This window comes from Miniopterus schreibersii, assembly GCF_964146895.1.
Source record: "Miniopterus schreibersii genome assembly, chromosome: 5".
Classification (NCBI taxonomy): Eukaryota; Metazoa; Chordata; class Mammalia; order Chiroptera; family Miniopteridae; genus Miniopterus; species Miniopterus schreibersii.
This window is the reverse complement of record NC_138106.1, coordinates 61140035-61212123: the sequence shown is the minus strand read 5'-3', so window position 1 is coordinate 61212123 and position 72089 is coordinate 61140035.

Below are 72089 nucleotides of genomic sequence, written 5' to 3'. Positions count from 1 at the left end.
CCACAGCCTCCTCCAATACTCCCCATATGTACCTGAACATCCCATTCATAGATTTTTATTTCAACCACATGCTCTTTGAATATAAAATATGTACAAATAAAACAGAAGAGATTTTAGGATGTAAGTTACTTACCATCAAATGATTTCATTTAAAACTCATGTTACTAGACTTATTGAGACAATCATTTTGTAAGTTATATAAATGTCTAATCCCTATGTTGTACATCTGAAACTAATATTATATTGGTCACACAAGAATCAAACCATGTTTCCTGCAGACCTGAATTTGTAATTGAAAAATGTGGACAAAATTAAAAATACATAAATAGATAAGTAAACAAACCAACCATAAGAGTGGATACAAAATGTGAAGATCTTCGTATGTCATGGTAATGCCCACCAGAGAAAATCCTTTACTGAGGAGTCAAAAACAACTAAATAGTTTTCCATAGCCAATTAACATCACTTAGCCTTTGTCTTTGGCTAAATGATGTTGACTTTCTTGGACACCTACAGCCCTGGAAAGCTCAGAGATTTATTTTGACTAGAATCAATATATATCCTGCATATGGATTTGCCTACCCTGACCACAGAACTATTGCATAAGAGCTTTCAAAGTATTTGATCCAACAACAAGGAATCCCGCATAGCATAACAGTGTACCAATAATAGAGACACACTTAACAGCAAAGGAGGTTTGGAAGTTGCATGTGACCATGATGTCCATTCATCCTGTTACATACTATAACACCCAAAGCTGTTGGCCTTTTAAGCTAGGAAGTGGAATTTGAAGGCATAGCTGAAGTACCAGCTCGAAGATGATTTATTGCAAGGATGAATACCATCCTACAAGATGTAGTATGTACTCTAAAACAATGACATTTTTATGACTTGGTGTCCCCAATAGGTACAGGCTGGAGAACCAAGTGTGCAAACAGAAATGCCCCCACTTACGATCACTCTCAGTGACTCATTGGGAAATTTCCACTTCTCACTCTGCAATTCAGGTTTTGTGAGTTTAAGGGTCTGGATATTCAGACAGAGAATGGTTCTGTGAGAAAAAATACATTAATAGTCTCATCAAATTTCAAGTTGTGGTATCACCTGAATAATTTAGACTCTGTGCTGAGAAAGTAGCGTGCAAGAAAAGAAGTCACTACATTGCAAGTGTAATTGACCCTGTCCATTAGGAGCAGGAAGGGCTGTTGTTATACAATGAGTGATGGGAAGACTATACTTGAAAGCTGGGTGATCCAACTGGGTATTTTGTTTTGTTAATTCCTGAACTCCACTTAAATGGTATATAAACAAATATAATAGCCAAAACCTGAGACAAAAACAGTGACCAAGGTCTAAGATCCTTCATGAATTATGATCTGAATGAGCTAGAGATGAATGAGGGAAATCTAGGGTACAGAGTAGAGAAATCACGAATCATGATATCAATTTTAGTCTTACATTAGCTGCAGGTTGAGAGGCTTTAATTTTTACCACTAATAGTCTTCTGATAAATTTATCCCAATAAAAAGGGGCACACCAGAATCCTGAAGAGCTTCTCCCAGAAGTAGTACAAACAGGTATCCAAATAGTGTAAGGGGTAGATCATAGTGGATACTGTGGTACTCTCAGATTTTCTAACCTCTGGATTAAAGTACTCATTTCTCCAGACTGCTGGAAGTGAATAATTGATGCAGAACTCTAAAAGCCCAGCCTCCTTCCCCTAATTTGGTAGAATTTTAAAAGTCATCCCACTCCAGAATTACTTATGGGATCAGGTAAGGCCTTTGTTGTGATTGCATCAAAGTCCAGCTTCCTCTGATCATTCCCACTTCATTCAGTCTCCCACAAGGATTAATTCAGGAAAAAAAAAAAAAAAAAAATCCTGTGCGAAAATATCCACCTCAGAGCCTACATTCCAGGAAAACTCATCTGTAGCAATGATAGCAAAGAAAACTAGTACTAGTAGTAAATTCAGTATTAGTTTCCTAGAGTTTTCACAATTTACCTCAAACCGAGTGACTGAAAACAAGAAACATGTAATCTCTTGGAGTTTTGGAGTTTATAAATCTAAAATCAAGATGTCAGCATGGTTTGCTACTACTGAAGGCTCTAAAGGAGAATCTGTCCCATGCTTCTCTCCCAGCTTTTGATGATTGTTGGTAATTCTTGGCATCCCTTGGCTGCATGTCCACATGGCATTATCTGTTTCTGTGTCTAAATTTATCTCTTCTTGAATTAAGACTCATCTTAATCCAGTATTACCCCATCTCAACTTGATTGCATCTATAAAGATCCTATTTCCAAATAAGGTCACATCCTGAATTTCCAACTGGGCATAAATACAGGGGTGAGAGGTGGGTGGACACTATTTAAGTTACTACATTAGAACAGAATAAAGGAGAGAAACTATATGATGATCTCAATCAATGCAGAAAAATTATTTGACAAATTGAATATACATTCATAACTTTAAAAAGATTTGCAGTTAACTAGAAATAGAAGTGAACTTCTTTGGCCTGACAAATGATATCTATGTAAAATGTATAGCTAACATCATATTTAATGATGACATATTTAATATGTTTTCCTAAAATAGGGAATAAGGCAAAGATATTAATTTCACTTATGTTTAGCTTTGTTTAATAGAAAGAAATAAAATTCCCTTTATTAACCAGCAATCTCATTGTTTCCATAGAAAAGTATAAGAAATCTACAAAACACTAGTAGAACTAATGAGAGAATATAGCAAGGTTGACAGATCTAAAATCAATATAGAAAATTCATTTGTACTTCCACATAATCCCAGCAAAATATTGAAAAGTAAAATTAAATTTAAACACTATCACTTACAATAAAAACATAAAATACTAAGGAATAAAATTTAAATTAATGTGTAACAATTTTATAGTAAACTGAAAACCAATAAATCTAATATAAATAAAATAAGCCTAATTAATGTAAAAATGTGTCATGTTATATTTTAAATACTCGGTATTGTTAAACTGTAAATTCTCCTTTAGGTATTTACAATTCCCAATTAATATGCCATTAAGTTTTTCTTTTTCCAGAAAAGTGATAAGGTTATTGTAATAAAGTTGGAGGACTCACACTGCTTTATGTAGAATCTTACTATGAATCTCTGAGTAATCAGATGGTATGCAACTGGTATATAAGAAAGACAAGTAGATCAATGGGACAAAGTAGAGATTATAACAATGCATTCACACAGACACCATATTATTCTGTTGAAAAAGGAAAGTTTTCATTAGTAAAACATTCTTTAAAAACTACCAACGTAAAGGTCTGGGGGGGAGAGCAGAGTGCTGGTGGAGGGGGTTCAATGGGGAAAAAATGAGGACACCTGTAATACTTTCAACAATAAAGATAAATTTATTTAAAAATAACTACATAAACTTTGAAATAAAATTAACTTGAGCTTCTAACTTACACCAAATACAAAAATTAATTCAACAAATATCATAGACTTAAACCCAAAAGCAAAAATTAGTAAGTTAAAAAGGACCCAACATAATATACCATGTGTCTTATGCAAGCAGGAGATGTGGTAGGTAAAGATTTCTTAGGTGAAACAAAAAGAAGATAATGATAAACTGGATTTCATAAAATAAATAAATAAATAAATAACCATTAAGAAAATGATAAGTAATCCAGGAACTGGGAAAAATGTATGTTTAATACATATATAGAAAAAAGACTTATACCAGAATATATAAAAAATACTTATAAGTCAATAACAAAAATATAAACAAGCAAAAAATATTTATAAATATTTATAAAATATTTAAACATCTTTATAAGAGAAGATATAGAAAGTGATTTTAAAAAGTTATGAAAAGGTACTCGCTATCATTAATCATCAAGGAAATGAAAATCATTAAGGATCAGAGAAATGCAAGTTGAAACTGGAGATTCACCCACTAGAAAAAAAATTAAGACTGACAACAGCAAATATTGAAGAACATGAACAGTAGAAAAATGGTACAACCACCCTGAAATATTGTTTGATATTTTCTAATAATATTAAATATGGATCTACCTTATGACACAGGAATTTCACTTACATACCAAAGAGAAATTTAAAATAACCTTACAAACAAGACTTGTACAGGAAATGTTATAGCTGCTTAATTCATAATCTACAGTAATCAGGACTGGAATTAGTGTAGGAGTAGACAAATAATTCAATGAATGGTCAATTGATTATCTAAAAGAAAAGTCTTTACAACAAATAGTTCTGAAACAATTTGATAAATATATTCATAATAGATTGTACCTGAAAACAACTCAAATTCCCACCTAAAGGAGATGAATTGTCACATATAATGGAATTCTGCTCAGCCATTTTTTAAAATAAATTTTTGTTACATATAACATGGATTAGTCTCAAAAACATTATTTTGAATAAAAGAAATCATGGACAAGAGAAAAAATATTGTATGACATAATTTACATAAAGTACAAAAATAGGCAAAACTATTATGTTAGAAATGAAAAGAATGGTTACATATAAGGTGTGGAGTGTGGATTGACTAGAAAGGCAGAAAAGGAAACTTTCTGGGCTCATGGAAATGATCTGTATCTCAATTAAGGTGCTGGTTACATAGATATATGTTGATCAAACTTTCAATTGTCCATTTAAGACTTTTGCATTTCACTGTATGTAAAATTCAGTATTTCTTTCTCAATGGAATGAAATAAAATAAATAAAAGTTATTCTAATTCTGGAAAGTGAACCATAACAATAGAAAATTGTGAGATTATACTAAAGCAGTCATTAAGTGGAAAGGAGGCATTTCAAATAGAAATAATAAATAGATTTAAGGACTTTTATGCATAATTTAAATTAAAGAGTAAATCATTGGAAATTATTTGAATTTATGGATGACTTGACATAAAAACTTATATAAATAAAAATGACATTATATGGCCCAACTGGTGTCACTCAATGGTTGAACGTTGACCTATGAACCAGGAGGTCACCTTTTAATTCCCGGTCAGGGCACTTGCCCAGGTGGGGACCTCAATCCCCAGCAGGGGGGTACAGGAGGCAGCCAATCAATGCTTCTCATCAATGATGTTTCTCTCTATCCCTCTTCCTTCCTCTCCCTGAAATCAATAAAAATTTAAAAATAATAATAATAACATAATATGTCCCACTAAGGGCATCAAGGACACTCATGGCAAAGTGGTTTATGAATGTTATGAATTCAAGGAGTATTTAACCTTAGTCATCACACAAAAGAAACTTTAAATTTTCTGTTCACACTTGATAGACAATTCAAAGAGGTCCCCTCAAATTTCACAACAATCCTGCAATACTGTATGACATTAACAGTGATGAATTATGAAACAGGAAGAAACTTTTCTAAGCTATCAAGAGTAAAGAACAATTTTAGATAAACCTTGCTGGAGAAAAGACTTAATTATCTTTCTATTCTCCATAGAAGATATTACATAGCATTTACCACTTGAAAAAGCAATCATAGAGTACGCTGCCAAAAATGTAGGTAAAATGATTACAGATGTCTGTCAAAACTTTCACTTATGAATATATTAGATTATTATTCTGAATTCTGTAATAACTCTGGTATATTTTAGCATTTTATTATTTGTAAGCTGGTATGATTTCTCATTTTAAATAAATACTCACTTTTCTACCCAAATTTATAATCATAATTTTGTAATCATTTTTCTTAAGGAGGGTAGTCAAAATGATATGAGATTCGGTCTCTATGAATCCTGCATCTGGCCCACCTACACTCCTTTCAGGGGTCAATCTTACAGGTGGCAAGAATGTCCCTTTCTTACATTCCTAGAATGCACTTTCCTTTCTTTGTTTCCACCATTGGCTCCACCCCTACCAACTACTCTTCTCCCCGACTTCCTTGTTGCAGTAATAGGTTAACTTCATTCAAAACACTTGAATCGAAGTTCAAGAAAGGACTTGTGGTTTTCTTATCAGTTTGTTTTCCTCCAAGCACATCATCCACATTATATCTTGTTAAAATTTGTCAAGTAATTCCAATGTTGTTTATATTATTGTCTCTAAATCATAGGGCTTCTATTTACAGGGAAAAATAAAATTCTAACATATAATAAATGTGACCAGCTAATCCATAATTGATTTAATACCCTATGGCTGAATAAATATTGCAATACAAATAATGACAATAAGATTTTATAATATAGCTCAGCTCCAAAGAGAGAAGGGGAAAAGATGCAGAGCTCTATTCCGAATCTTTTTCCTTCTTTTTCTTATGGATCTTACAAAATTCACAGTAGCCCGGCCGGGAGTGGCTCAGCAGTTGAGCATCGACCTAGGATCCAGGAGATTGGGGTTCAATTCCCAGTTGGGGCATGCTTGGGTTGCGGGCTCGGTCCCCAGTCAGGGACATGCAGGAGGCAGCCAATCAATGACTCTCATCATTGATGTTTCTATCTCTCTCTCTCTCTTCCTCTCTCTGAAATCAATAAAGATATATTAAAAAAAAATTCACAACAAGAAACAGTTAAGATTTGCAAGATGGTGTTTTTGCCAAAAGCGAATGGAAGATTTAATCTCTGTTTCCTTGGCTTGGCTGGCAGAAGAGTTAAAAAACGAAGGATTGGTTATTATACAGTTATTTAAATGATGTTTAAGTTAGAAAATTATAATAACAGAGAAATATTCAAAATGAAAAGGTGGTTACAAAATGGTTTGTACAGTGTGATACTAGTCTTTATTTTTAAAACATTCCATGTATGAATGCAAAAGTCTAGAAGGAAAGAGAAGAAAATGTTAGTGAAATATATCTCTGGGTGGTGTGACTGCTGAGTTTTTTCTTTACATTTGTCCATAACTACCATGCTTCTACAAATACATGCTTCTTTTTAGAGTAAAGACATTTTTAAAATAATGTTTCTAAAGAAGATTTAATGACTTGAGAATTATTCACAATACATTAAAGAAATTGGATAAAATCATATACACTATCATCCCAAGACACAAGTGTATTTTGAAGTATATATAAGTCCATATATATATACAAATTCATTTTATTTAAATGTTTTAAAATATGCACTCACACTTCCTGGGAAAATATCGAAGGTAGTATAGTAAAAAGTTAACAGAGGTTCTTCCTAGAAGTTGAGAATATGCATGATTTTTATTTTCTCTTTTGTTTTTATATTTAATGTTTTTCTACAATTAATATATACTGCTTTTAAATGAAGGAGCAAGATCAAGAGGGCAAGAAAATGTATCAGAAAATAATTTCTCTTTTGTTTCATAACAATACTATTTCCTAGTAATACTGCATAAAGCCAAATTTTTCCTACTTCAAGATAGGTTTTCTTAAAATTTTGGATAACTCTCCGGTCCTCATTCAGAGAATGAAAAATAACAAACCTCATACATAAAGAGCTTTCAGCCCAAATATGGGTATGCACAATTGGAGAAAAATTAGGAGTATGGGAAAGTAGAAAATGCAGCATTAGAACAAAGCAAATGACCAAACAGGTAAGCAAAGATATTTATGAAGATTTGCAATTAGGTCAGCAAGCTCAGAAGTGATTGTGTCTGGACTTTGAGGTGTTGTAGAAGGCTCATGAGGAATTCCAATAAGCACACAACCTAAACAAAGACACTGAAAAAAGCCATTATCAGCTTAGCCAATAGAATCAACAAACACTGAAACACACACACACACACACACACACACACACACACACACACACAAATGCATGCCTACACATGCAAACAAAAGGCCCTGGATCATGAATCCAGCCCCTAAAGCATGGATCGGCTGGAAAACAGGATCTGACAAATGATCACCAACTATTTAAATAGGCAAAGGGAAGGGGTGGGAGGGTGGGGGTGATGCCAGCTATTCCTGGTAAATTAAACTTACACAGAAAAATTTTATTAATACTGATGCCCACTCTTAAGTGAAGGTATTAACTCTTTAAATTATGTTTAATTTCTAATTTTCTCAGTATCAGGCTCGAGTTATTCCCAGATATCTTTACTCAACTTTGATAAATACAAATCGGTATGGTTTACAAAAGATATACTTGACCCTGGTAGATTTTTAAAAACCATCACTAACATACTAGTGTCTAAATAAAGGTCAATTATCCCTAAATAAATTCTACTGCATATCAACTGACCTGCTGTGGAGAGAAATTAGGCTAACAGTGGTTAAGTCTGTGTGTTAATGTCCTCTGAATGGTACTTCTTGACATTAATCTCTGTGTACTTTGCAAGTGATTGATACAGAAGTATTTATTTCATCTAACTGAATTGAATTGAGAAGGTTATGATTACAAAATTACCAAAAGTTTACAGGAAGTTTTCAGCTGCACTTCATCCGTGGGTTAGGATAGTTCTCTGGAACCAGACCCCGGGGACCATTTATATGTTTCCCCTCAGGTGAGGCTCTCATCACCAGTGCTAAATTACATGTAATTTTCGAGACTGGGAACCAATCCATGGGGAAACTAGAAACTGGACCAATATCACCACTAAACTTTCAGAAGTTAATGACTTCAATTCCAACTTAATTCTGTTTGAACTAGTGATTCACCTCTGAAAAGCCATTTTAAAAATCCACATTAACCATGTTACCTTCACAAAACAAGAGCCTAATCTCTTTATAATCTGCTGTTTACAATAATATATGTGGTTATTTCAAGTAAGTATGAAAGACCTAATTCCCAGGCAGGGGAAATGGTGTACATATGGGTTGAGTGCAATCACTTTTTGTTTTGTTCAAAACAGATTACCTCATGTAAAATAATCTCCATCTGCAAATTGAGGAGATGGCAGAAATGGAATGGGATTTGAAAAAGACATGTAATGAGTATGGCAGGTAATGTTTACTACAAGGATACAGTCAAGAGGGCAGGCAGGTGTTAAAGTGAGCCATTATTTAGTACAGTTAATTACTTGAACACTTCTGTGACTTTTGAAAGGAGCAATACCATCTTAATTCTACTTTCAAAGGTGAGATATGGACTACCTTTGAAACTAAAAATTATAACTTCAAGTCCTTGGAACCTAACCTTAGAAGTCTGATATAGGAAAAAACCTCTCTTATACAAGGGTATTTGGATATGCAAAGGCTTGGTAATTAATACTATATTAAAACTATTATAAATATCACTGCTTTATTCTATATGTTATTCTAAAGATCATTATTTTACCTCCCTCTGGAGTAAGTCCTAGATAAAAGATGAAAGAGAGTCACGACATTTAATATTGTTATGAAACTTTGCAAATCACCATCCAAAAAGTACAAGCAAATAGTGATAACATCTACCATTAATTGAGTGGTTAATATTTTGCTAACCTTACTAACTTCATACTTATGTTTCAAGTGAGGAATTATTTTCTTATTTCTAGAAACCATAACCAAAAAGCCTACAATACGAAATAAAGTCAAGATTTCATCCTGAGTTTTCTTTCTTTTATTTTTTCTTATTGTCATATCCCAGCAAACTACCTCATTCAGGGAGCAAATAATACAAAAGACACCTTTCCTGGGTTTTAAAATTGTCTTTAGCTGATTGAAATAAGAGGTCAAACATGACAGAATCTCTCCCATAGCTTTTTTTATAGCTTCAAGCTCTTCTTCCAGATGATAATGAACTATTACATTAACACGCCATTCATTCATTCATTTCCACCCATCCATTCATTCATTATTCAGTTCAATAGGGAAATAGCCACAGGCATTTACAGTTCTCATTCTGAGAGTGTATAACTTGGTGGAGAATGTGGAAGAGTGAAAAGCCGGTGCCACACAATAAGCCCTGTGATAAGGGAGTTGGAGACCTGAGAAATGTGAGAGGCTTCCCAGAGGAAACAGACTTGGAGACGAGTGGATTTAGTCTTGTATGTTTGGCAGAAAGAGTCCTGTCCCCTGTGTCTCACTGTCACTCACACATTACCTGGCTCAGACAACTTCTGAAGTATTTTAGGCTCCAAAAATCTACTGCCCTATACTTATTCTTTTGATGCTGCTAATCAATAAACAATCAATAGACAATTTGGTTATCTTATTGATGTAATTGAGTGGTCCTCTCTAGAGAGCATCCAAATTTATGCAGAGGAAAGGTTTTAATACATTGAAATTTCCAAAATGTAACAGAGCAGATAAAAATGTGAATGTTCTGGTGCATCTAGCCTGTTCATATTTGCTATTTAGTCTCATTTTACCATAAATAGGATAATGCAACATGATACCCTGCTTCATAAAATTGCTCATCCTTGATGTAAATATTGTACCAATATCATTCTCTAGATAAATATGTGCACAGGGTCAAGAATAATAGAAGCATAAAGTCAGATGGATTTTAATTCCTGGTCCTCAAGAATTCCATTAAGCTATATGGTTTCCCACAACCATGAGTCTACCAATCAATTACACTAAGAGTCTAATGAAAACAACCAAACCACAACATTAAAGTAACAGTGTTTCTGTTTAAGGAAATAAAATGACCAACTTTAAAAACAGAAACTCTTAGAAAGTATGTGTTTCATAGAGATTTTTGTAGTATTTTTCAAATATGAAAATATTAAATTTATCCTCAAATAACATAGTAAGCACTTAATAAACCCACTTTTAGAAAGATAGATGGACAAGTAAGTAATGTATATATTTATTTAACATCTATTGAATACTATATTCCAAGTCTGTTTCAAATATCTACCAGTCCCCTTATGTGCCTGCCCCCAAGAAAATGAGCTCTGTGGCCTGGGAAGGAATGAGGAGACCAGTGTGCCTGAAATATGCTGGGAAAATAAGGGATGAGGTTGGAAATATAAGCCTGTCCCAAATATTTGTGATTTTATAAGCCATGGTACTCATTTGAAGAGTTGAATTCTAACATAATCTTAATTGGGAGCTCTTTGTCCATGAAGCTCCCATGTTTCTACATGTCTTGCAAGCAGAGGCTCTTATTGCCTTCAGTTCAAGGCTGTTTTTTTCAAAGATGTTTGTGTAGTGAACAGCCTTGAAAAACAGATACTATTTTTAACCAAAGCAAAGAAGAAGCATGCTTTTGCCCTTTAGGAAAGATCCAGGCTCCCTAAATTCAAGCTTCCTCTCCTGTAAGCAGCTCATGAGGTGTGCAACTGTCCTCTAGCCCTCCCTCATGTCTCCCTGTGGGAATTGGAGCTTATAGAAATGGTAAATAAATAAGTAAATAAATAAAATGCTGATACTCTGTCTGCCAGTTAGTCTGTCATTCATCTCTGTCCCAGGAATCTCATGTCTTTTATCAGCATCCATTAAAATTTGGCAGGTAACATCTTAGCTTCCAAATAAGTAAAAATCCCACTTCATGATAATTTTGCTATAGTTAGTACTCTCTGATCAAGACTTTCCAAGGATAATTGAATTTGCAAACACTCTAAAATTCAGGCCATTATCATTACCCTCTTAGCAGATACAGTAAATGAAAACACACTGTCTGGTGCAAAAACATCTGGCTTCTAAAACAGTGATTCACAAAGTGTGCTTCATTGAATCATAAACGATGGTACATACACATAAAGGCACTTATGGCGATATAAGTTCAAAGGGATGTTGCTTTACTGCAAAAATTCTAAGACTTTCTAATGAAAAAGTTTGCAAATTTTTTCTTCACATAAATCATCAATAAAAGTTTATCCCCAATATATATGTACCTATTCATATATAAATTGAATAATTGCACTATTGTGTTGTTCTGTACATTATAAAATACACAAAAATAAAAGAAATTTAAAATATTATAAACATAAATATTAAAAAACGTCTCAAGTTCTCTTCTTCTGCTGAATTATCTTGTGCACCTTGTGATACAGACATTTGAAGACCACTGCTTTAATGTCTTCATATACATTATAAACCTGCAAAAAGGAGACATTGTGTGCAGAGGAAGAAAGAGAGATAGAAACATCAGTGAGGAGAGACTCATTGATTGGTTGACTCCTGCACGCCCCCTACTGGGAATTGAGCCCTCAACCCGGGTATGTGCCCTGACCAGAAATGGAACCGTGATCTCCTGGATCCTAGGTTGATACTCAGCCACTGAGCCACGCAGGCCAGGCTGTGTGCAGTTTCTTGAGCACGTGTGACCATAGAATTCTTTTTTTATTCTACTGAATCTTCTACCATGTAGATCAGAATGTACTTTAAAATCTTGATCTACTCTCCAGAGGCTGCACACTCCAGAGTTGCAAATTCTGGTGGCCCAGAGCAGTTTCATTATTGCAATTGAGTCTGCATGACTTTATTCAGCATTGTAGTTAGTCTCTAGTTTATCTAATCTTCAGTATACTTTTTGCATTACAAATCTCCTTTACTTACTCATCTATCTAACATATAAAGTTATTTTAGTTTTTTGCTGCAACTTGGGTTGGTTTTAAATACCACATGAAGTTTAGTGGGAAGCTTCATGGCCTTAGAGGAACATAATTTCTTCAGAATGAGCAGATATTTTTGTCCAGGGATAAGTAGGTAATAGCTTGCTTGAATTGGACCTATACCAAATTGTTATGCAAGGTAAGAGAATCTTTAATTCCTCTCCCCATAAGAATTTTAGGATTTCTTTTGCCAAAAGACGTGATCCCTAGATTATTTGTGATTTTCATATTCAAGAGGATTATAGCTTCAGCTCATGGCCAAGTCTGAGGAAGATAGGTTGTTTGTTTATGCAATAATTAAAGAATAAGAGACATTAATTTGTCATTTTTCTTTCTTCACCAACCCCAGAGATTCAAATATGTCACACAAATTAAAATTTTTCGTTTACTTTAGATTTATCTTATTATATTTTAAGTCATCTAAAAGAAAAATATAATTTAAATATTTCTGAAATTCTTATGAGGGTACATTAAGTATTGCAGAATACAATAACTGAATTATATTAAACCAATATAATTTGCATTTCTTCTGTGAACCACTGAAAGAAATGGGAAAAGAGAAAAAGAAATTATATATACAAAACAATTAGTGACTTTTTTCTCTTGAAATGGTTTTAGAAAGGAAAGGGAGATGCTTTGCAAAGTTCTGTGGCAACTGGAATTTTACTTCCATTCATTCTTTTCCCATAGGGAGAGAGTGGATGAGACAATAATTGATTTCTTCCAAGAGGAACCATTACCCATGACTCTTAGTGTTCTTATACATCATTAGTCAGGCAAAATAACATTTCCTAAAGGACTTTTAGATTCTCTTGAATCTTACAAAAATGTTTTTCTAGATGTTTTAATTATTTAATTTTGAAATTGTAAGACACAGATAAAAAATGAGATGTTTAAATGGTTGAGGAACAGAGGGTAAAGTAGACATAAAAATTGTCCATCGTAAGTGTTTTTAGCTCATATCCAGATTTTTCTCTTAAACCTTTAAGAGTTTAAAGGTCTGCTTGGTGCTTCTTAATTTAATCTACCACTTGAGCTGAAAGTCTATAGTAAAAAAACTGTAAGGAGGAGGCAGAGCCAGTGAATATGATATAAACATGCAGTTACATATTTAAAAAAATCAATGGACTTGTATTAGAATTTAAACAGTTCCTATTACACTCAGTAGAACCTCGGATACAGTGTGAAATCTCACCATCTTACCAGCATGCATGCTCTGTCTCTGTATGTACATACATTTGTATGTAGATATATTATAAATACATATATACTTTATATGTATTCTTTAAAAATATAAAACATATTTTAAATGGATACATATACTTTTCAAAAATTGTGTTACAGTAAGAACAGGATATAATTTTCTCCTTAAAGTTTCCATCGCACTGTTTTTGCGGGCTTCTACTTTGGGCAGGCTTAGATGGTCTAGGATGGAGAATTATATAAAGTAGAGCTACTTGTCTATAACAGTATAAACGCAGGGAATAGAAGCAAGAAATTACTTGAACAGTGGGACTTTTCCTATTTCAAGCTATTAATAGTATAATGGACACCTTAAATGATTCAAGATCTGTTTCCTGAAATGTAGAACATTGGTTGTCTCTGTTTTTGCTGCATGCTGCTAAGGTGGTGACTAAATTAAGAAATTGATTGCAAGGTATGAAGTTTATTAATAGCACAGGAGAAGCAAATAAGCAGAAAGAGATTACAGAACAGTGCTGATGGTAGTTAGCACTAAATATTAAAACCAACCCCCGCCCACCCTACCACCTGCAGAACTAAATTCAGTGCTGAATATTTGGAAACAGAAGACACTAATAACAAATTTGCTCAGCCCTCCTAAAGTGAGGAAAATGCAAAGCTATGTAAATACTTCCAAAGCTAGGTAAATACTGTGGAAATGATGAAGGCAGAAGGCAGGCCAGTGAGCTCATAATTAAGTTGCCTTGAAGGATCAACAGATGGAATAATGCAGTTCCAAAAAGCATTACTAACACTACCTGAGCCTCCAAGGAACAACACGTGCTGATTCAAAGATTAAACACCCTGACTAGAGTTTCTAATGTTGTTTCCAGAGACATGTCAAACCTTAATGTACCAATGTTGATCCCCCCCCCTTTTCCCTGCCCTGTAGCTGCAAGCAGAGGTTCCGTCCATAGTATCAGAAGGCATGTTTACAATTATAACCCATGAATTTGGCAACACCGATCCTATGTCTCTTTATTTGAAAGAGCATTTGAGTAACCCAAACTCTGATCACTATCAATACAAAATGGCCCTGTTAACCTAGGCAGTCCTAACTTTATTTCATCTCAGCATAACTACTTTTCTGCTGATGAATTAAATAGCAAAGTGTTGTTTCAGGTTGTGTTTTAAGGCCGTGCCCTAGAGAGAAATTCAAGAATCAGCTTAGTCGACAGAGCTGCATTTCCTAGCCTATATTTGATTGAATGTGTTCTGTCCACAAAGTGCTTTGAAGCAAAGATGGTAGATGATATATAACAACTAAATAGACAGACTTATACTGGGGCACTTAGGGCTGGAAACAAAAGAAACATAACCATTTATTGATATTTCCATCAGACTGTTCTAAGGGAACCTAATACAAGAAATGTTGTAAATAAGAGCAGATTCAATTACTCATCATTATTAACAAAAGCAAAAATCAATCATTTGTGCAAATATATTTTAAAAATATTTATTTGATCATCAGGTTTTGCATTAAAAGTACACATATTCATTCATTTTCCTTCACCTCAGCTTTAATGTCATTTAATCTTGTATATTAATACCTTAAAAGCACCTAATTATTTCCTTTCAACATATTTAAATTGTTCTCAACAATACTGATAACCTCTAAAAAGACCAGGAGAAGAAACATCCTGGTGATATCAGTGAGCTCAGAGAATTACTGGAGATGAAAATAAATTCTGGTTTAAGCCACTAAGCTTTTAGGTGGCCTTTATATCTTAAAACCTAACATGGAAAATAATAAAAATTTTAAATCTGGGCAAAATTTTTCAACTTTCCCACATTGATAACAAAATGTAACCAGAAAAAATAATTATATTAGAGCCCAGTCTCCCATGAAATGTTGAAGGAAAAATCACACACTCTCACATTCACACACACACACACACACACACACACACACACACACAAAATGCTATCACATAGAAGTAAGTCATACATTAAAAGGATAATAAATACAAACAAGAGTAGTTCATCCCATGTAGAAACAAGGGGAGTGCAAAGCTAGGAACACAATGAAGATCTGAGTAAGGAGGCAGTCCCACAAATAATCGGAAGGAACAAACTGAAACAACCTTTGGGAAGACAATATGTCAATATCAAAATCTAATATACATATGCTTCTTTATCTAGTAATTTGATTATTTTTGACAGAAAGACTGAAACAAAAATATGGCCTAATTTACACAATATAGATTATTGATTGCAACACTGTAAGTAAGAGTTAACTGAAAAACAAAATCTAAATAGCTATGTATAAGAAAATTATCACATGATTTATAGAAAAAAATTCTTATTAAGCAGGTGTTTAAAATACAAATTAAGTGCTTACATCTCTGAAATTGATTAATGGGGGAGGAATGCTATAAAACACTATAAAATAAAGCAAGTTGTTGATACTATCTACAGAAAAGGTGTATGTGCCTTTTCTTGAATTTTAAGAAGGCTATCCATTAATGCCATTAATATAATTAACAGTGAATGGGATGGAAACAGAGGGAAAGAAGAGAAAAAGTTACTATTCATATTACACATTTCTAGTATTTGTTTTTGTTACATGCATCAATTGCTTGATTTTATCAATATATATCGATAAATACACGTATCAGCATAATATGCATATCAATATATGTCCCATGTTTATGAATTGATCTGAGCACTTTCTGATGTATTTACTTCTTTCCCTTGCATAGCTCTTGTCATCATTTCAGTTATGTAGGCAGGGGTTTTCATAGTATCTCTCTTTTAATAAAATTTAACAAACTTCATTAAATTTCTTAACTATCTATTAAAAGAAACAATATAAATTTGTGTACTTTTGAAACAACAATTTTACTCCTAAAACTATAATGTAGGTAAATGTTTTGCAAATGATAGTTTTATCAATTAGTGAGTGGGGAAATCAATTTATCGGATAGAAATCAACATTTGATAGAAAATATTTAAGAATAGAATAGGATGGAATAAAATAAAATAAAATGGTGACAAAATCAAAGTTTATCAAATGTAGAAATAGTGAACAGTGGATTGGGTAATTTTAATGTTTTTTGGATTTTGATGAAGACATACCTTTAAGATTTTTCCTTTAGATAATGAACCATCATTCAATCAAGATCATGCAGCTACTTTGCCATAGATTATGATGATTGGCTGGCCACACTATACTACCTTATGTTCGGTTTGCTTTATGTATTTCAAGGCTATATTGCTTAGTGCTGAATGAAAACCTAAAACTCTAACAATAAGAAAAAGCTTAAAAACTTACTAAATCAAAATTTTTGGAACCCTTTACAGAGTTGAAGTTACAAGGAAAGTAGATAAACTGTATTCCAAAAGGTAACAAGACTCTTTGAAAAGTAAAACACAGTTTCATTTCCCATAGAGCAAGACAGGAAGAGAGGTATAAGGCAGGCATCTTTATCAAAGCAAATAAGAAGAAAACTAAAATTCAACAAATTAATGAAGACTCAATGTGAACTAATGTAACAGTTTAGAGCACTTAGGAACCCCAGATACAAGGGAATTTTCCACCCACTGACCAGATCTTTTTTACAGGCCTCCACTGGATCCTCAAAGAAAAATGTGGGTAAGTTAGAAGACCTGTCAATGCACCAGGGTGGTGTGGGCATCAAGAGTAGGCCTAGGCTTGAGAGTGGAGCAGTAGCACCTGGAATTAACATTCATGCTTCACAAATACGAGTTGGAGATCTGTTGCCACCCCTGGACAGGTACAAAACCTGTCCACTCATGGAAATTCTCTCATACACCAAACTGTCTGCTGTTAGAGAAGAAGGAGGAAACCTCCCATTCACCAGGACTTGTTGTGACACCTGGCAGGTAAAACTACCCTTGGAGTAGGTCTATTTTAATATGGGTGAAACCCATCTGCCAGTAGAAGAGAGGCAGGATACTAAATATGCTCAAGATCTTAGACTGATACAAGCAGAGTTCATGGCAATGTGGGAAGAGAGAAGTGGCTCAGGGAACATCATTAAGTAGGGAGAATTGGTTGTTTGCCTCTAGGGGAGGAGTAGGAATTCTGAGAAAGTCTCAGTATTACTTGAAATGTTATAATAATATTTGAAAGTAGACTCTTATAAATCCGAGGTTTATATTGTAAACACTAGAGTATGCTTTCGCAACCTTGGCACTATTGACATTTTGAGACTGATGATTTTTTGTTGTTGTTGTGGAGACATGCCCTTGCATTGTAGGATGTTTAGTAGGATCCCTGGCCCCTGCAGTTTAGATGACAGTAGCGTCTTCCAGCTCTGACATCCAAAAAGGTCTCCAAGTATTGCCAAACATTCACAAATGTTAAGAACCACTGGCCTAGGTCAATCATAGCTCATAGATAGATACCTGATAGAGATGATGATAGATGATAGGTAGATAGATAGATGAGATAGATGATAGATAGATGATAGATAGATAGATGATAGATAGATAGATAGATGATAGATAGATAGATAGATAGATATAGATGATAGATAGATGATAGATAGATGATAGATGATAGATGATAGATATAGATAGATAGATGATAGATGATAGATAGATGATGATGATAGATAGATAGATGATAGATAGATGATAGATAGATAGATAGATATAGATAGATAATAGATAGATAGATGATAGATAGATAGATGATAGATAGATAGATAGATGATAGATGATGATAGATGATAGATAGATAGATAGATAGATAGATAGATAGATAGATAGATAGATAGATAGATAGATGGTAGATAGATAGATGATAGATGATAGATGATAGATAGATAGATAGATAGATAGATGATAGATAGATAGATAGATAGATGATAGATGATAGATAGATAGATAGATAGATAGATAGATGATAGATAGATAGATAGATAGATAGATGATAGATGATAGGTAGATAGATGATAGATATAGATATAGATGATAGATATAGATATAGATGATATAGATATAGATATAGATATAGATGATATAGATATAGATATAGATATAGATGATATATAGATATAGATATAGATATAGATATAGATATAGATATAGATGATATAGATGATAGATATAGATATAGATATAGATGATATAGATATAGATATAGATATAGATATAGATATAGATATAGATATAGATATAGATATAGATATAGATATAGATATAGATATAGATATAGATATAGATATAGATATAGATATATAAATATAGATAGGGCTTAATCATTTGCTAATAAAGAAGATAAAGTTGCATTATGAAAAATGATCAATTTTAAAGAGGCAGGAAAGAGAAAAAAGTAACAAAGAATAGATTGGTAAAATAGAAAATAAATAACAGCAGAGTATATTTAAATGGCCTAAGCATCCCAAATCAAGGTTAAGAATTCCATTTTCATTCATTTCAAAGTGCTTCTCGAATTTGGCATCTCAGGCATTGCTGACAGAGTGGTGATACCCGACCCTCACCCCTGAGCTCCTTGTTTTAGCCCTTTTATAGGTCCCCACCCCACGGCAACCACCTCAGTCATCTCAGTTTTTAAAGTAAATCACTTATATTTTCAACAAAAATTCAAGGCTTAATATTATCCATAAAAAAATGTTTTTCTAATACATGTTTTATTTACTCTGGGTTCTCTTCTTAAGCTGAATTTTGACATTTCATCATCTGCTTTTCCCACAGGCTCCACGCAGAGATCCATGAAGGCAGGATTCCTAGTCTCTTTTGTTCAATAATGAAGTTCAAATTGTTAGGACAGTGCCTGTGACAGCACTTGGATCCTAGAATTCAAGGTAAAATATTTGTGGAATGAATAAATGAATAAATTCATGAATAAATAATTAAAATTATGCAGTAATAGGTATTTCCTCTTGAATTTAATCTGCCACCTTATAAGGAAAAAACTTTACCTCTCATTCTATTGTTTTTGTTATAATTTTTATCCCCATTACAGATAATATTTGGATTAATTCATTAACATATAGTTTTGAGTAGAAATTATTACCCAGAATGTAATTATAATTGCCAAGAAATAATGTTCTTTGTTTAATTTAGTAAACAATATTTCTACTCACAAAGAGATTAAAACTTATTTATGGGATATAAAAACTGAATATATCTAGAGAATAGCTACAACTCAGTGTGTCAATCAATACAGAACAATGTACTATAAAAATGAAAGACATCATGTAAGTGGTATAGAAAGTGAATTCAGAAAGAAATCCTAGAAAGTTATTTTCTAATAAAATATTGAATTATGTGTTAGAACATGGATTGTCAGTTCAGAAAAGGAAATGTATTTCTTATATATGAAAAAGATAACACTAAGAATAAGAAGAATTAAGCAAATTTTGTCAAAATGAAGCAAAATGTTAGGGATAAAAAAAGAAAATATGGAAGTGTAAAAAATGATAGAAGTTCAATGCTAAAGTGAGAACATGAAGAACTTTGCCAATAAATCCAAATACAAGGAAAAAACATTTAGAATTGAATTGACAATATCTCAACTGTTTAGTAAATATCAATATTCTCCTTAAATATATAGATTTAGAGCACAATAAGCCAATCCATTAATTGATCTTTCTACCCCAAGGAAATGGCAATGGACACAGACAACAATATGAAGGTTACCAGAGGGGAAGGAGGTGGAGGGAGAATGAACAGATTAAAGGGGATCAAATATATACTAGTGAAGGGAGGCTAGGCTTGAGTGGTAAGCACACAATGCAATATACAGATAATGTATTATAGAATTGTGCACTTGAAATTTATGTAATGTTATTAATCAATGTCACCCCAATAAATTTTATTGTAAAAAGAAATGAAATCCTAAAAATACAAAAACAAAACAAATCACAACTATGATAACTGCCTCCATAAACAAGATATGTAATAAAATTACACATTACTGAGTCAGAGTGAACCATTCATAGGCATGTTGGGCTTCAGCTCAAAAACACGTGGTAACAGGTGGGAATCCAGCTCCTATAGGGCTACCAGTGCTCAGTCCTATGTACAGGACAGGAAATCAGATGTCAGGGTTTAACAGCTCAGGATCTTGAGAAAACCTGCTTGGTTTCAAACCCCAGCTCTATCGCTAGCTAGATATGACCTTGGGCAAAATGAGGAAGTTAATAGGTACCTCACGGGATTGTGTGAGAAAAATTGGGTTGACACATGTAGGGAATTTAGAAGAGTACCTGGACATGAAGTAAGTGTATTAGAACCCGTCCCTCCTCGTCTACTTAAAGATACAACTCCAGCATGACTCCGCTCCTTTCCCAAGTTTATGCTTCTCCGTCATTCCTAACAGCAAACAAACATGTTCACCTCACTCTCCTGCCAATGACCCCATTTCTTGCTCTCCTTTTCAGCAAACTCTTTAGAAGTCTTGCTATGTTAATGTCTTTAATTTATCTTTTATTATTATCTTTTCAGCCCACTTCAAGTATTTTTTCACCTTCATCTCCAGAATGAAACTGCTTTGTCAAGGTCACTAAGGACTGTCTCATTGGGATCCTAAGGTCAATAGTCAGCCCCAACCTGCAACACTTGACCCAGCTCATCCTTTCCTAATCCTTGGTAAGTGTATTTCCCGAATCCTGGCTTCAAGATTCTAATCTCTTATGCTTTTCCCTTCTTACTTCATTGGTTAATCCTTTCTTTATCTTTTTTCAGTTATTTCTTGTCCCCTAGATTACTTTACATGATAGTGATGCAGCACTTACTTCTAGGATCTCTTCTCTATCAGGGCCACTCCTCTGGTCATCTCATCTGATCCGTGACTTTAATGCTGTCTATATGCTGAACAACTCCCTAATTAATGTATCTTAACTCTAATTTTTTTTAATCCTCACCTGAGGATATTTTTCCATTGCTTTTCAGAGAGAGGAGGGAGAGAGAAAGAGAGAGAGAGAATGAGAGAGAGAGAAAGACTGGTGTGAGAGGGACACATTGACTGGTTACCTCCCACACACACTCTCCCGACTGGGGCTGTGGCTCGAGCCTGCAACCGAGGTACACGACCTTAGCTGGAATCACATCCAGGACCCTTCAGTCCATGGGCCAATGTTCTAACCACTGAGCCAAACAGGCTAGGGCTCAACTCTAATTCTTAAGTCCGTTTGCCCACCATGTATCTCCACTTCAATGTCTAAAAGACATCCCAAACTCAACAGATCAAAACTTCAACTCATAATCTCCTCCCCATTTCCGCCCCAGAGTATACTCTATTGTAGCTTTCAGCATTACAGCTGATTACAGTAGATGTCAAATCCAGCCTTCTTTCAGTTATTCAAGCAAGAGAAAGAGAGAGAACTTTGGTTAAATCTTCTCTGACATAATATGTAAAACCCACCAGCAAATTCTGTGGTTATTCCTTCAAAGCATATCTGGAATCTGACTACTCCGAATTGTATTCACTGGTAACCAAACTAGTATGAAGAGTCTTGTCAGGCTACTCTAATAGCTTCCCAACTACTCCCGCTTCTGTGCGCCTATAGTCTATTCTCAGCACTGTGGCAAGTGATTCTCTTACGAGCTTATGGCAAATCATCTGATTCCTCACCACGCCTTGTTCCAGTGGTTTCATAGCTCGCTTAGAACACAGTTAAAGTTCTGTCAATGGCTTATGATGCTCTCACGGTCTACCCAACTTCTTACGTTTAGCCTAACACTCTACTGCGCTGCTGCCAGCCAAAGTGGCCACCTTGCTCATTCCCATATGGGACAGGCACACTCCCGCCTTGGAGTCTCTGCTCAGGTGGCCCCATGAGCACACTTCCCCAGCTCTCCACTGCACTAACCACTTCATCTGCTTCAAGTTCTGCTCAAATCTCAAATTCTTAGTAAGGCCTACCCTGGCACTTTGTTTAATACTGTAGCATGCTCCCAGTTCCACACATCCAGTCTGTCTTTCTGTATTGGCTTTTGTTTTGTTTTTTAATCCTCACCTGAGGATATTTTTTTCATTGCTTTTTAGAGAGAGTGGAAGTGAGGGAGGGAGGGAGGGGAAGAAGAGAGAGAAAAAAAAAATCAATGTGAGAGAATCCAGTGTCTGGGATTGAACCTGCAACCCAGGTACATGCCCTTGACCAGGAATTGAACCTATGACCCTTTAGGGCTTGGGCCAACTCTCTAGCTGCTGAGCCATACCAACCAAGGCTATATATACATATTTTTAATTTATATATTGTATTCTAGCATACCACATAGATTATACATTTATTAAGTTTATCATTTATTATCTGGTTCCTTTAGTACAATATCAGTTTCACAAGGATAGAAATTCTCTGTAGTTGGTTCCTAATGTAGTCAAGTACAGAAAACAGAGTCAAGATCAAGAGTTAATGTTTGAAACTTTTGGAAGCATTTCCATTGAAAGCCATGAATTGGTCAAGGATACCCACTAGGAAAGCTTAAAGCAAACTGAAAATACTAAGCAAAACAAGGAAATTAAAAACCATAATAATTGGTATGATACTTGGAAAAGAAATGCATAAACTTGTTATAATTTATATAGTCATCTACATAGAAAACCAAACTTCAAATTTTCTAACAAGGGAATTTATCCATATTGCTAGATATAAGATTAACATTAAAAATAGTGTTCTTATGTGCCAGTACTGACCATTTAAAAAAGTGTAATAGAAGATAGGAAGAGGGTTGAGAGGATGGGTGAGAAAGGAGAAAGGGTTAGGAAGTACAAAGTGGCAGTTATACAAATAATCAGGAGGTATAAAGCACACCATAGGGAATATAGTCAATAACACAGTATTAACTATGTATGGTGTCAGATAGGTACTAGATTTATTAGGGAAATCACTTCATAAGGTATATAAATGTCTAATGACTATGTTTTACCTGAAACTAATATATTTTATGTGAACTGTAATTGGAAAATAAATTAATTTTTTTTTAAATTTTTGTTTGTTTTTTAAATATGTCTTTACTGATTTCAGAGAGAGGAAGGAAGAGGGAAAGAGAGAGATAGAAACGTCAAAGATGAGAGAGTCATTGACCGGCTGCCTTTTCCATACCCCCGACTGGGGATGGAGCCCACAACCCTGGCATGTGCCCTGACCAGGAATAGAACCGCGATCACCTAGATCCAAGGTTGGTGCTCAACCACTGAGCCACACCCGGCTGGGCTAAGTTAATTTTAAAATTAATAAGTGGATGGAGATTTCTACCTTCAAAAAATATAACAAAATAAATACCATTTACAATTACAAAGAAAAATAGAGAAACCTACAAGTTACATAAGAATGAAGATAGTAGAAGTATAACAACTTTATGAAGAAAAGTATTAAATATTATTGAAAGACATCTTAAAATGCTGGAGTAAATTGAGAATAATATATAAAATAAATGCTACTGTTTCTATTAATACAAAAACAATTCTGTTTTTATTTCAGCTTCTTGAAGTTACTCCCCTCCTCTACCCTTCTGATAGGGCTTTTAATCATGCAAATACTCTGAATTTTTGCCAGAAGAGACATTAAAGGAGCTCTCATAGTAGGTTTACTCTATTGTTTTATGTTTCCATATGACTTTGTATTTCAACTTTTTAAACACATTATCAGTTTAATTTCTAATTCAATGTTTGTCTTTTCCATTAAACTATAAGATCAATCACCATTTGTTCATCATTATATCCCCAAGGCTCAACACAATGCTTGGGAAATAGTAACTTAAAATTACTTACTTATTTACTCCATTCATTCATTCATTCATTCATTCATTCATTCATTCATTCATATTGTGTTTGGGTTTTAAACATTCATTTAATTTAAATACAACACATTTTACACATCTGCTAAGGTTAATGAATAATAAAAATACTAGTCAAAGTTGTTTGGGTTTTATGCTTTATTTTTATATAGTTCGATTAATTGACTGAAGAGAAATGAACTATGGGTAACTTTATACTGAAAATTCCCCTGCTATTTAAGCAAGTCCATGCATAGAAAGGATATTTTATCTTATTTCTTTACACCATAGGAAAGCAGTGTTTACACCATTTTGAGTCAAGAAAAACTGAGCTACACTGGCAGATAACATTCAATAAGCTGGGATGAATAAAAACTGGTTTGAAAAATACATACCCAAATATTGTAGCCTCAAGTGTCACTATATAAGAAAGGCTGAGATGAACATTTTTCAAGCACCATTAATAATCTTATCAGATGCTTGTGCCACTTAGAGGGCTAGAGCAATTCAGCAATTTACCACACCTACCACTAATCTTTCATTTTCAATGCTATTTACTCTGATGTAGAGTATTAATTAAATCAGTTCTATACAGATGTAGTCTCAGGAAGCTCTAAAACAAACACTTGAAGTAGTCCCATATTAATATCAAGTTCATCTACAAAATCCCCTGAGTACCTGAAGAATACATACTTCAGGTTCTGAAAATATTAGGTGCTGACATTTCAATTTATTCAAGTATTTTGTTTCATTTCATAATCTGTTTTTATGCACTGCTTCTTCATCTTTAAAAATGGGAGTGAGTTGAAATTAATTGCTCAGTTGCATGAGTCTTCATAATTACAAAAATCTCATGTGGTTTATAAAACATACTCCATTTTAAGAGATGCTTGTAAGTGATAAAAAATTGACTGCAATATGTTTTTATGTATGAATGCCCCTTTAGTAAAAAAAAAAAAAAAAAGTCTTCTGAACTTTGGCCAATTATAATAAAGGCATAACCATATCCTAGATGTTGTGGACTTTCAATTTTCCTTCAGTGTTCAATCGTAGAGGCATAATCACCGTCTTCAGAAAGTCCATTATTTTAGTAAGTTCTCCATGACAAGCATTTTCTGAGAACCTCTAAAGCATGCACATGTTTTCCTCCAATCCCTCCTGCTCATCCCCACAGGCTTCATTTTGGATTGCTGATGTTTCCCAAACCTGCAAGCCACCTCCTGGTCCCACGAAGGGGCTTTCTGAAGCTCCTGTCACTCACAAAACAAACATTGTTAACGAGCTGCTTTTTGCATTCCTCAAAACATGCCATAATATTTTAAAGATGAAACCATAATATTTTAAAGTATTTTCACTGGAGGAATAAGAAAAGTAAGCTATGAGAATAGCTCATGTTCCAGCCTCGCTCTCGGCAAACTGACACAGAAAAAACCAGGTCAGCCTCTGCCAAAGTCATCTCCCCCCATGAGGGTCACAGTACAACTCTGTCTCCAACCCAAAGACAAAAAGAAATTCTGCTCCTATCCAAGACTTGACCGTTTTTCACCCCAGAATGCATTCCTTCTCTAGAGGGAGTTTTTAATTCTTTTAAAGGAAATTCCCATCTCCATCTACAAAAGAGAAACTGGGAATTAGGATAATCATACTACTCGATGTTATTTTCTATATCTGGCTTTTAAAATACTAAATAGCATTACATGTGGCATCCTAATAAAGCAGCACATGTTGGACTGTGACGGCCTCGATCCAGCTAAGTTTCCTTGTACTATGGGACAAAGACACTCTCTGACTTAAGTATCTTTCCTGGAGTGATCTGTTCTTCCAATAAATGCAAATAAATGTTAGAATGTAAAAAACATTGTATCCCAAGGACAAATAATAGTTTTTAGTCGTGAGATAGCATAAATCCAGATTCAATAAAAAAAATCCATTTCTCTATCTCAGCAGGGATACAGTTTTGCATAAGACAAACCAACCTTTCTTATTAAACAGTACACATCTTGGTTGAAAACAGCTGCATTTTGATTCCCTCTCTTCTTCAGGGCTACCCTAAGGACGGGGTAGATATTGCTTTATGTATGCGTGAGTGAAAGAGCAAACCAGAGTAGTAAGTTCCCTAGTCAATACACACAAACACAAAGTTCCTTTTTAACCCCAATTACTGGGACTTCCGGCAAACGCAAAGGGGCAGCTTGTGTCTTAGCATTTTACAATTAAATCTTCATTATACACTCACACGAAAATATTCCAAACAACCCAATAGTCAGTGACTCTGTTTATCCCCAGAGAAAAGCTGCATACTTCTTCTAACTTCTATTACTTTCCTTCCTGGCCACTTCTAATTAACCTCTTTCCTTTTAAATCTTGTAAATCATTAAGCAATTAATCACTCACTGCCTTGGAAAATCTTTTCTATTGTTTCCCAGTATAGCTTTTAATCACACATTACTGTCTCATTTCTCCAACTCAGTTGTGTGCTTGGCGGGTACAATTGTGGAAGGGGAACAGATTTGTGTCTTTCAAATTACCTTGAACTGTTTCTCTGCACTCAATAGGCAACCAGTAAATATATGCTGATCCTATTCTATGAACATGTTCAGAATAATATAGTCTCTACTGTCTTTTATTACTCCCATCATATCATACACAAGTTATCTTCATTTTGATACAATTGAATATTAAATGTACCATCTTAGTTAATGTCATCATCCTATCTCCTAAGTTAAAAATAATTCCAAGTTTTTGTTTGTTTGTTTGTTTGTTTTTGTTTAAAATATTACAGGTGTCCCTTTTTCTCCCCAATGTCCCATTCCACCCTGTCCCACCCCTCTCCCCAGTCCCTCTCCACACCATTGTCCGTGTCTTTGGGAATAATTCCAAGTTTTAATAACTCTTTCTTTCTTATTGTACCTGACAAAATTTTACCTGACAAAAGCCTGTGTTACTTTACCTCTCTCTTCAGTTTCCCTGTCTTTCCCTTAGTTTAGGACTCGCCCGAAATATTCTAAGGACTGCTAGTAATTCCCTAAACTTCCAGGCAATTAACATAACTGTTCATCATTCCTACTAATCGCATCAAAATACTGCTGAACATAAAATTGAATTTGTCACCCTCTTGTTTGAAGCTTTCCAGCATTTTTCTATTATAACCTTAGTTTGGCATCAGCAATCTGTTACCAGACTAATGGTGTTCTTTTGCCTGCCTGCTTCAAAGTCCAATGATTCACAAACAGGAGCTTTCAGCAAAGAAAGTAAGGATTTATTTTTAAATAAGCCCACACCCAGAGATAGGGTAGCTAATGCTCAAAGACCTGGCTCCCTGATGGCTTCCAAGGATGGGTTATATATGTGAAAAATCATTAATCATGGTGACAGAGGAAGTTAGGGTGGTGGTCAGGGTCATGGTCTCTATTGATTGGTTGGTGCTAGGGGAAAGGGTAGTTGGTCAGAGCATCTGGTCCTGATGTGAGCCATGGCTTCGATTCATCTGGTTTTACCACTTTCCTGGGTCTGGACCTAAAACACAACTGAGGCCTACATGTTATCTCTAGTTTGACTGAAACCTGTCTCTGTGGTCAACAGACCCAAGGCTTTGCTCCTAAGATTATATGATGCTGACCAGAAGAGCCTCATAGTCCTGAGGGCTTAATGATTAAGGGAGGGACATGCAAGGGAGAAGGAGACCAGCGAGGCAGGGTGCTGGATCAGGTCAATTTGAATCAAAAGGAATAAAAGGAGAAAAGGTCATAGTAAAAAGATAAAGTTTCTAGTCCATTACAGATCTTGATGATCTGGTACCATTGTTTTCTCCAGTCTGACACCCACCAAATTATATTATACACAGTGCATCCTGCCACATTGAAATGCCTGCTTCCTCCTGGATACAACACTTATTTTGTGCATGTATAAACAAAAGCAGGTCAGCATGTTTTGTTCCTGAAAAATCTCAGTAGTCCTTTGAAACACAGGTTAAGTATTACCTGCACTACAAATGCATCCAGAATTAGGAACAGCACTCTACTTTGCACTTCCATAGCACTTTGTTCATAACTCCATTATAGTACTTATAATGTTTATTGTTTTAATTTGCTTATATGCCTTTTTATCCTTGGTCATCAATAAAAATGACTACATGTTTATATCCCGCAAACTTAGCTCCACTTCCTGGAAACTCATTGGTCTCATCATAGAAAAAACAAACAAAACATACAATTCTAAGTAATAAAGATATGTTGAAATTTCAACTCTGTCATTTTATTCAAATCTAAGATTCAACATTGACCAGCTATAAGGAAATAATTAACCTCCCTATAAATGCAATTATCCATAATGCAGAGCTTATAACACTTATCTAATTGTATGATCATAATTGTCAATGCATTTTTATATCTGTATATGGTAAGTTTCCCTTAAATAAAAATTTTTATTGTATCATGTTAGCAAATGGTTGAATAAATAAAGTCTTTAATTTCCATATTTCCATTATCTTGCTATGTATTGAGCTTCTGCTCAAGAAATTTGCACCCAAGAAATAATAGATATAAAATTATCTCTCCTGCTTTGATGTAAAAAGCTGAAAAGGATGTTGCCCCCTCGACAATTTTTAAAAGCTGAAAAAACACAAAATCACAACTTCTCAAACCTATCATAAAGCAAAAGTTATAAGGCTTTTAACCAGATAAATTAAGCAGGTAAATTCCAAAGAGAGATAAACTTCTCCAAAGGGAAACAAGGCACAAAAACTGTCATATCTGTGGCTGAGCAGAGGATAAGAAAATGCCATCTATCAAGTAAAGAGGTAAGAAAAAAATAACCAAAATTGTATTTAAATGCAAAGTCCAAGTGTAGACAAGTTTGTCAACTTGTAGCAACTGAGTCCAGAACATAAGGAAAGTCTTCACTCATTTGCAAAACTTTCTCATAGGTCCCTACCAGGTGAGGCAAGGAAGATTGGGAGAACATGAGCTGGGAGTGAGCGATGCAGAAAGAACGCAGATAAGTATGAAGAGGTACTGGAGCTGGGAGGGAACAGTAATTAAACACTGCATATTTTTCTAGACCTTCTCTCCTATGAAGCGAAAATTTTCAGCGTGCTGATATAAGAACAGCAAAGTCTGCCACACCCAGAGCATAGAAAAAGATCTTGTGGCTGGGAGAAGAACAGGAGAAAAAACTTTTTACTCTAGAAGACAACAGGATAGCAAGATGGCAAAACACTGTCTTGGGCCTAGAATCTTACATTGATATCAGATAGTAATCTCTTATTGCTACCTGAGAGAAAGGAAATTTCTATCAAAATGAACCACGAATGTAAGACAATGTTTGTTATGAAAATGAGGGGCAGGAATGCTGAGAAAACCATGTTCCCAAAGCCAAGGCATACATGGTCTTCATAACTATGAGGCTGGATTAGGAAAAAAAAAAGAGACAGAGAGAGAGAGAGAGAGAGAGAGAGAGAGAGAGAGAGAGCAGAGATCCCTGACTCAAGAAGAATCCTAGTACGTAGCAACAAGCAACAGCAGTGTGCTGTGGGTGCTGAGGCAAGGGCATGGAGAGACCACCTGCTCTGGAAAAGGGGGCAGGAAGAGCTGAAAGCTGAGGATGAAGCATATATTCTGAGAAAACTCATCCAACAACACAAACTAAACTTTAAGAAAAAGACAAAAGCAGCACAAATTAAAGAAAACTCAAACAAGGGGAGTAATAAGATAATCATAAAAATAATAAAACCCACATCCAGCTCTACTCTTGACTAGATGCACAGAACCCCACACCTCACAAACAACTTGGCAGAAAAAGAAGCATGACTTTTCCAGGCATAAAAATTATTGACCTCTACTTTTACTATTCTGACACAATGTCATGCAATTAATCAAAGATTAAAAGGCATTAAAAAAAGAAGAATATGGAAGGGAAAAAAGAAAACCAAAGGGAAAAAATACATAATAAGCTGAACCAGAATAAGAAATGACCATATGCTGTAACTCTCAGACAATGATTTTAAAGTAAATATGACTGAAATGTGTGTGTTTTTTAATTTATAGGGAAAAAACAGAAGAGAAAACATGCATTAACAGATGGAGAATTTCAACAGAGAGTGAAAAGTATATAAAAGATTCAAGTGCAAATGCTGAAAATATTTTTAAAAGATACACAGATTTCATTTGGCAAGTTTATTAGTAAATTTAAAACAGTTAATAGAAAAAAAAATAGTAACCTTAAAGATAGGTCAATAAAAATCATCCACACTGAATCTAAAAGAAAAAACACACACAGAAAAACAAACAAACAGGGAGGGGAAGTGCAAAGAGGTTATCCAGAAACTGTAGAAAATGTGGTAGTTTAACAAATGTATGCTTCGAGTTCCAGAAGGAGCAGGAAAAGAATGGAACAGAAAGAAATTTAAAGTAATAATGGTAATGAGAGTTTTCTAAAATACTGAAAGGCATAAATGGCATATTTGAGATCCTGTTTAAGATAAAATCTCTCTCTCTCTCTCTAACACACACACACACACAGGCGCACACAGACAGCATGCAAAAAACTTAAAGGCAGGTAAAGAGGGAAAAAATGCACATTATATACAAAGGACCAAAGATTTGTACAACAGCAAACTCCTTGCTAGGACTTTTTCAAGTCAGAAGACATTTGAGGGATATCTCCAAAGTAGTTAAAAGGAAAAAGTCTCTCATCCCAGAATCAAATGCCCAATGAAAATGTGTTTCAAAATGAAAGTCAAGACTTTTAAACCAACAAAAACTGAGAGAATTCATTTTCAGCAGATTTATGATGTGAGAAAAGTTAGAGAAAATTCTTTAGACAAGTAATTATGACACAAAACAGCAACTGGTTTGAGTTCTGAACATAGTAGAAAAATAAAAGTAAGTTTAAAAGAGGAATTTTTCCTTATCTTTAAACATTTTAATAGATCATTTACAGTCTAAAAAATAACTAGTAAAAACATTTTTTGGGACTTACAAGGTATATAAGTAAAATGTATAATAAAAATAATACAAAAGATGTGAGAAATTGGCAATATTGTAAATTTCTAACAATATATGTGAGTGCTATCATGTTCCTGGAAGATTAGTTGTGATATAGTAAAGATATCTGTTGTCAATCCTAGTGCTAAAAATTTATCAAGAGGTATGCCAATGAGAAAAGGGATCATAAAAATAAGCAATTAAGCCAAAAGCAGGAAGAAAATTATACAAAAAAAAAAAAAAGAGAGAGATAGAGAACAAATAACAAGACAGTAGATTTAAATCCAACTATGAATGTTATTACACTGGAATGTTATTACATTGAATGTGATCAACCAAAGTAAATGGTAGAGATCATAACATTGGATTAAAAAACAAAAACCAACTAAATTTTGCCTATATCCTGTTTAATATTTGGATATTTCAAGTGAATATCCAAATATAAACAGGGAAAAAGTAAAATAAAAAAAGTAAAATATTGAAAAATATACTGTACAATCAATTTTTTAAAATGGAGTGGCTATATTAAAGCCAAACAAAATTGACTTCAGAACAAATGATAGGAATAATCCAACGTGTCAAATGATAGGAATGCAGAAGAGCACAGATAAAACTTCAGAAACAAATGATGCCACCACTGAAATTTCTGAGACGAAAGAGGCCCTTCTGACTTACTATTTGCACTTCTAAGCATAACTATTGAGGTCACACCAGAGTGTGAGCATATACCAAGTGGCATTCCATAGTAGTAGAATGTCAAGTCAAGATGATTCCAGGTGGAACAGTATAAATTAGGTAGTAATATATTGAAAGTAACTTCTTGCTAATTTAGAAAATGGATTCAGTTCAGATAAAGACTAATTCCTCCTCTACCTTAAATGATACATTAAACATTGCCTCCTTCCTTTATTTTCCAATTAGTTTTATCTTGCCACCTTTCCTCTTTAGCAATGACTGTTAGGATATGTTATTTCTCAAATTTCTCTAACTCTGACAACATAAAATCTTTCACAGTGCAATGAACTAGAATAGAAATTCATAAAAAATTCATTTATCGACCTCCTGTTAATTGCTGTCTGCTTAAGGAGCTCAGAGTTAAACACAGAATGTAAAAAACAAACTACAGTAAGTTGTGGTAAATACAATAACAAAAGGCTGTGCAAGGCACAGGTGTGGCATCATGCACAACTAATTCTTCCAGGCCACAGCAGGCTTGTTGGACACATCAGATGAACATTTATTGGACATTTACGTGAGTCTGCCAGGAGGACAAGTGGTGGCAGGACTTTCCAAGCAGAAGAAATAGCATGTGCAAAGACAGGAGGCTAAAAACTGCATGATGCTTGGTATTTGATAAGTCACAAAGTATAATTAGGGGAATAGTAGGAGATAATAAAAGAATCAGATCCCAAAGTGCCTTATATGCTATATCATGGCAATATAAAGAGAATGAAGTGCTTTCATCGACAGAGAAATGATTAGTCAAACATTTTTTTTAAAGATCATATTAGCAGTAGTGTGAAGAATGACTAGAATAGAGAAAATTTAAAAACAAAGAGACTGCCCTAGCCAATTTGGCCCAATGGTTAGAATGTTGGCCCCTGAACTGAAGGGTCTGGGTTTGATTCCAGCCAAGGGCATGTACATGGGTTGAAGGCTCAATCCCCAAGCCTCAGTCAGGAGCGTGCAGGAGGCAGCCAATCAATGTGTCTCTCTCACATTGATGTTTCTCTCTCTCTTTCTCTTCCTTCCACTCTGAAAAAGCAATGGAAAAAATATCCTCAGGTGAGGGGGGAAAAAACAAAGAGACAATTTCAGTGTCAATTTAATTATCTCATCATAAGATGACAAAACCTAAAAAGTGGCAATGGCATAGAGAGACTAGTTTTGAGAATATTTAGAGAAAGTACAATTTTATGACTGATTAGCTATATACAATGAGCACAGGTAGCATTTGGAATGGCTCCTAGATTTTACTTAAGGCACTGAATGACTGGTGAGTAACTATTCAATATGGGATGTACAGAAAGCATGCATTTGAGTACAAAGATAATTAGTTCAAGTTCGGAAACCCTGAATTTAAAGTGACCACAGAAAATACAGGTAGAAACGAAAATAGGCAGAGAGTATTTGGGGTTACTACATAATTTGGAACCCACTAATCAACAAAATTCCATGATTATATTCTTTATTAATGCATATTTTCTATGAACAGCTGTATAATAATATGTGTTAAAAGCATAGACTCTGAAGCCAGACAGCCAGGATTCCTATTCTTGCTCTGCTACTTTGGGGCTGCATGAACTAGAGCAATTACTTAACCTTTCTATGCCTCAGTTTTTAAATCTGTAAAATGGAGATAATAATGATACCTATTTCATAAGGATGTTATGGGAATTTAATGAGTTTTATTAGCACCTGACATGAGGTGAGGCCAGTACCCCTGCTAAATAAGATAAATAAGGCTTAAAGAGAGAAACCATTCATTTCAATGTGATATTATTCTGACCTGGTATAGACACAAACAATAGACTACATTTTGTCTTGATCGTATACCATAAAGACAGAAAGGGGTTTTTGTTCTTAAATATTTTGTGAAAAGGTGATAGAATACTTGAATCACGTGCTTCTAAAGAAGTAAGGTACATAACTTAACCTTGTTAATTTGTTTTTTTCTATTAATTGTGGTGTGGTTTACAGGAGATAGAAATCTTAAGTAGTTTGTTATTTTTCATAAAAGATTATCATGTTTGAAAAATATATTTTTTAGAATTTAAAATTAGTTGAATATAACATTAGAGCATGGAAAAAATACCATTGTTTTAGGCTCATAAAATTCTGATTGGAAGAATCTAATTTTAAATTCAGTGAAAATGTACCAGGGGTTTTCTCCCAGGCTCGCTCTATTGTATAATCCAAAAGAATAGTTCATGAATTGTTTTTCTGTCATGTTGCCTTTTCACCATCCTAAAGATCAATATATTCTTCAAAATGCCTCTAAACTCCACTCTTTTCACTCTTTCCACCTCTTTAACTAACTTCTGCTTCTTGCCCACCAGTCTGTTTGTTTTTGGTTTTGGGAGTTTTTTTGGCATTTAATTTTGCTGTCTTCCAACGTCACTAGGGGTGAAATTTCTGACTCTCCTGGAGATGTCACGTGAACGTGGAAAATTATGGAAAAAAACCCCACACTTTTGGAATAACTTTATTTGAAATGCTGCAATTGTAAAGCTGAGTCTGAACATATGTTGTAATTCCAAAATTGGAACTGATTTTATCTAAATTAATGGCACCTTTGGGGGAAAGAATCATGTGACTGGCTAACTTTTCACTTCAACTCATATCTAGAAGGTTATCTGAGTTTAGCGAGGAGTGATTGGGTTTCTGGAACCTTTTTCTTGGTATTTGAAGTAAGGAGTAAGGAGAAGAAGAGAGCAGAATATAAGGGGGGAAATCAGTTTTTTGGATACAGTCTACACTGTTTAGTGGTTTCATCTTTGCATAAAACGCACTTACTTATATAAGTTCATATTTTCTTATGGAGTAAGTTAGTAATTTGGCAACACTTTCTTGGCTAATTGTCAATGTAATATAAAACAATAGATATGATGAACAAAATGTCATTTTTTAAACATTCTAATTTTAAAATAATACAGTGATGACATCTTTGCCAGATACTGACTACACGAAGACCCCAACGTTAAAGTATAGACAGGGTGATTAAAAACCTTGACTCTCTCATAATGTAAGTTTAAAATAGAATTAATGTTACTTATGTTGAGGAATAAATTTGTTTCCATTATAAAAATTTAGCAGGCTTTTGGAGAATAATTTTCTTGGTCCAAGTCTCTTTTAAAAAGCTGTCCAAATGAGCATGAAATCATGCCATCTTTTTATAAATTTCTCTGTAGCTAGCAAAAGCATTCAAAATCATTTCATTTGTTCAGATGGTGAGGACTCTCTAAAGGGACTTAGACCTTTACTGCAATCACCAGCACCTGCAGAATTTATTCTGGGCCTCAGCACACACCTGTGAGCCTCTATCCATCCACATCAGAAAGGTTGCTTAAGACCAGGGCAGAGGGATTAGAAACCTCGTCATGGGATTTGCTATCATATTTCCACTGCACATTCAGGGTTCTGAATTTCTAGTCCCAATTCGTTCACTACTTTTTCCTTCATGATTGCTTAAGTCCTGAACTCTATACTTAGACACTGTTATAGCTTAAGCTGGCTCTTAGTCTTCATACATGACATTGTGGATTCTGTCTTTGATGGTTTAGTTTGAATATCTGGCAGGTACATTTATATTTAAAAGAAAAATTATTTACTCCAGGAGATATGCTTATTTACTCCAGGATGATAATTATTTACAAAACTCCCCTATATACATCGTTGAATTTAATCATCATAACCATTCAATAAGGTGGGCTATCAGCCTTGTGCCAAAGCCCTGCATTTATCTTTCTTCCCTTTCTTCCAGGGCTGAAGCCACTTTGGGTTCCCATTTATAGACCAAGGTTCAGTTCAATCAACAGTGATAAGAAGTAAAATTTTATTTTATTGAAGGTCAAAATTAAGTTATGTATCACAGGCTCAGTAATTCAGCAAAAGTATCTGGGTTTTCTTGTGTCCCAAACTCATTTGTATATAAAAAGAGTTTTTAGTTTGAGAAAAGCCTAACATATTCTTGTCCCTACAAAGCTTCAGTCAAGAGTTTACCCCGTACATAAATGTGTGCATGTGATTGGTTCCCCTCTATTATTTCTTTCTATTTACTCAGCTCTCTACTTCATGGCCCCAAAATTTAGGTCCTGCCCTATACCCCAGGTATTGAGAGGTTACCTATCTCATGTAAGAACTCCTCCCAGGAGGCAGGCTGCTTTTCACTGTGTTTCCTTTATGTGCTCCCCAACTAGAACCCTAAAGACTGTGAATTGGTATCTGGAAACTAATGGACCCTTCCTGAATGCCCAATTGTATCTATGACTGAAATTCCTTGTTAACTTCACACCAGCCTGCATCCAAAGTGCATCTAGATACATTGCACTCACAATAGTAAAATAATAATAAATACTTAAAGTTTTTGTTATTTCCCAGGCACTTTTCTAAGCTGTTTACACGCAGTAAATGTTTAATCTTCAAAATAACATCTGAGATGAAAACCATTATTGTATAGATAAGGAAGCTGAGGGAAAGATATGGTTAATCAAATAGGAAATAGTGAGCTAGATTTTTTTTTTTTTTTTTTTAGTAAAGGGTGAGCTAGGTTTTAATCTCAAAGTTGTATTTTTTCTGGAGTTCATGATCTTAACCAAGATACATTAAATCATTTGGGGGCATGACCTTTGGATATTGTAACTTGAATATCTGCATTTCCCATGCAGGGGAGGGCACTATCACCAGTCTGTGCCTAAGTCTCTTTTTTTGGTATATTATTTCCAAATATGGTCATAATAATATCTTCCATATTGCATGCCTTCTGCATTAGACTTCATCACTCCTCTCAGGTGGTTGGTCTAATTTTTATCTTTGTGACTTGCTTTGCCCAATAAAATGTGGTGGAAGGGAAACTGTAGGATCTCCAACATTAGATGGTAAGGTCTTTGTGGCTTCCACATTCACATTATTGAAATTGCCCCTCTTGGGATGCTGCTCGAGACCACCAGGCGGTGGGAAAGCCCAAGTCAGCTCCATGGAAAGGCCCTGTGAAGGAAATTGGGTCAACCTAGTTATCAATCCAGGCAAGCCTTTCCCCTAATCAATCTCAGAGCTAGACACAACACTAACAATCTAGGTCAAACCAGCAAAAAACTCAGTCAACCCGCACAATCATGAGGAATCAACTGTATTTCTGTAAGATGATAAATTTCAGGGTGATTTGTTATGCAGCATTAAATAACTGGAATGCATTCCTAGTCCGGAGGTGCCTGGATTCCAGCTTACCTCACACGTGAGCTGCCCTGAAGAGCATAGACATGAATTTTAAAAAATATAAAAAAGAAGCCCAGAGTGAGTTAATAATCTGTATTTGTGAGAAACAAAGCCTAGACTTCAACCCTGGTATTCTAAATTCTAAGTGCCATAGATTTATTAAATCTTAAATGTGACTCCCCTACATCAATTTACTATCTCCACCACTCTCTAACCAGTTTAGGATTAGGCCATTGCATTTTACCTGAGACATTTTCCAGAGATGACCCTTACTGGAAAGCCCAGTGCGACGGCTGGGCTGACACCATTAATCTTGGAACAGTCCTCTGAGAACTACAGTGAATGCTTTTGGATACAAAAAGAATAAAAGGAAGAGAGTTTTCCCATTGACAACCAGCCTTAAAATAGCAAATTTATAAACATTTTTTACTTTTGTCTTCTCTAAGTCTTTAGTTTATTCAAAAAAACAGGTGAAGTTCATGAAAAGTTAAGACTTACTAATTGGTTATTATTCCCTTATCTACAGCCTATTTTTACCTCTTGTTCACAAATATCAGAATCCTTCAAATGTCTTTCAAAGGTCATAGAAAAACAATTTAGTCTTTCACATAGAATGTTAAAGTAAACTTCTGAGAAGAATTTTGTATTCTCACAATTCAAAGGGTGTTGGCTTGGAATAGACAAAATTCTATAAGGAATGGGTTCTAATTAATTAAGCATCATTACATAAATAACATTAGGACAACTAGGAGACTGACTATGAAACCATGCAAATCTGTAAGGAATAATTAAATTTCATTGAAATTTTTGTGAGATTTTATATTCCATACTAAAAGATTACTTGTTAAAATGTTTTTACATTTTAAGAAAACAATATAGAAAAGAGTAATATATTGTTTTCATTTTTTTCTAGATTACCTTTATTCTATCACAATTTATAAACTTTAATCAAAAGTGATCATTTGTCTTAAGTATTCTTGAACAATTTCAAAAAAATGTATTGTTTTTCTAAATGAGATGTACTAAGTATAAAGCTAAATGTGATACAGGTTTTCTATTTTTGCATTTATTTTAATTTTTTAAAAAATAGGGTAGGTCAGATCATATAATAACATTAATTCAGAAATTTTGAAATTACCAATATAGCCTCATCTCCTCATGTTCCAACAAAAACCATGTGTGCTATCCCCTCTTTGAACAATAACATTTTTGTGGCTGATTCTCCCTTATTATTTAATGTTAAATGGAAAAGCCATCCTAGCAAATCACTTTAAATATTATTATGAATAAAAAATCATATGCTCACATAGTCATAATGATGAAGTTGCTATAAATGATGCATATATTTTTAAGCAATGTCACCTAAAACTAATAAAGATAAAAATGCACATTTCACATGCACACTCCTGATGGAACCACAGATAAATCACTTCCTCTATTTGTAGCTCAGTTCCTGATCTTCAGTTTTCTTCCCCAAAGCACTTGCTTAAAAATACTGTACACTCATATACTTCTGTGTGCAACATCAAAGATTCGTGTGGAAAGGGTGATGTAAGTAACCGGTGTTCTACATGTATGCAGGTTTATAATAAAAATTAAATAAAATTATGAAAGGTTTTATATACTGTAGAGCACTCCAAGAGTACACTGTTAATCAAATTATTTAGGACCTAATAATAACAGCAGCATTTAGATATTCTTCAAACCTTTATCAGTAATTTCAATCCAGATTGCTGTCAGTCAGCTCCACGCAACTCATTACCCTCTCTAACATACCACAGTTAAGAGTGGATTCCAATTTTAACATTGCCCACCCTCCCTCATCATTCTGACACCCATTCCATGCCCTGTTCTTACAGGGTTGAGTGCTTAATTGGCTTTCAACTGGGGAGTTAGCAGCTATTGCCTAATATTTTGTAAGACAACTTGCAATTTAATAGGGACAATTTTGAAAACTATAAACTTTTCACACCAAAGGAGTGAGTCTGTAAAGGTGAGAAGACAGGCTGTTGGGACTTCCTTTAGTACGATAATTCCCACTTGAAACTCCATCAGCCCCTCAGACATGGATAGAATGCTGTTCTGCTTTCTCCTGAGACAGAATGCTCTGGCAAGGCTTCCACTAATCCTCTCCCACTGATGACACTTCTCACTTGAGAAGCATCTCTTATTTATTGTTAAGAGGCGAGGCAATTAAAATGTAAGCAAGCTCATGAACAACTTTAAAAAACAAATAGAGATAAATTATACCAACATGCCAAGTAGTGAAAAGCTGGGCAACTCTGTCAAAGATCTATGAGCCTGAAGAAGTGGGCACTTAACTTACAGTTTCTTCTTGTCAGTGTGGTCTTTCTTACCCGCCATATGTCAATTTCCTACCTACTAAATAAAACCTGGGTGGGCAGAAGGCAAAAATGTGATGAGTCTGGGGGAGAGTTAATGATTTGTGACTCAAATAAGGCTTAGCTTCAGAAGGTCTTTGAGGTTCACATCGGATCATGCCCAGTATGAACAAGAACAGATGGCACACCAGCAGCAGACAGGGCGGCGGCACTGGGGGATTAGCAAGCGTGGCATCACTGTAAGTGTTCAGAAATGGAGATTAAAAACTTCCAGGCTGGCAGATACTTTCTCTGCTCCTGTACTTTAAATGTCATATAACTTCACCCCTGCTAAACATGACAGCTGATGTTTCAATTCCCGCTGGATTCTGCCTTGCAATATCATTGCAAGAAATGTGGAAACCATCAAGGTATCCTGCCTGTCAACATCAGCCTGATCTCGAGCAGGGAGAAATATAACAATGACTTTGAGCCAAAATATCCATGAAGAGAACATTGACAGCCTTCTTTGGGGTTAATCTTTGGAAGTTACTCTTTACATACTTTCTACACCCACCTCTCAGCCGTGAACATAAACCTTGGAATGTGTGCTTAGGAATGAGAAGGAACCTGGGTGGCTCAAATGGAAACCAGACAGAGAACAAAATGAAAACCAGACTGTGAGCTTAATTGATATGATGGAACTCCGCCTTTCTGTTCTCTTTTGGTTTTACTTTCATGATCTCTTTGAAAGTGTCAGTGCATCTGCTGCTGGCAGAAGTGTGTTGTGCGATAAGAGAAGGTGGGAGTAGCCAAAGATGAGGGAAGAATCTGGAATAAATGCTGGACAGTCAAATACAAATGTTGGGGATCAGGTAGAAGAAATTCAATACTCAGGTTACTTTTCAAAATGATTTGCAAACTAGGCCCAAAGAATAATGTCAGAGTAGGAAAAGCAAAAGAAACACATAAATAAATAAAAATAAATAGAATGTAATTAACTTTAAAAAAGGAAAAACAAAGATCAATGTAACAACTCCTAGATCAGATTAAAAAGCCCACAGAGCTCTGTTACTTTACAAAACCTGAGCTACTACTCTATTTCATTGCCCAAGTATAAAATCATTAGTGCTGTAAACATCAACATATTAGATGCAGTCACTTAAAAGGAAGAACTTCACAGCACTGAGAGGTCTCTCAGAAGACAAAGGCATTTAAAAGGAATGTTAGCGGGATGACTTCCTTTGGAAGAAAACATTGCATCATTATCTGATGTTCTCATTAATTTCTAGGCTGAATTCAGCATTTCTGTGGCAAAGAAAAAAAAATCCCATATTCAGGAAACAGGCTCTGAAAGAGGGTAGCTTTCAATATCAAGAACTGGGTATTTAGAAGCCAATCCTACCACTGTTTTGTGACTAGGAAACTCTAATATAAGGTTTGATACAGTCTTTTTCACCTGTGTTCACAGGTTCCAATGATGAGCTTTAGGTAGTGAAAGAATCCCCTGAAATAGAATGCTGAATGTGTGCATAACTTTGGGAGAGAAAGTAGGTCCACTGCCTTTTATCAGAATTCAAAAGGATCTACCATCTCAACAAACTGAAGAGCTACTAAGCCAGAAAATCTTTGAAGTGCTCTACAGTTCTATGCTTCTGAATTTTATACTCCTTATGTTAAGATAAAACTAATTGATATTTTCTGCTAAGTATGAATAAAAATTATAATAGTAAAGAGATGAATAAGCCATATTTTTTTAGTATTTATAATATGCTGGGCACTAGTCTATATAAGCATCATCTCCCTTAATGCTCAAAACAGCCCCATGAAATAGTTATTTTTATTGCCATTTACATCAGGAAACGGGGACTCAAAAGATAGAGGATTGCCAAAAATCAAACTGTGAAATGGTAGGACCCATAATAAACCCTATAAAATTCTGATTCCAAAGCTGGTGCTTTCATGACTACACTTTATAACATTTACATAAAGACAACATTATATCAGCTTCTTCCAAGAAAGAAATGAAACCAAGAATTTTCTTTGATAACGGGTCAGGGCCATACATGGACCTGGAAAGGGAGGAAAAGTGTAGGAAAAGGGAAAAAACTTACCTTGTTTGCCAGCATTTTAACTCATTGTATTTAGACTAAAACAAGTATCAAATGGTGAAAGAAAATGAGAGGAAATCACTGAACAGCATGCATGAAGTTGGGGTATGGGCCAGAGAGCCAGAGCTAACATAAGGCCCTCAGATGTTTTGAGTACCAGCTAGCAGGAAACATCAATGTCTCATTCTCCAAGTCTCCCAGGATCCTGTCTTTCCTCTAAAGTTCAATAAAGGCACATGTTTATTCTACCTTAGGGGTAATTCTGCTCCTGGTGTTGGGGGGTTGCAGGGGTGAAGGGGATGATCTTTGTAAGGCCAGCTTCAAAGGGTGTGACCTGTGCAGTCACTCAGGGCCCTCTGCTCAAAAGGGCCCTGCAATTTCTTTTTTAAAAATCTTGAAAATTTTTTAAAACTTAAAAAAAAATATGTTTCTTTATTGATTTCAGAGAGAGAAAGGGAAAGGGAGGGAGAGATAGAAACATCTATGAGAGAGAAACATCAATCACTGCCTCCTGCAAGCCCCCTACTGTCCCCAGCAACACAAGCATGTACTCTACCAGAATCAAACTGGGACCTCCAAACTAAATTTTTAATAGTTTTGGAAAAGCAGTTCTACATTTTCATTTTATGCTATGCCCTGCAAATTATGGGACAGCCCCAGGTCTTGGTTTGAAGTCCATGTATTATCTATTTTCTGCTTTGTTTAAATTGAATTGTCAAGTTTTATTCACATTAAGAGTTCCAACTTCAAGACAGTGAGTGGGTAGAGAGTAAGTGAGACCCTTATCTGTCCACACAGTACCACTCACTGCCCAACCATCCATACTGCTTACTAAATCCCATTTCATCCCTTTAATCCAATGCATTCAAAAGGTGGAAAAATGCTTTAATCTTCATCAAATGGATACTTCCATTTTTACAGTTAATCGATTTAGTTCAGTGAGGCTGATTCAAGCAATGAAAAAAGATTCAACTGAGCCATTTCCCCTCTGGTGCTGAAAACATGTGTCACCCACAGAAACACAGTCTGATGAGAGAGGATCTGCTTGATAGACATCTCCCAGAGGTGATCAAGGGCTACTATTCGATGTCAGAACATGCCAAGGCTTCTTCATCCTCAACTTGTGTGTCACAGTCCCTAAGTGCTGAAATAAAACACTATATGCCCAATTAAATATCAATTTCCTGGATATATTTAATTTACAGGGCATTGGAAACTTCACTCTAATTCAGGTTTTCTTTAACTTTCCAATATAAGAACCACTTCACTAAAGCACATGACATTGACCTTCTGTTACCAACACCTAAATAGTCATGGAGCATTTACTCTCAAGGTCATTTGTAATTAAATTTAAACTCTAGATCAAAATATATTTCACGTATTTTATTTCTGGAATATATACATTACACTTAAGAAACATATTCTTATTTGTATTTTTATACTTGCTGTCTGACAATCAAGTATCTTAAGAGAAATGCACAGAACTCTCTTAAAGAACTACTGATCAAACATTTTTATAGATGATATCAAGATGAAGAGAATATTTTTTAAAGTGCCTTGTAAGCTACAGAGAGTAATAAAACATTGATTAGTCTTCTAAGAGTGATTATTTCGAAGTTCTTTCCAGCAATGTGCATTTGTAAGAAATGTCCATTTAGACACTGAATAGTTTGCTTAAAGTCATATAATTGGTTTTGGTATATAAAAATATAAGGTCTCCATTAAACAATGAAAAACAGGATGAGGGAAGTTTAGTTTAGGAGTTGTGGTAAGGTCTCCTTGTGATGAAAATACTGCCCCACAGTTCAGACAAAATACCTAAAATATTATCACTTGAAACAAAGTTTCTCTAGCTCACAAGTCCAGGCATGGCCTAGATGGGTCCTCTGCACTGACTTTGACAAGGCTGTAATCCAGTGTCGGCTGGGCCACATTCTCATCTGAAGGCTCAACTGAGAGAAGATATGCTTCCAAGTTCAATCAGTCTCTCCTTGATTGCTTTCCTTTACATGCAAGGACTATATCTACTAGCCTCTTCTGGCAGAGGTATCATATTAAAAAATATGTTGAATTAGTTTAAGCTTCGCAATAGCTATATAAGTGCAAGGCCCAAGGGTAGGGAGTGGTAGTGATAAAATGCTGGTGTTAATTTGATCTATAGTACTAGACTCTGAAGAGAGTGAACTTAGAGAAGTGCCTGAGAGGGTCCCTGAGCATCCAGAGAATGGCATAATGCCTCTAAATGTTAGAGAGAGATATATGGATATATCATCAAGGCATTTGCTGAAAGGATGAGCAGGAGCATAAAGGGGAAGTAATTGGTCATTTTTACATCCTTACCATGTTTTTCTGAGAGCCAGTCCTAACTGAGCTCTTAACATAAACTAGTTGTAAGAAACAAAGGCAACATCTATCAAGATGGGCACAGTCTGCCCAGCCAGTATGGCTCAGTGGTTGAGCATTGACCTATGACCCTAGGGGTTATGGTTTGATTCCCAGTCAGGGTACACGCCTGGGTTGCTGGCTTGATCCCCAGTAGAGGGCTTGCAGGAGGCAGCCAATCAGTGATTTATCATTGATGTTTCTGTCTCTCTCTCTCTCCCTCCCACTTCCTCTCTCTGAAATCAATAAAGACATATTAAAAAAAAAAAAAAAAAAAAAGGTGGGTACAGTAGACTCCTTAGTTGCTCTGAGTTGAGTCTCAAAGATGAGGCAGGGTCATTTACTTTCTTGAAAGAGCTTTTCTTCATTAGACATGTCAGTGGAACATAGTAATGTCTCTTATATAAGTAGTACATAATATGAACCATGGACTCTCTCTATATAATCTCATTTAATCTCAAAAGAGCTGTGTGGGTAACTATTATCCAAGTTTAATCTTTGCAATAGCTACGTAATTGCAAAGCCCAGGAGTAGGGAGTGGCAGACAAACCAAAGATGACCTCAGTGATTCATGCTCTTTTGTAAATTCCCTCCTCCTGAGTACAACATGATCTGTGATTTTTTTTTTTTTTAATATCTTTATTGATTTCAGAGAGAGGGAAGGCGAGGGAGAGAGAGAGATAGAATCATCGATGATGAGAGAGTCATTGATGGAGCCCGCAACCCGAGCATGTGCCCTGACCGGGAATCGAACCCCGATCGCCTGGATCCCAGGTCAATGCTCAACCGCTGAGCCACGCCTGGCCGGGCTGTGACTTTTTTCTTAACAGACTACAGCAAAAGTGATTCAATATGACTTCCTTGATTAGATTATGTTAAATGTCACTCCTATGATTATGTTATGTTATGTTATATAAAATTCTGTTTTAGCAGAATACAGCTAGGATCTCTTCTTGCTTGCTTGATGAGGTGAGCAACCACAATGAGGAAGTTTGTGTGGAAAGAAACATCAGAGTCTGAGGACAGTCATCTGCCAATAGTCAGCAAAAAGCCAGAACCCCCAGTCATACAATCTCAAGGAAATTAATTATCCTACCAACGTCAGTGAGAGTAGAATCATATCTGTCCCCATCCATGCTTCCAGATGAAAAGGCAGCCTAGCCAACACCTTTATTTTACTTTTTCTCCAGCTTCTCAAAATTCATTTGTCCTTTAAAGATATTACCCTCCACAACTGTCTGTTGAACCCAGGCCGCATTATTCTTTGAGTGCTGGTATACATATGTTCAATTTGGCTAAAATCTAAAACTATTTCAGATGTTATTTCATTGCTTATCCTTTGTGTTTAGAACAATCACACAATATAAATTTGAAAGGTTATGAATTCAATTTCTGTTCTAAAATGCAAAAGTTTAACAAAACTTTTTATAAAGTTTCCCTCCTAGAAAAGAAGGACTTACAAAGCGAGAGTTGTTTTCAAGTTTTACTATTTCTATGAACAGAATTAATGTTTTTTTATTGTTATGTTTTTGCAGTGTTATGGAAGAAACTAAACAGATATCGAAATATATTATACTTTGTTATGGTTTGAGTGTTTGGGTCTCCCCAAAATTTGTATGTTGAAGCCCTAAGCCTGAGTGTGGCTGCATTTGTAGGTGAGGCTTCTAAGAAAGTAATTAAGGTCAAATGAGATCATTAGTGTCCTTATAAGAGGAGACAACAAAGACCTCACTGTCTTTCTCCCTAAATACACAAGCCATTTGAGAACATAATGAGAAGGCTGCCATCTGCAAGCCAGAAAGAGAGCCCTCATTAGAAACCAAACCCTACTAGAAACTTGATCTGAGGCTGTCCAACCTCCAGAACTGTGAGAAAATAAATTTCTGTTGTTTAAGCCACTCAGCCTCCGGTATTTTTTTTATGGCAACCTGAACAGACTAATAATCACATCTTGCATAAAAATAAAACAAATAAAATCTTCAAAATTAGTGTATAAAACAATTATTTCAGCTTCAACATTAATGCAGAAATAGTCAAAGCTTATCCCATCAAACTAGCTGAAATCTTTTGTAAAATACAATTCCCAGAGCAAACACTTCCCTTTAGAATCTGATTAAATAAATATTGGGAGGGATTCAGGTATATGTGTGTTAAGTACTGAACACCAAAGTATACTGGGTGATGTATTCTGTTGCTGAAATACTTGGTGCATACATTGAGAAGAATTGCTCTAAGTGCCCCTACAATACTAAGATACCTAAGTATTCTTATCTAAGTATGTGTCTCCAACGGATTATGATGATGGGCTAGGGAAATATTCTAAGTAATTCAATGCACACTTACTTATTATGCAAGATTAAAGAAGAATTTATTTAGAAATAACTTCCTGGCCCAGCCGGGTGTGGCTCAGCCATTGAGCGTCGACCTGGGATCCAGGCGACAGGGGCTCGATTCCAGGTCAGGGCACATGCCCAGGCTATGGGCTCGATCCCCAGTCAGGGGCTTGCAGGAGGCAGCCGGTCAATGACTCTCTCATCATTGATGTTTCTATCTCTCTCCCCCTCTCTCCCTCTCCTTTCCTCTCTCTGAAATCAATAAAGATATTTAAAAAAAAAAAAAGAACTTCCTGAATGTTTATATATATATAGGCATCTATGTTCAAATTTAATAATTGAAATTTTTCTCTTACAATAAAACAAAAATGTTTAAAATAATTTTTCTATACCATTTGCCATGCTGTTTTACCCTCAAATAAAATCACTCAGGAATATTTCTTCCATGCTTATTTTACAAAGTTAATATACATTTAGCATTACCAAAAAAAAAAAAAAAATCCTAAATATAAGAAACTGAATAAGAAACAGATGTTGGGACGTCAGTCTGATCTAAAATGCGGCCTGCCTTCATTTCTGTTATAACATGACTCACATCAGGATCCCCGTTGTGGCTATATTCTCTCAACAAAAGTTCCATTTGCATTTTTTTCCAGTAATGAAAACCAAGTCAAGAAGTTGCAAGCTGCTGATACTCCTACAAAGACTCTAGATTCCTTTAAGAAAGTGTTATTTTGAAAAAACCTGCCCCATTCAAAAACTGCTACAGGGTATCAAAGCAATGGGTGATTTTCAAGCCCGCTGTCCCTTCTGGAGCCCAGCATGACACTACACAAGAAGATACATGAGCCACTTGCTAAAGAAAACACCCTTTTAAAAATGTATTAACTACTGAATCTTGGGGTTTCTCAGAACATTCCCTACACATGCCCTTCAAATCTTCACTTTATAGATTCTCAGCTGAGAGAACAATTACAAGGAAATTGAGAAAGGCCTACTTTACTAAAACTCAATTGGGTTGATGTTTCTTGTAAAAAAAACTACCAGGTCAAAACTAACAGGACCTAATTTTTATGCACTAATTTCCAATTGGGTTTGAGAAACATACTATTTTGATGTCTTGATTTTTAAAGAGAAATGACTCACTTAAGTTAATTAATGAGATAACCAGTTAGGGGCCCAAGTAAGGTGAAAGGAGTACAGCGGACCTACCAAACATTAACTTATTTTCCCTACATTCAGAAAACAATTGAGTTTTCAAAAATAGTTTTGTGGTTTTTTTTTTTAAATAAAAGGCTACACAAAATAATCTTGTGGAGTAAAGCAATTACTAGTCTGTTAGTATTTTGTATATATTTTTTATAATATTAAGGCTTATTTTTTTTCTTTTACTTTTTATTTTGAGGATTTTTTCTCTCGTCTCTCTTTCTTTTAATTGTGATTGGTATTTTTCTTATTGTCGACCTTTAAGATTTAAACCTAGTCCTAGCTTTCTTTTATTCTTTCTTTTCTTTTTAAAAAAATCAATTTGAACTCCCTTTTGTTCCTTTGGTCAAATCTGCAATACACAGCCCAATCTCTCCCACACATTTTACTACTATTCTACTATTCTGCATAACTCCTCCAACAGCAATTGCATAGGTCAGGTAATAAAAGGAAACTTTAGTAAAAACAATCTCTTTCCAAACATGCGTAATGACTGTTTTAGATAAATATGTTTTATTAATTAATTTATAAATTATAAAACATTTCTCCCCACAGTAATAATAACAATAAAACAAACTGGGCCTTAACCAATTTAGATGTTCTCTCCCTGGTCCCTGATGTTGGTTAATGCTTCTCAATAGTAATATATATATATTCTCTCTGGAACAATATTTCCACATGATTTTTCCCAAAACTTGTTTGATGAAACAACATTCCCACAATATGTTAATTGATATTAGGGAAATACAGAATACATAATCAAATAAATGTGAGAAATACAGTTGCAATTAACATTTATCAGGTAAACATTTTTTAAAGTTATCTTGAAATAGGTAAAGCGTACAGAAAAAATGGGGTGCTTAAAAATTATAGGTATCATCCTTATACAAGGACTATGATGTTATTCTGTATTTCTTTGCAATTTTTTGGTATATGTGCTAGCTGACAAACACCACTGACTTATGTCTACATTGTAAGGCGTCTTAGATCATTGAACATGCTAATATATTTTATGAATTTCCAATGGGAGGAAGAGAGTTCAGCCAAACACAGTTAACCACAAATCCCTACTATTCTCCTGTTTGTTGCTCTCACCCCCTTCACCCTAGAATGCGTCCCTAGAAAAATACTGTCACGCACAGCTGAGAAAGCCTGCCCTAGACTGACGCTTCAGAGCGTGATATGCCAAAGAAAACACCATAAGAATAGGCCGGCGCAGTGATAGAGCTGTGGAGTGAAATTGGTTTTGAATTATTTCTCAATTATGCAACTTGCTGAGTTTCCTGAGGATGTTTTCTAAATCTCTCAGCACTATAGTTTCCACATCTATAAAACAAAAAGGACAACAATGTACATTTTATTGAGTTGTCCTGATTCTTTTTTTTAAAATTATTGATTTTAGAGAGGGAAGAAGAGAGAGAGAGAGAGAAAGGGAGAGAGAGGTGAGAGAGATATAATGATTGGTTCTGCAACCCAGGTATGTGCTCTGACCTGGAATCCCCCGCCACCATCCTATGCATGGATCGGATCAATGCTCCAACCAGCTGAGCCACACCTGCCAGGGCAAGTTGTCCTGAATAAGATAACATGTGCAAAAATCCTGTACATCATCATAGTTAGCATTCATGGAACACTTACAAAATGCTGCATCATCTTAGAGTATATTAGTAAGTTTAACAGTAAGTCAGAGAAAAATTAGATCACAGGTTCTTGGTTGTGAAATTTTTGCTAGGTTTCAGCAAATGTTCACTTCTTTAAAATAAATATGTGATTGCTTTTAATCAAGGCTTTCCCCCCTCTGAGTTTTAAGGTCCTTTAAAACAGAGATCATGTCTCATTTATTTTCATATACTTGAACAATAACTAATCAATTCTGATAAATTTAATTGAACAGCATTGTCACAATGTCTGTGGCCAATTCTACCCAAATATTCTTACCTAACACAACGAACTGCCATCTGTTATTAAGTTATAAATAATACACTAGTGTATTTTATTCCCTTATTATATATGTAATTATAATTTGAAATCTAGTTGTAATGAGGTGCAATGCTTATTGAACCTTACCAATTCCTTCAGAAATTACTAGATATCTGTGTCTACAGAGTAGGGTCAGAAGGTGGAAGTAGATTCTCTCAAAAGCATGTCTCTGTCATTTTGAAGAACTTAACTCATAAAAAAATTGTACTTAGTCTTAAGTTTAAAAGAAATGACTTGTTTAACACTATAATTTAGTAGAAATTTTAAGATTAATTTCCAAAGATTCAGTTGCCAAAATCTCAGAAATGAATAATTGTCACACACAGCCACTAACTATAAGTCCCTGAAAGTGTCACTATAAAACAAGCATGGTTTTCACCAGATCAATGATGATTGTATATCCATTGCCTACAAATCACTCCCAAGCTAACTATTAAAGGAGGGTGAAATGATGTTCAGCAGGACAATGAAAAACAGTACTTAAGTGCTTTATACAGAGAAATTTAAATACTAAAAGTTTAGTCTTTCAACTTCAACTCAGGTCTAGGCAGTCTCAGAGGCTACAGTTTAAAGTTTAAAGATTTCAGTACACTGGGATATAAGATAATATGGAGATAACATAAATTCCATACATAGAGATGAGAGCCTGCAACAGAACATGTAAACTATGTAAGTCATTCAACGGTCTTGCATTGGTTTAATGCTCTGCAATTGCTATCTTGAAATTCTTCATAAATTTCAACTTTGAACTTGTGTATTGTAAGTAAAATCCAGTAAGACAATGGAGCATGCACATGAGCAGAGAAGATACACTGAGTGCACACACAGGCTCAGGCCAGAGAGCATGGTGAACAGCATGCACACCACGTAGGTGACTTGGCCATGTGGTGTGCATGTCTGGACCAGTCTGTGGCACCCCAGGGCCCAAAGAGGCAGCTGGGACTGATTGAGATAGAGCCAGATTGGTGTCAGTGATCCCAGCAATGGACACTGTAGCAGTGTCAGGGGCAGCAGGGATGGGCACCAACTTGCTAGTGCATTCTCACAGCCTGTTCCTAACACAACTGCACAAATATTAACTCTTCAGCCTGGATGCTGAGGCAAGAATGACTGGTGCTCATGCAGTCAACTTTGTCAGGAAATTATAACAAAATAAAAGTATACACATGAACATTGCAACAAAGCATGTTAGTAAGATATTAGAATTTTTCAAAGGGATTAGACTCTGGTTTTGAAAAGTGATGCAATAGTGCAAAGCAAATATCTATAGACATAGAAATAAAAATTGAATTAAAAAATTGTTACATTTGATGGAAAAGAACACTGTGTTCATACAAAGTTTGAAATAAAACAATTATTTACAAAGATTTTTAAAATTAATTTATCTTGTAATTGAAGACAGTGATAGAAAGCATAAACAGGCATTTTGGATTATAAACAAATCGTGAAATCACTTTTTTTGTGTATAACTTTTACAGTTTATAGGAAATTGATGTCCAAGACACACTAAAAAGTCATTGTACATATTTGCATTTAAAATTAAATTTAAGCTTATATGAAATTGATTTCTTACGAAGAGTTAAGTATTTTATAAAAAATTATTTCTCAGGAATTATCAGCTCTAGATATACTAAAATTTTTATTTTGAAATAATTATTACAAAGTTATTCCAGCTTCAGTAACAGTTGCCATCAGCAAAAAGACCTTTCTCAAAAATTATCAAAAATTATTTGATAATTACTTGCAATTTTTATCACTTTCATTTATTTGTATTAAAAATGAAGTTGTTAAGAGTATGTATTTGATAACCTAATGGAATTTGGAAAAGCAGGTCAGAAAAATCAAAGTATCACATTATCAGAGTATTATTATATAATCACATGAAATAAATAAAGTATATCATTCTGTATATAATTATTATAATAAAAGTTATAAGACTACATCATTTTTCCTGCAGTTTTTAAGATTTTGTCGTTCTTGCATGGATGGATCTGGAGGGTATTATGCTAAGTGAAATAAGCCAGTCAAAGAAAGACAAAGTTTCATATGGTTTCACTCATATGTGGGGTATAATGAACTAACAAAATAAACTAACAAAGTAGAGATGGACTCATGGATACGGAGAACAGACTGACAGCTGTCAGAGGGGAGGGGATTGGAGGCTGGCTGAGAAGGGTGAAGGATTAAGGAAAGAACATAGGAAAGAAGAACTCATGTACACAGACAATGGTATGATGATTACAAGAGGAAAGGGGGGCAAGTAGAAGGTAAAGGGGGATAAATGGCAATGGAAGGAGACGACTTGGGGTGGTGAACACACAGTACAATAGATGCTGTCTTATAGAATTGTACACCTGAAACCTGTATAATTTTATTAACCAATGTCACCCCAATTAATTTAATAAAAATATTATGTTTTTCCTCATGTACCTCTACAATACCTATTATGTTTTATAAACGATAAAATATTTTTAAACACAAAAGCTTTTATTTTGGTGTTTTTAACTCTTTTTCCTTCTGTTTTTGGAATAAGGGATTCTGAATTTCATTTTGTACTGGGGCCCACAAATTATGTACCCAGCCCTATACAGACTTAATTCATTTTTATCTCTTCTTTCTATCTCATTTGTTATTTCACTGGCTACTTCTAAATTCTCAACATCAGAAATTCTGGAGTTTTTAACATAGTGTGTTTCCCTCTAAGATAAACTAATACTGTGTATTAGAGAACAACCTTCAGCAATGCACTCAATATTCTCAAAATCTTAATTACTTTACCTGTGAAAGTCGAACCTCTAGTGCTCCATCAAATACAGGCACCATGAATGGCAAAACACCTTCTGTATCTTGTAAATCATTGTTAATATAGTTTCTTGTGAAGTTGCTATGCACATCAGCACATCCAAAGCTCTGCAGAGTCCTGTAGTCTTTGTTTATCCAGAATCTACACAAGTTTCTGTCCCATAGGCCTTTTTTAAATATAACACTATCAACTCTCTATGTAGCTGCTGTTTCCTGGACACTATCTGAGAAACAGGAACAAAGGCAATGGTTCTTTCAGGTTTTTAAATTCAGTTTTTTTAAAAAAGTCAAAATGCTCCAGAATGTAGGCTTATTTGTATACTGCTCAGGTAGGATGGGTGTCTGTATTTGGTAGTTTCTAATAAATCAAACTTGCATATGTGAATTTCCAGCCACTAAACTATACCAAAATATATATTTTTTCTTATCATGAACACTCTAAATCTCAGGGAAGAAACACAAGTTAGGGGACCTTAGCAGCAGTCATTGTTATTTTTCTTTATAGACATGTACTAAAGAAGTATCTTTTTAAGCAAATGTTATGATATGTAAAATGTCCACCTACAAGATATATTTTGGGCCATAGATAATAGTTTATAATCATTTAAATGTGTATTATGAGAATAATTGTAACTTTTAAAATCCTTATAAAAATTTTGAAAGAGTATAGCATTCATTATACAATTTTAAAACATGATCAGTGAACCATATTTACTTTTCTCTCTGGTTATGTACAAGGGTTATTCTTTCAGCAACAGTTTTTCTACAATACTCAGTCCTACATTATCAATGTGGAAAAGGCAAGGTTAGTATAGCTTAAAAGTTAAGAGAGCTAACTGTGGAGTCATGTTTGTAGCTTGAATAGGTCATTTTCCTGTCAAGTGATGTAGGGCAATTTATTTTAAGGTATTTTATTCCTATATCAAGTGAAGTTTAAAATAGTTCCTACCTCTTAGAATTATTATGCAAATAAAATTAAATTAAAACATAAAAACACAAATAATATCAAAAGAAAAAGATTAAAAGTAGGAGGAAATTGAAACCAAATGAGGTACAGATTAAAAACCGAATATAATATAAAATCTAGCAGATAAAAATTTTAATTATATTCAAAGCAATAATAGAGAATATAATATCTATGAAACATACAAGGGATGCTATGTTAAAATACCTATATATGTATTTCTCTATATATATTTTGTTAGAATTTAAATATAAAGCAGAAATAAATAGAAAATGAATAGAAAAATAATAAGATAAACTTAATGACAACACTAAAAAAGTAGTCAAGAAAAGAAGAGAAAAGATAAATAGGAAAAAATAATTAAAATCAAGGATCAATCTAGGAGGTTCAGAATGCAAATAATATTTTCAGAAAGAGCAAATAGAGAAAATGGAGGAAAGGAGCAATGAAAGATGTGGTACAAGAAAAATTGCCAGAATTCCCAAGAAGGAGATAATCTTCTAGACTTAAAGCGCCTATTAGAGCAACAAATGAAAAGAGGGCCATACCAACCCATATTATCATGTTTCAGAACACGGTCATTGAGAAAGGAGCCTAAAGCTTTAAAGAAGAAAAACAAATAATCTATACAGGGAATAAGTTGCAGCAATAGAGTGCGAGGTGAGAAGATAGCATTCTCACACATACAAGTTTTCAAAAAATGTACCTCCACTGCTTGAAGCTACTAGAGTCATCCATCTGGAAGTTGCAGGATGGTTCAAAAAAACAAAGAAGTAGAAAAGATCTAAAAGTTACCATGAAAACAGAGAATCCAAAGAAAGAAGGAGGTGAATAGAATTCACAGGTTGGTGGTGAAAGTCTGTCCTAGGAAAATATCTGTGCCCCTGGTCAAGATAACAGGCAGTTCAGATCAAAGTAGGGAGACAGGAGTCTCCAGGAGAAATACTTTTAACAGAAAATAAATGTAACTGATAGAGTTCCTGAGGTATGAAACTATTGAGAGCAACTTAGCAGGGTTTTTTTTCAGAAATTTGGGATAAATGTAACCTAAACTCTGAATGTTCATTTAACAAAAATGGTGACATATTTGTTTTGGAAGTATGGGGCAAGAGAACAGCAGGAGGTGGTCAGGACAGTGATACAAGAAAAGTAAAATCTCAGTGTCAATTTAAAGAAATCAAAAATCTTCTTCAAAGTTTGAAAAGGCAAGATATAAATGTATATAAACAGAATATATGAACATATGCATATATTGTTATATCTTGTTATTTCAAACATATATATATACATATATGTATGTGCGTGTTCCAAAACACACTTTAACAGCTGATAATTCACTTAATTTTAAAAATCAACTGTATGTTAATACTGACTTTATAATCATCCAAAGTGTGTATACATTTTTTTGTATATACAGGGTGTCCCCCAAAAATGTATATACACATTTGAGCTGATAGCTAAATTGATGTTTCTTTCTTTTTAGATTTAACCCATTGTAATGAATAATTATTCAAAGTGTCTATTATATATATATAATATATGTATGTGTATATGTGTACATAGATATATAGGACTAGTAGTACTATCAGACCTTGATTAAATTGTGGACATATATTATCTTGATAAAATTAAAAATAAAAACAAAACAATAATGTCATGCAAAATATTTAGATAGCTTTGCCCAATTGAAGTTAATTAAGTTTTTAGGGGGGAAAATCTATTTTGATTATCAGTCTGTGGGAAATTTTTAATCTAAAGGGATTTTGTTTATGTGACTCATAACAATATGGAACAATGTTCCCTTTAACTTATCAGTATTTAATCAAGAAATATAGATTTATTTAACTAAAACAATAGAGCATTTCAATAAAATGAATACTGTAATATCCACTCTTTTACATGATCTACATAGCATTTTTAATAGTATTTCTTAAATTATAATATTTGTATAAATAAATCCCTAGGAATCTTCTTAAAATGCAGATTCTGATTCTGTAGTCCTGAGATGAAGCCTAAGTTTCTGCGTTACAAACAAATGCTCAGCTGATGTTGATCCCAATGGTCCCAAGACTATACTTTAACTACCAACACAGCTCTATGCCATCTTTCCTCTCCACACTGAAATTAAGTTGAATATACTTTATTCCATTACAAAAAAACTTAATAATCGAATAAATTTTGGACATTATAGGTTTAATATTAAATTCCAGATTCCTCAGGGAATTCAAAATGTTAGAGTTGATTATCTGTCTCCAAAATGGGGACAGAACACACCGGTTTTTATATTTCCTTGCCTACTGCTAGAGAAAAAATTATTCATGGCACTTGCTAAAGAATAGTAAGGCAGATTTTATTCAGGGGCACTGCTACAATGGGGTTTTATAGTAAAGGACAGAGAATGATCTCAACTCCAAATACGATAAGGGAAAGTAGGGATTTATAGTCAAGGAGCAGGGTGAAGGGGCAGTGGGTGGGAAATTCCTAAGAGACAGGTAATTTTTGCTAAACTGACCTCCTAAGATTCTTGTGGAAGGCAGCCAGGGTAAACATACTTTAAGGGCGGTGGATTTTCACTAAACTGACTCAGCAGGATTCTTCCTAAAGCTAGAAGTGAACCAAGGTCAGAAACCAAAGGTAGGGCCTCATCAGCAAGATGACTTAGAGGAGCCTGACTAGACTTAGGTCAAGAAAAGAGTTTTTGTTACCACATAACCCCCCTTTTCTTGAGAGGGTTGAGAAACAATAATAATTAGCATTTGATATTACATATATACTTTATTTTACTTGAAGACATTGTAAAAATTCTTTCTAATAGAATATCTTAGGTAAAGAGAGAAAAAAATAAAAAAATAACTTTCTATAATTTAAGCATTCAACAAGCAAATACTGATTGAATAGTTCCTATTTTCCAAATGAGTTATACCTGAAGGTTATTCAAAAGAAATTAAAACAGTCTTAATAAGAAGAATCTTATATTGTTTTGAAAAAGCTTGGAACCTTGCTGGCCATGTTTTTCAGTTTCAATTTTCACTGTAGCAAGAAATATGAAAAGGATTTCCTGCCTTTGGCAAGCTTTGCCTCAGTTTCAGGGAACCGTTGTCCCAGCTGGCTTGTACCTGCTACTGCTTTTTTTTTCATTTTCTTATAACCTCTTTGAACCTAAAGTGAGCCACTGGCCCCTGAACATACTTACACATCTGAATCACTTGGACCACTTGGACGAGATTTAATAGGTGTACATTGTTGGGCCCCGATTTACTTCAGCATCACTGCCTGCAAATCCTCAGTTTAAATTTTTAGCATGCACACTAGGTAAGGCTAAAAGAGCCAGCCTGGGAATACTCCCTGGGCCAGCTTTGTGTTATCAGGAATTAAACTTGCTCAACACTGAGGAATGTGTGTCCCAGTGTCTGAACTCACTCTAAAATGACTTAAAATTCTGTGTGGAGGGAGAGAGAGAGAACTAACAGAAGATTTAAATATTGATTATCTAGGCCTAGGTAAAGGATATATGTACAGTATTCATTCCAAGACCTCCAGCAGGTGCCTGACACTGTGTGTGGTAAGGAACCCTCTATATACCGTTTTTTTCCGATACATACATACATATGATAAGTATACTTTATAAATTAGGCACCATAAGAGATTAACAATAACAACAAAGTGGAACAAATATAGCATTATACTGTAATTAGGTAAGTGTGGTATCACCCTGTCTCTCTAACAGCCGATTTGATAACCAAGACAGTTACTAAGTGACCACTGGGCGGAAAGCCTGTCAGTGTGTGTGCTGGACAAAGGGGTGACCCAAGTCTCAGCTGTGAAGGGCAAGCTGGCCAGAGAGCTCATCGGGCTACTCAGAACGGCGGTGAGCAAATTAAAACTTATAACTTGGTTATTTCTGGAATTTCATTTAAGATTTTCCAACTGTGGCTGACCTTGGGTAACTAAACCCATAGATAAGGGAGGACTACTGTACTTCCCATAGAACTATTTTTGAAGTCTTAAAATCCTTCAAAATAAAATGTTGAGAAAAATTTACAACTGCGTCCCTCACTACCACCAGCATTGCCAGCCTCCCTGCCACTCTCAGCCTCTTAATTTTGCTCTATTTCTTACCCCCGCAGCCATGGTCACTGTCTAGTAAACTATTTTACTAAATAATTTACTTATATGTGATACTTAGTGCCTGTTGTCTGTCTTCTCCTACTAGAAGGTAGGCTCCATGGGACAAAGATTTTCTTCTCTTTCATTTACTGATATTTTCCAAAAGCCTTGATCAGAGCCTGGCACATACTAGCCATTGAATGGGAGGCAGCCAGTTGATGTGTCTCTCTCACATCTATGTTTCTCTCTTTCTCTCTCTCTCTCCCTCCCTGCTTCCCTTCCTGCCTCCCTCCCTTCCACGCTCCCTAAAAAATCAATGGAACAAATACCCTCAGGTGAGAATTAACAAAACAATATATATATGACCTCTCTGTGGGTATATATATATATATGGATGGAAGTGCTAGCCCATGCAATTAAAAAAGGTAAAATAAAACAGAATGTGTAAGTACCATGTAGGTTTATTTGCAGATAAAAAGAAAATATATTTGGAAAATTAACAGCAAACACTAGAACAATTAGAGAGATCAATGTGGAAGCACATGAAAAAATTAACACAAAAAACATACCAGCTATTTCCAGTTTCAAAATGTCATAGACGAACATATCACATTAAAAAAGTAAAGAATAATATTCAAATTATATGAATTAATATTTCTAAAACCATATTGATCTGCTTGAACATGTGCAAATTTGTAACAGGGAATTCTTCGTAAACACACAGGTATATGATACTCCTGGATGGGAATCAAAGGAGAAACTTCAGCATAAGGTCGGGGAACAAACCCTGATTATACTTCACTGTAGAACTTCAACTTAACAATGAATAAGGGCAATAGGACAGGATATGCATCGTGTATCTTTTTTTTTAAAATATAGAAATAACATAACTAACCAAAAGCCGGAAGGAGAAAGAAAAGTAAAAAATAGACTAAGCTTGCTGACTTCTTTCTAAGTCTTAACTGAGAATGTAAGGAAATTCTTTGAAGCTGATAAATCAACTGGCAGGAACTTAAATGAATCACTTTGTACTACACCTATTTGTAAAGAAATTCACCCCACAACATGCACCTCCCATACCCATAAGGAATTTTTGTAAACAGGATATTACATTCCTGATGTTGACCATTCTGGGTAATACAGTTGTCAATCTGATCCACAGAGTCTGATGGCTGCTGCTGGCAAGACCAGGCGAGAAAATTTACCTGCAGATTTTATGGAGGTAACTGAATCTACAGTTATCACCCATGACATGAATGCAGTTTTCATAATTATAACCCAACTCTAAGTCACAGAGTTTTTGGTATCATTATTATTATTATTATTATTATTTATTATTAATGTCTACCTTTTCCTGGCTGAGAATGCATGAAAACCTTCTAGAAGATTTGAAGACCTCTCCATGTCTGGTCCAGCCTAACTGTCTCCTCTTAATCGTCTGTGGCCTAATGTTTCACTTGTAAGTGCCCCATATAATTATTTTTGAAATTATCTCAAGCTTGTAGCAAGACTTTTATTACCAATCCCAGCAAGTTCTTAATTGCTAGTTAGATCCTTATTGTTTTCAGTGGCATAAAGTTTGCTGTCCTCAAAGGCTTCCTGATGAATACCTGCCACCTGTTATATATGACCTTGAGGATGACCTCTCGGTGGGTATAGGCTGAAGCCCTGCTCTAGCCGTGCAATGGAGGCCACTGCCTCTGTGCTCTCACCAGACAACAGGGGTGCAGTGGGCGGGGAGGGGAAGTGTTGTAAACTCATCACTTTTTTATTGAGATAAATAGCAAGTTCCCCACCGGGCATCAGGAGTTACTGTGACCACCATTTAGCCTTCTTTTTCACCTACCTTGCAGTGTAAGAGGTTAAAGACTTGCTTTTTAACCACTCACGTCTACTTCTCTCTGAGCTTGCAGATAATGGGTGACATGCACCAAATGTCATGTAATTTTAATATAAATAGTTAACAATTCCCTGAGTGAGAACATGCTTTCTCTTCATTTCTTCCTGTTATTGTATTACAAACTATACATTACTTTTAATATAAAGAAGAAATATGCATCAACTGAATAAAAGAAAATTAATTCACAATATCAGAGATGTTATTAAATCAGTGCTTTTCAAATTTTAAAGAGCATAAGACTCACCTAGGGATCTTGTTAAAATTCAGATTTTGATTCAGTCGGTATGTGGTGGGGACTAGGGTTCTACATTTCTAATAATTTCCCAGGTGATGCTAATACTGCCTATCTATGGCCAACACTTTGATTTGCAAGTATTTAATTAGACTTCAATAAACTTCTCTACCATATTATTAATTGTCATTGAGAACTATGAATATGTATGCACACACATACACACTCATGTATACAAATACTAAAATAAACATCTTAAAAATAAGCCTCTATAATAAGGAACATGATGCTTCTTACATATTATCTTTTTTTTTGATACATAAAACAAAATATTTTCTTGCTAGGGTAAAAAAAATAGAGGAAAAGAAATCCTCATAAACCATCCTTACATTAAAAATTTATGATTTCTCTTATAACTCCTAATGGACTTTTCCCAGATTTTATAGCAATTTTTAGAAAATAAAAGTTATCTGTTACCATAGATACTATGAGATAATGTCCAATTTTAAGTGCAAATAACCACAACAGCAAAAAGGATATGCACATGATACCATTCACAGGAATGTAAGCTGGCCTCAGTGACCAAAAAATGTTTGCTATACCAATAAGAGACATTTTTATAAAGCCTGGGAGAACCTGTGCAAGTAAATGACTTGCCTCATGGGTCACATGCCAATTTAATGAAAATACTTTTAGCCAGTTCTATGATACTTAATATAAACATATCTTTTGATAAGGTATATGTACGTATTAGGTATCATCACCATTTTAAGTGTATTTTAAATAAACTGAAAGAAGATTTAATATTTAAATATTTTTATAAATATTGTAAAAAAATTACTTTAGAATATATTTATATAGTGATAATATCATTTGTGGAATACCTACTAAGAGCCATACACTATTCAAAGCACTTTAAATGGATTCAACACTCAAAACCTCTCTTTGAGATAGATATTATTATATTAGTCTCATCTTACAGATGAAGAAACTGAGTCTCAAAAAATTATATGTTTTCCAAGGTTATACAGCTAGTTAATGGCATGACTGGGATGCTAACCTATGTTTGTCTGATTCTAAACAATAGGCTCTTTAAATATGTTGTACCATTTTCCAACATTGTTCCATATAGATGATTCTCAAAGTTTGCTCCCCACATCAAAAGCATCAGCATTACCTGGAAACTTGTTAAAAATGCAAATTGTTGGGATCTAATGGAACAAAAATTCTATAAGTGAAACCCATGATCTATCTTTTAACATCCTCCAAGTAATTTTGATACATATTAAAAAATGAAAACCAGTAACATTAAGAAGGGTTCTGCACCCAATTTCAATGTCAGGAGATGGGAGTTTTTCTCATACCACCAAGCAATTGTCCAACACAAATCGGTGTCTTACTCTTCAAACTCAATCCTCACATTATCTACCTGGACATAGCATCAGATCTCACAGGTTAAGGGTTCGGTTCCACAAGGCTGCCCTCCCTTTCAGGTGCCATTCTCAAGCCTGTACTTCTGACTGACCAATGACTGTAAATCAGAGGTTCCCACAACTGCCTCCTTGCATTTAATTAATTTGCTACTGCATCTCGCAGAACCCAGGAAACCCTTTTATTCACTAAATTACCATTTTTTTAGGAAGGATATTAAAGGGTACAAATAGATTAAGAGATTCATAGGGCAATGTATGGAGAAAGGGTTCAGAGCTTTCATACCCTCTCCTAGCTGACAATCTCCCCAAATCTCCACATGTTCACAACCTGGAAGCTGTCCTTTTGGTTTTTAGGGAGATTTCACTCTATAAGCATGACTAATTAAATCATGGGCCTTTGGTGACTGATTCAATCTCCAGCCTCTCTCCTCTCCCTGGAAATCAGGGGATGGGGCTGAATATTTTAAACCTCCCATCACAAGGTTGGTTCCTACCTGGGACAACCGATCCCCATCCTTAAGTGACTCAGGGGCATTCCAAAAATCATCCCATTAATGTAACAAAGATGCTCCTTTATTGCTCTCATCACTTAGGAAATTCCAAGGGCTTTAGGAGCTCCAGGCCAGAAATAGGTACTAAGGCCAAATATACATTTCTTATTATAAGTCACAATATCGCAGGTATATAATATTAAGATCAGATGTTAGTAATGGTGTTATCTGTGGAAGTGGGGTATCCCTTTTCCACACTAGGTGCTGAGGGTCAGGTCCTTAAGATACCTCTAGAGAAAGAATTTTCTGAGACTTACACAGGAGGATGAGTGATTTTTATTTAGGTGATATTACATCTCTCGGTTTTAAAAGTCCCATTTCACTTAATTCAGTCCTTGAAGATGTGCAACTGAGGATTCAGTAGAGCTAAAAGCAAAGCTAGTGTTCATAATTTCCATTCCATGTTGGAAAAGGGTCTGGCACAGCATCAGGCTAGTTGCAGTCCATTAGTCCATGACTGTGAGCCATGTGGGTGGATATAGGAGAGCCAAGAGAGCAAGAGAGATAACTCCTTTGTTCAGGGGATTAAATACCCTAAATTTTGCACCTTTGCAGTGGCCACACCCATTCTAGCCAATGACTTGTTCCCAGGTGGGACTGACAGGCAAGTACCTTCTCAGGTGCACCCCATCTTTACTGGGCATGCATCTGTTCTCCCCCCATGCAGCCCCTTCCCCCAGATATCTGCAGGGAATAGATTGGTGACTTCCTGGGGAGTGTTAAACTGCAGCTTCCTGGCAAAGCTGCACAAATGACATGCCTATAATATTTAGCCTTTCCTCCTCTCCTTTCCTGTTATTAATAACTGGGTTAATTACAATGGTATCAATTTGATTTTTATTAAGTGAGACAAGATCAGAAATATATATTTAGGCAAAGCAGAAAAATGTCTAAATGGAATGATATTTAAAATTCTGGGAAAGTGTGCCTACCCAGAAGAATTTCTCAACATCTTGGCTCAAGGTTAAACTTTGTTAACAGAGAACAAATCAGTTCATAAATTAACAATGAGGTACAAATTGTACACTCTTGGTTACATTGCCTAGAATACAAATTCCATGTTGCTACTTATGATTGATATTTTTATGTACTTTTTATATGTTTCTTACTGTTTAAGAGTCCAAGTCTCCTGAAGCTTCATTTGGTTGAATGCGCTTATTATAACATTAACAGTCAAAAAATGGTACGCCTTCTGTCAAGAACTATAAAGGGTCTGAAAATTTACCCTCTTTCAGGCTAACAAGTGTCAAAATTAATAACAAAGACTTTAACCAAGATAGCACTGGGAAGGCCTGTAGGTAAGAGGAGTTGTCACTCCCTATGTCAGTCCCTGTAAAAAGCCCCACAGGAAGAACTCTCAGGTTATAACATCCCCTCTCACCTCCTAATCCCCTCCATGTAAAAATGTTCTCTCTTTTTCCCTGGGAACTTGCATGTTGCTTGCCATGGTTGCAGGTACCAGATTGCAATCATTTTTTCATGAATAAATTCTTTTTCGTTAGAATACTGGGTGACTTTTTTGTTTATGGTCAACACATTTGGAGACTCCAGAGAGGATCCCGCAATAGCTCTGGACTGCTGAGCAAACAGCTGTGGTGCCCACAGAGCCATTTGCTTTCACTGGATTTCTCCCCAACTCAGCTTGAGGGTAAGTTTTCTTCTGAATCCCAGCTTCCATTGTTTTAGAATTTTGAGACTCTCCGGGCATTATTTGGGATGTTTAGAGGCTACATTTTTCTTTTCTCTTTTCTTTGTTTTTCTATTAAAAGGCCTTGTTTGTCTGTGAGGTCTAGTTTAACTCTTTGGCCCGATTCCCTAGGGGATCACCTGTCTCTTGAGACCCTGTTAGCCATCGACTTTGGGAACTGGACTGTTTGTGCTGCCTTTGGTCTGATCCTGTCTGGAACCCTGGAACCGGATTGTCCAATTGAAACTGTGTCATTCGCCCTTTGGCCAAGCTCCTTCAGAAGCAGGCTGTTCTAGCAGAAAGAAGCCGTTCCAGCTTATGGCCTGGCTCCCTCAGGACCGGGTTACTTCTCCAAATCTGTGCAGCTTCAGCCATTGACCTGACCCCTTCGGGGCTGCACTTTTCTAAAGTGGAACTGGCTGGTATTAAGTCTGCAGGCGACTCACCCTCTTTAAAGGTCACCTAGGTCCTTTAAGCTTTTTACACTCTTTAAGTTGTTTTAGCTGTTAGGCTGTTCTGAACTTTCTGCTTCAGAAAAATCCCCAAAAAATGGGATTTCTGTTATGTAAATATTTTCAGGGTGTCCTTACTACAGAGACCCCACCCAAATTTATGTTTAAAATCCAAACTAACTAACTCCTCATGCACATTTTTAATTAAAGGGATGGATCTGAGCAAAAGTAATTTAGAACCTGAATGGCGATTACAGGAAACTTGAAATCCTCCAGCTTACTTTTCTTAAAACTAAATTGGACGATCATAGCTTTGAAATTGGCAAAAGTAAATGAAACACCTATTCTGAGTGGGATAGTCAGACTTCTAATCATTATCAGGAATTTGAAGTTGCCTCTTTGCAAGATGAAGTTTTAAAATTAAGTGAGGCTAACAAATTTTTAAAGAGAAAGAAGATGGCTTTAGAAGTGCCATGTGCCTCTCCTCCAGCACCATCTTGCCCTTTCCCCTTGACTTCTTCATTTCAGGCTCCACCTCGAGCCATTAGACCATCCCCTCCATGCTCCTTTTTCTCAAGCTCCACCTCCAGGGCCACCTTGGCCTCCACTCCCAGCTTCCTGGCCTCAGGCTCTCCAGTGCCACCTCCTCTGCACCTTCTCTCACGCCACCCTCCTCGATGCCTGTCCTTTAACGTTAACTATAACATTAAACCTCTGAGGATCCGGGCGTTCCTATGTTCCCAGGACCAAAGGTGAATTGTGATTTATAGTTAAAGGATTTCTTAAGGTAACAGGACCCTCACGGATTTGCCAAACAGTTTTAATATAGTTTTTCAGACTATCAGCCTGGGTTTCTGATTTATATCAGCAAGTTCATATTCTAGTCAGTGAAGGTCTGGCTTCAACATTAGATGAAACTTGCCCCATGGGAACATCCTGAAAGAAATTTGGAAAAACAAACCTCTGGTTTTTGACAAAATGCTAAACAAAACAAATAAACAAACAACAAGCAAACAAAATAACTTGCTGGAGACCAAGCAATTGCAGCAGCCTTTTGAAAGCCTGTTGATTGAAATAAAATTTAAGTTCATTCACAAAAGCCTGATGACTATCATAAACTTGTTGACTATTATAATTGACTTCAGATTGTTTTTAAAGAAAATTCTGGCCTTCCTTCCGATGTTGATTCCACTTGCTTAGCCTTTAACTCATGTTTATTAGTGGGCTGAACTGAGATATTTCTCTTAGTTAAAAGGACCAGGATGTAATGGAAAACCATGTCCACTATAGATTTGCTTAATTTGGCAAATAAACTTGCTCGCAACCTAAACAAGTCACCTAGAAGTAAGATCACTAAGACATTGCTCAACTGTAGCAAATGAAGTTTCTCATATAAAACAAAAAACCTTGTACCTTCTGCTTTTATTGCAAAGAGCTAGGACGTTAGAATAGAAATTGTCACAAATTGAAGAGTTTCAGGCAACCTCAGTCCTCTAACCAGCCTTCCCAATGTCCCCCTCATGCCCAGTGTCAGGGCTCCGAGCAACTACAAGGGCCTTTCCCAATCCTCCCTCATAATCAAAGTGGAGACACCTTTTTCCCAGACTGGGAAGAAATTTTCCCCTGTTCTTATTGACACCAGAGCTATACACTCGATGCTTAACTCCACAGCTATAAAGCAGCCCCTGCCTTAGAGTGATAAGATAGCTCAAATAGTGAGAATCTTAAATAAAACTCTACAGGTTCCTGTCTCTGAACCCATCCCTCTTTGCTTAGGCTCTTTAAGAGATTCACACCCTTTCTCCTTTGTTCCTCTGCTCCTAGTCATTTATTAGGCCAAGACATCTTAAAGAAGTATAATGCTGGAATTTCTTTCTCCCCAAAGAGGGAAATAATCCTAAAATGTGATAGTCACCGTCAAAATAGCCAATCAGGTGAACTAAATGACCCTTCAACAGCTTCTATTCCATTACTATTGGCACTATAGCCGAATCTGGGAACACTTTTCATTTGTCCCTATTGAATCAGCTGCCATCCCATTTATAGGCAAAATCTTCAACTGTTATTGGAAGAATTCACAGTGCACCTCCTGTTAAGATTCAAATAGATTCCTCAAAACTTCTTTCCAGAACTAATTAATACCCAGTACGTAAAGAGGCCTTTCAAGGCATAAAGCTTATAACAGATTATAAAACTCAGGGCCTTAATCTTTGCCCTAGTCTCTGCAACATTGCATTTCACTTAAAAAAAAAAAAAGGAAACAAGGATGGAGGTTTGTCTAAGACCCCCAAGCAATAGACATCACTGTTATATCTTGACAACTTGTTCTTAATCCCCATATGTTAATAGCATCCATCCAAACTGGGAATAAATTTATTACTATAATTGATTTATGCAGCTCGTTTTTCAGTATTCCAGTTGGTGAAGCGAGCCAATGCTTTCTTGCCTTCACTTGGTAAAGAAAACAATTTACCTGGACAGAAACGCCTCTGGGTTTTCACTGAGAGTTCTTATTTCCCACGAATCCTGAAGGCTGATTTGGACGAAGTAGCTTTCCCTAGAGGTTCTACTTTGTTGCAATATGTGAATGCCTTGCTTCTTTGCTCTTCCTTCTAGTATTGTCTAAGAAAAAGTTTTCTATTTTCCAAAACTCAGGTGTGATATTTGGGGCATTTGATATTGGGAAAAAAACTACACTTGGATCCAGGTACGCTTCATGGTATCCTGTTTTCCAAAGTTCAAAACTAAGCATGAAACGTGAGGTTTTCTTGGGCTAGTTGGCTATTGTTGAAAGCGGATCTCAAGCTCTCTCTCTTATGACCAAACCTTTGTATGTTTTACTAAAGAATCACAGTCCCAACCCAATTTTATTAGAAGAACGGGACACCATAGCCTTTAAAGCCTTAAAGGAGAGTTCAATGAATCCATGTGCTTTCATCCCAATTATCACATTCCCTTTCCCCCTTTGTGTATGAAAATACAAGAAATGCCCTTAGGTACTTGCTAAAAAACATGGGGATCACCATAAACCCACAGGGTTTATTATAGTCAGCAATTGATCCCTATTGCTCTGGGATATCTCCCTTGCCTTAGACATTCCTGCCACTGCCCTTTTAGTTAAGGCCACAGAGGAAACTCCTGTGGGATCCCCTTTAATCATCTTTGTACCCCATGCAGTAGGAGCCCTCCTGAACACTCATTACATCCAACATTTTTAGTCAGTCACCTCACTCCCTGTCCTTTTGTTCACTGCGTCACATAACTTTTCATGTATAACAGCATTAACCCGGGTACTCTTTTCCCCTCCACCACCAACCAAGCTCCTCATGGCTGCTCATTACGGACAGATCACCTCCTGGCGCTTCATGATAATGTACAGGAAATTTCTCTGGGTAATTCTTATTTCTCATGCTTCACAGGTGATTCATATTTAAAAGGTAAAAATGGTAAGTATTGTGCTGGGTATGGTATTGTAACTCCTTTTGAAGTCACTGAGGCAGAATCTTTACCTTTGGCTACTTCAGCCCAACAGGCTGAGTTATATCCTACTCAGGCTTCTGTCTGAGCCCAGGGCAAAACTGCCAACATTTATACTGACAGCAGATATGGCTTCAGATAGCTCATGATTTTATAACTTGATGAAAGCAATGTGGCTTATTTCCAGTGGAGATAAAATTAAAAATGACCTGTATTTTCAGGAATCATTTGATGTTATAGTTTATGGGCTGTTTTGGCTATTATTAAGAGCCCAGGGCATTCTAAAATGGACTCTCTAGAAGCTAGAGAAAATCACCTTGATGACATTTCTGCCAGAAATGCTACCCCGAAAAGAGGCAGAAGCCATCACATCTCCATCACAGCCCGACTAGATACTTCCCCAGCTGGTAACTTAGAAAAAATGACCCGAGGATCCCAACAGTTGGCATCAGAAAAGAAAAAAATAAGATTGTAAACCCTTAAATTATTGGTTTAATAATAAGAAACAGCTCTGGTTAGGACCAAATAATGACCCAATTCTACCAGAGACACTAAAATGTCCTCTCCTAACTATAGTACATGCAATAAACCATTGTTTCAATGATAAAATGATAGCATCTATGAATCTATACTGGTGGGAAAAATATTAATAGGCCGTGAGAAGCACCTATCTCGCTTGTCCCACTTGTCCCACTTTTCCAAAGTATAACCCAGGGAAGCCTGTTCACACTGCTCCTGGACATTTTAAATTGCAGAATGGGCTATATGAGGTTTGGGAATGAATTTCAGATAGCTTCCTCATCTTATGGATATAACTATGTGTAAGTTTTCTCACAGGACTTATGTTTTCCCTTGCAAGCAAGCTACTTGCCACAGGAGAGCCAGGAACCCAATGTGCCAGAGGGAGAAGAGAAAGAGAACTTCCTTTGTTCAGAAGTTTTAAATATTCAGGTTTCACATGCTTGCAGTGGCCAGTTACCTGTTTCCTGGTGTGACTGGTGGGCAAGTACCTTCTCACGTCACTCGTGCCTTTACTGGGCATTTGTCTAAACTGCATTTATCCAATCCCTTCCTCCATCGATCAGCAGGAAATAGACTTGGAAGATGTTAAATGCAGCTTTTTGGCAAAGCTGTATAAATGGCATGTCTATATCTAATCTTCCCTTTCCTCCTTTCCTGTTAAATAATAACCAGGTTATTACAACAAGATCACTTTGTCTCTGATCTAGAAGTCTTGTGACTCCTGACAGCATCTATGAAACTGTGGCAGGCTCACATGTGTTGATTGTAAACAAAAATGTTGGCTAGGTATTCCTTCAGAGAAAATAATTCATTTGGGAAAAAAGAAAGAATTGTGATCTGGTACGTGCAACCATCGTGAGCCACGATCAATTCCCCAGAGAAACAAAGGAGAGGAGGTTTGTAAATGGAGAGGGAGAAGAGGAAGGGGAGGGGGCTGTTATAACCACAGATTCTTCCTATAGGGCTTTTGCAACTGCCATAGGGCATGAGAGCTCCTCCTACAGGCCCTCCCAATTCTTGTTTTGGTGAAAGTCTTTATCATTCATTTTAACATTTTCTCCTTTTGATCAAGATCTTTCTCTGAAAGCATCACTGATCGACAGTCAGGCCTTCAGATTGCAGTGGCCTTTTTGTCCCTCTATGCCAAGAAAGAACTCTTCAGTGTGTTCAGTCTCATGTCAGAGGGAAAATGCATGGTCCAAAAACCACTCCCTTCCAGATTTGACAAGCAATATGTGCAATGCTTAACAACAAGAGATACAGAGCAAAATTAAAACAACATAGTCTATGATGATTTTAAACCAGAAGCTCAGACCTGAAAGCAGTAAACTAAAAGAGTCATTAGTATATTAAACATCGAAGCTCTTGACAGCAGGCTCAACATCTAGAGATGTTTTCTCTTTCACAACTTTGGGAAATAAGAGCATTTTTTCCCCAAAGAAAGAGTAAAAGAAGTACAGTAAGAAGCAACAGCTAGAAAAGGTTTTATGGGCTTAGTCCAGTTATTTTGGGACAGCTGTCTTCTTCAGATGCTGCCTGCTTCAATTTTTTTGACAACATTAATTTCAGGTCTTGAGATTGTGTGCAGGTCCAGTCAGGGTTTGGTGGTTTCTTTAGGTACAACACATGAATTAAAGAATCTACTCCCCAGACTTTAGCAGCACAAGTGTTAGTCAACAATACCTGAGGGTCCCTTGCAACTAGGCTGGAGGGAGTTTTATTGGAGGTGTCTTTTCCAGTATAAAATCTCTCTAGGTTGCAGAGTATGGTGTTTGGGGTTTTTGTCCCCTTGGATCACACTGTGAAAAAGTTGCTGTACCAAAGCATGGTTATTTTTAAAAGAAGCAATTTGGCCCTCACAATATTGAAATTTGTCTCCTTTTATCAATTGATGATTGAAAGGAATCAAATGCATGAGGCATCTTTAATTTATCTCAAAAGGTGAGAGCTTATGAGCTCCAAATGGGGTGAATCTGAGATTTAAAAGAACAAATGGCAATGCTTTTGACCAAGGTATTCATATAGTCTACAGATATTTCAATTGAATCTTAATAACACCATTAGTATCTTTAACTAAACCTAAGGATTGAGGATGGTAAGTGCAGTGAAAATGTTGTAAGACCAGCCAAACATCACAGGCTTGTTGAAGCACCTGACCAGTGAAATGGGTTCCCTGATCGGAATGGAGATCAAGAGGATGCGCTCCCTTGCACCCACGTGTCTCATGGCCATGTTGGACTCCACACATGGACTAATAAACTTTAATTAGCTTGGATGCTGAACTACACCCAGCTGCAATATGGAACGGAAGCTCTGGATACTGGCCTTGTTTCTGTCTCTGCTGGAACCACAGCTGCCCCTTTTCCAGGACTAGTTTAAGGGGCAGAGGACTTTGGAACCCAAGAAATGTAATTCCATGAAAATAAAACCTTCTTCCACATCCCATTCTACCTTGGGGGCTTCAGAAAATTCTTATTTCAGTGGCACCCAGAACTTTACTTCCCTGAACAACAAGGAAGTTAATTCTCTGGTAACAAAAGGACTTTATTACTTACAGCAAAAACAATAGCCAGAGTATGAATTATTTTTTATATAGATTCCTAAGGCCTAGCTCCCATAGAGTGATGCAAAAAAAGAACCAAGTGATGCTTGTACACACAGTGCATTTTATTACCAGAGTGGAACACTGAGCTTAGAGAACTTGAACCTTTTATAATGGGTAGTAAACATGCTCGCCCTTCACTCTAGAAGGAGGTACTACTTCTGTCTTTTAAAGGTCTAAGTAAATCTGCCTCTTGCTCTGGAGGGAAACAATCTCTATCCTGCCAAAATTGTTTGCTATACAAGCATCCTTGAAAAGATAGCTTGGATAAAACACTGTCAGTGCCTCTGCTTGTAAGACATGCAAAAAATACAAGAGATTTATAGAGAATTGTCTCCAACACCTTCATTTCATAAATGTTTGGCAAGATTATGCCTCTCCATGAAAATGCCAACTCGATATAGGTAATGGTTTCACATTATAAAACATTAGATTTGTTGTAATGTAATCACTTATTAAATTTTTAAAAGATGACATATTTTATGCACTTTAAAGTCTTTTGCAACTTGGAAGATATCACATCTTGATGAGGAAACTTTTTAGATTGTCTGAAAAAAGTATGCTTCATGAAATTTGAAAGATATCACATAGACATACATGCCATTTAATATTTAATTACAGATCAAATATATTTTTGAATCTCTCACTAAAATCTCAGAATTCAGCTTTTTTTCACTGTGTGGTGTTGCTTAGCAACAAGGCCTTGCAACCTACAGCTTCTAGAGAGGAGCCAAAGTATCAATTGAAGAGTCCCAATAAGAGTCATTTAGAAAAATAGCAACTATTTGCAATGCAAGATATTTATTTCTGATATAATTAAGAGCAGCGCTTATTTCCCACTTTAGGATTAATTTTCTGATTTAAATGTTCACAACTTCTGCCTGAACCAGGCAGGGGGGAAAGCTGGTTTTGGAGGGGGCCTAGATCGATCAGCGTGGCTCTAGTTATATTTCTCCCTTTGATCGAAACATTCAAGCATATTACTTTGCATTTAAAGTGATTATTGATAGCTATGTACTTATTGCCATTTTATTCTTTTCACTATGCCTTTATGTTTTCTCTTCTCCTTCTTCTTCTACACTTTAACATTTCTTGTAATACTAGAAGAGTGATAACAAACTCTTTTAGCTTTTTCTTGTCTGGGAAGCTCTTTATTTCTCCTTCAATTTTAAATGAAAGTCTTGCTGGGTAAAGTGGTCTTGGTTGTAGGTCCTTGTTTTTTCATCACTTTGGCTATTTCATAGCATGATAGTAATTTTAAGTAAATACCAAGGTAAGATTTCTGCTTAAGGGATTACATGAATGGGATTCAATAAATTAAATTCTTGGACTGTATTTCAGTTATGAATTGCTGTATAACAAACCACCTCAAAATGTAGCTTAAAACAATAAACATTTTATTTTGTCATAATTCTGCAATTTGGGCTAGTGCTCATCTGGGCAGTTCTGTGGGTATCTTCTAGGCACACCATAATGCATAAAGTCATCTGGTTGCTCAACCAGGACTGGATAACATAACATGGCCTCAGTTGCCTGTTTAATGTTTGCTACTGGTTGTCTAGAATGCCTCAGTTGCAATGGCTTGTCTCCTGCTCTATGTGACCATTAATCTTATGTTAGGCTAGACATCATATGATGGTAGAAGTATTCCAAGAGAGCAAGGGTGAAAACTGCAAGATCTATTAGATTCCAGAGATGGAGATTAAAAAAAAAACTTCACTTTTTGATTGGAGAAATGGTTAA